General features: G+C 39.8%; 5 protein-coding genes and 2 pseudogenes across 5 annotated transcripts; 5 read left to right on the top strand and 2 right to left on the bottom strand.

The window, feature by feature from the left end:
- Nucleotides 1-9,031: 9,031 nt before the first annotated feature.
- Nucleotides 9,032-10,000, top strand: LOC113269510 (olfactory receptor 51S1). The gene has a single exon (XM_026518389.4). The coding sequence runs from the start codon at nucleotides 9,032-9,034 to the stop codon at nucleotides 9,998-10,000; it is 969 nt and encodes a 322-aa protein (XP_026374174.2).
- A 9,352-nt stretch (nucleotides 10,001-19,352) lies between these two features.
- Nucleotides 19,353-20,300, top strand: LOC125282491 (olfactory receptor 52R1-like). The gene has a single exon (XM_048217370.2). It carries the CDS (start codon nucleotides 19,356-19,358, stop codon nucleotides 20,298-20,300), a length of 945 nt encoding a protein of 314 aa, XP_048073327.2. The 5' UTR covers nucleotides 19,353-19,355.
- A 7,450-nt stretch (nucleotides 20,301-27,750) lies between these two features.
- On the top strand, nucleotides 27,751-28,718 carry LOC125282524 (olfactory receptor 51S1-like; annotated as a pseudogene).
- A 5,115-nt stretch (nucleotides 28,719-33,833) lies between these two features.
- LOC130544610 (olfactory receptor 51F2-like) lies at nucleotides 33,834-34,814 on the bottom strand. Its single transcript, XM_057317042.1, has one exon. It carries the CDS (start codon nucleotides 34,782-34,784, stop codon nucleotides 33,834-33,836), a length of 951 nt encoding a protein of 316 aa, XP_057173025.1. The 5' UTR covers nucleotides 34,785-34,814.
- Nucleotides 34,815-48,874: 14,060 nt separating this feature from the next.
- Nucleotides 48,875-49,822, top strand: LOC130544611 (olfactory receptor 52R1-like). Its single transcript, XM_057317043.1, has one exon. It carries the CDS (start codon nucleotides 48,878-48,880, stop codon nucleotides 49,820-49,822), a length of 945 nt encoding a protein of 314 aa, XP_057173026.1. The 5' UTR covers nucleotides 48,875-48,877.
- An 11,800-nt stretch (nucleotides 49,823-61,622) lies between these two features.
- LOC125282528 (olfactory receptor 51S1-like) lies at nucleotides 61,623-62,586 on the top strand (annotated as a pseudogene).
- Nucleotides 62,587-66,504: 3,918 nt separating this feature from the next.
- Nucleotides 66,505-67,490, bottom strand: LOC113269511 (olfactory receptor 51A7-like). Its single transcript, XM_026518390.3, has one exon. It carries the CDS (start codon nucleotides 67,444-67,446, stop codon nucleotides 66,505-66,507), a length of 942 nt encoding a protein of 313 aa, XP_026374175.1. The 5' UTR covers nucleotides 67,447-67,490.
- Nucleotides 67,491-72,089: the final 4,599 nt, after the last annotated feature.

The raw sequence follows: 72,089 nt of genomic DNA, 5'->3' as shown, positions 1-72,089 counted from the left end.
TATATAGATGTATGTATGTGGCTGCATATAGAAGGGACGTTTGTGAACATCTGATGAATACGTGTGAATGTGAGGAGATAAAGGCTACTCATTAGCTGCATATGTGTGTTTTGGAGAATGACTGAACCTTTAAATTTACCTGTCTGTGATTGCGGGAGGTGGCAAAAGATGGATTAGGAGCATTTGTGGAGATGAGTGCATATGTGATACAGGCACTTTGGCTTCTACCTGCCTGCTCACCTAGACATGCGTTTCTATCGGTAGGTATTCAGCAGGGCTTCTATCAGGGAATGAGCATTTGCATATTTCTGCACGCTTAATGTATGTATAAGTTATATTCTTGTTTGAATGCCTGTTAATTTGATATGCATCTGCCTCAAAAATATCTCTGTCCGTGAATATAAACCTTCTTTACGTGTTTCTGCATATCAAGGTGGATAAGTGTGTGTTTCTGTGTGTGTATGTGTGTGTGTGTGAATGCATGCATATATGTCTATGTCACGTGTGGGAATACACATCGACGACAAAACGTGAGGACATTTTGTGTTTGAATAGTGTAAATGGCAGAAAGTACATGTGCTTCTTGGATGCTGGTTAGGAATATATGAGAGCACTTTGAAAATTCTGAGAAGAAGTGAACCTGTCAAATATGAAGTCCCCATGTGGAGCTTTAAATATTCCCACAAAAGCCTCACAGGCTTTTGTCAACATGCATCTATCCCAGACTTTTTCTGTTTTGCCTTCTATCAAGTCTACCCACTACCCGGCCTGTTTTTATTGAGCAGGAATGTTCTGAATGGGTACGATTCAGCAGGAGCCTCTGTGCTCCCATCGCAAGCCCAGCCACTCAAAAGCAGCGCCATCTAGGGGTCACTTCAGGCAGAGGCAGAGACTGCAAGACAGTGGGGTCTAGAAATCATTGAGAAGAAAGGACTCCACTGAAGAAAAGAATAACATTTTGGAGAAAATTCATATGAGGTGTACGTACATGAGGGGTGGATGGGAAGATTTTGAGCAAGGTGCCAGTGTATGGAATAATACAACTAAGTGGGCATTTCAGAAAGAGGGATCGAATCCAGGAGAAAATTTAGAGAAAAAGAACTGCAAATGTGTATAATGGAAGTATAAAAGGTTTATGAAGCATATTTATGTGAAGTTTAATATAAACCAAGAACTGGATTCACAACAATGAATAAAGAACCACCTCTTTATTGGTTCCATTGAGAAAGGCACAGAAATATTAATAATTGAGAATGATAAGGACTGTATTAGAGAATGTGCTACCGTGTGATAGGAGAGGGTAAATAATCTGTCCCCAGAGCCTGTTTGAGAAAAGGCTCTCAGCAGGGTTCAGGAAGAGAGGAACAATGTCTGAGTTGGAACTTCATGATATATATGAGAGAGGAGGACATTCTACTTATAAAATGTATTTTTTGGTACGTGTGAAAATTAATGATATCTGAGGAATCACAGTAGCCCTGGAAGACTAAAACGCATGTGGCGAAGTAGAACAGAAATGAGTTAGGTAGCAAAGGTTGTTTGGCGCCAGATGGTGAAGTGGTTTCTATGACCAAAAAGGGTGTGGTCTTTATTTTAAAGCAGTGGAAAATCAGATGCTTTAAAGGAAAGACGCCACAGCCACATTATCAGATTGCAAATTAGAAATAACACTGTGACATCTACGTGGAGGAAGGTTTGGAAGGCAGAAGAACTGGCAGCAGGGAAACTTTAGCAAAACCCAAAACACTGCTGATGAGTAAAGTGGATACAGAAGAAAAGTTTGAGATGAGACAATGGAGTTATACTAAGTATTAGATAGTTACTCATTGATATGAGAATCTACCTTTCCCAGAAAAAATGGTGTTGGGGTTAAGGCCAAAGTCATCTTTGAATCCTATCTTCAATATTAGTCCCCTTGCTCCAGCCATTACTACTTTAATCCAATCAAGTAACGCAAATCTGTCCAGGACTTCTAGGCACTTATATACAAATGTAGCTATCTGGGGGATAGCATTAGGAGGCTTTTAAAACATGTATGCTACCATAATGGATAAATCATTACGCGTATTTTTAATTTAACAATATATTTTCATTCTTAATCATTGAGACTACTATGCACCATGACCATTTCTCTGATTAATTAGTTACCAGAATTAATATGAGAATTATGAAGAACTCTATTCTACTTATGTTCTCCTCTTGCAAACAAAAATATTTTATGTCTCTTCATGCATATGGGTCTTTCTCTCTGATAGATCAAGAACTAGAATTGCCAAATTAAGTTAATTTCTTATTTTGATGAAATGTACCAAATTGCTCCCAAAGAGCTCCAAAATTTTACAATTGACAGCCTTGATTAAGAGCAGTCTTTTAGTACCTTTTCCAGCATATAATTTTATCAAATTTTATGATTTTATCCTACATGACAGGTAAAAAAATGTTTCATCATTTTATAAATATGTATTCTCTTAGTAACCAACTACATTTCTTTAGCATTTATATATATTCTTTTTTTGGAGTTAGATTTTATTTATTTATTTGAGAAAGTGCCAAGAGAGAGCACAAGCAGTGGGAGGAGCAGAGGGAGAGGGAGAAGCAGACCCCCTGCTGTGCAGAGAGCCTGCCACGGGAGTGGATCTCAGGACTCAGGACGCCAGAATCATGACCTGAGCTGAGAGCAGACGCTTAACGGACTGAGCCACCCAGGAGCCCCAGATATACATTCTTATATAAAATCACACCTCATATTTTGCTAGATTTTACATCAGATTGCCCATCTCTGTCTTATTTATTTGTAGTTCCTTATATTCCAAATTTAAACTTTTTCAGTAATATAAGCTGCAAATGTTGTCCCATTCTGGGACACTCTGTCCCATTCTTTCCCTTATCTTTCAACTGCTATATAGTACCATTGTTATGAGAATTTGTTGTTGTTGTTGTTGTGATTTTTTTTTTTTGTTCTAAGAACACTTAACATGAAATCTAACCTCTCAATGTAATTTTAAGTTGTTAACTAGAGGCACAATGCTGTACAGAAGATCTATAGAATTTTTTCATCTTACATAACTGAAATTTCATACTCTTTGAGCAGTCTTTCCTTGTCTCCCCCCACCTCAGATCCTGGAAGCCACCATTCTCATCTCTGTTTCTATAAGTTTGACTAGTCATACGTCATACAAGGGGAATCATGCGGTATTTGTCCTTCTGTAACAAGGTTTATTTCACTTTGCATAATGTCCTCCAGATCCGTCCGCAGTGCAGCAGATGGCAGGATTTCCTGCATTTCCAAAGCTGAATAACATTTCATTGTATGTATACATCACTTTTTCTTTATCCATTCATCCACTGATGGACATTTAGGTAATTTCCATTTCTTAGCTATCGTGAAGAAGCTGCAGTGCACTTGGGAGTGCAGATTTCCTTTAAGATTCTGATTTCAATTCTTTTGAACCTACACCCAGAAGCAGGATCGCTGGATCATATGATAATTCTATTTTTAATTTTTTGAGGAAGCACCATACTGTTTTCCATGCTGGCTGCACCATTTTACATAACTAGCCAGACCAAGTTATAAGGGTTCCAATTACTCCACCGTGACCAACTCATTATTACTTTTTTTCTAATAGTCATCCTAACTACCAGGTGTGAGGTGATATCTAATTATGGTTTTGATGTGCATTTCCCTGATGATTAGTGATGTTGAGCATCTTTCTATATACCTGTTGGCCATTTGTATGTATTCTTTAGAAAAGTGTCTACTTAGTTTTTTTGCCTTTTAAAAATTGATTTGTTTTTTGTTATCGAGTTGTAGGAGTTTCTTATATATTTTAGATATTAAACCCTTATCAGATACAGTTTATAAACATTTTCTCCTATTATGAGGGCTGGCTTCTCACTCTGTTGACTGTTTCCTTTGCTGTGCAGAAGTTTTAAGTGTGAAGCAGTTTCATTTGTCGAATTTTCCTTTGTTATTTGTGCTTTTGTATCATATAGAAGAAATTACTTCAAGGGGTGCCTAGGTGGCTCAGTTGGTTAAGTGTCAGAGCCTTGGTTTCCCCTCAGGTCATGAACTCAGGGTCCTGAGATCCAGCCCCACGGCGGGCTTCCCACTCAGCAGGGAGTCTGCTACCCCTCTCTCTCCCACTCCTTTTCCTTCTGCCTCTCTCCCCTCTCCTGCACTCTCTCTCTAAAATAAATAAATAAATCTTTAGAAAATGAAAACAAATTGCTGTCAATTCCAATGTCATAAAGCTTTTCCATTATGTTTTCTTCTATAGTTCCAGTTATGTTTAAATCTTTAATCCATTTTTAATTGATTTTTATCAATTGGTATGGTATAAGAAACAAGCACATAGCATTAACACATAAAGTTTAGGATAAGCTTAGCCTTTTCTACAAAAGGCCCTGGCCCTTTGTTAGGGATACTGTTGAAACTACAGGTAATTTGGGGGATACTTGAGAGATACCGAAATATTCTGTATTCATAAATATTTTAACTATATCGACTATCTTGAGTCTTCCAACCCATAAATGTGGAAGGTCTCTCCATTTATTTGGAGCTTCTTTAATTTCTCTCAGCATTGTTTCATAGTTGTCAGTGTACAATAGTGTACTTTTTCTTAAATTTATTCCTATTTTAAAATTTTTGATGCTATTGTGAATAAAATTTTCTTAATTTTATTCTCAGATTGTTCACAGCTATTTATAAACACACAATTGATATTTTATCTTGACTTCATATCCAGCGACCCTGTGGAACTCATTGATTAATTTTAGAACTATTTTTTATGGATTCCTTAGAATTTTCTACATATAGGTTCATGCCATCTGTGAATAACAATCATTTTATAACTTCCTTGCCGAAGTGGACATTTCAATTTGTTTTCTTTCATGCATTACCTAGAATCCTCACTATAATGTTGAATACAAGTGGCAAAAGCAGATAACTTTTCCTATTTCTAAATCTTAAAGGCAAGTATGATGTTAGCTGTAGGTTTATTCACAGATGCCCTTTATCAGATTGAGGAGTTCCTTTCTATTTCTATTTTGTGAAGAGCTTTTACATGAATGAGTAGAGGATTTTGATGAACTCTTTTATTGTGTCTATTGAGATGACCATGAAGTTTTTGGTTTTTATTTTATTAATAAGGCATATTACAGTCACTGATTTTGAAATGTAAAACCAACCTTATTATGAGATAAATCGCACTTTATCAAAGTACATAATTCTTTTTAGATGTTGTTGAATTTTATTTGCTATTATGTTAATACTTTGTATGTATTCACTGCAGAGATATGTATCTATAGTTTTCTGTGATGTCTTTGTCTAGCTTTAGAATCAAGGACACACTATAATCCTAGCATGAGTTGGATTTTTTATATATGTACTTTTAACAACATAGATTTATTCCTCAGAGTCTGAAGTCTGGGGTGTCCAAATTTTAGATTCCAGCGAATTGATTCCTGGTCAGAAGCCTTTTCTTATCTCACCGAAGGACAACTTCTTACTCTACCCTCATCTGGCAGAGAGAGCTCTGGTCCTTCACCTCCTCATAAAATCACTAATTCCACCATGGGGACTAGAATGAGGTGGATTTTTAAAAACTCTCCCCTATTTAAAAAAAAAAAAACTCTTGAGAAACATTTAATATTAGTTCTTATGCTGATTTTTGATGTAATTCACCAATGAAGCCATCTGAGCCTGGGTTTCTTTGTAGAAACATTTTAAATTAGTAATTGCATTTCTTTATTTATTATAGGTCTGTTCAGAGTTCCTATTTCTCCTTGAGTCAGTTTGGTAATTTATTATTATTTATTTGGTAATTTATTATTATTTTTGGTGATTTATTATTATTTTTGGTGATTTAGTATTATTTCAATTTTGTTTATCTTTTCAAAGAACAAATTTTGGTTTCATGAATTTTCTCTGTTGTTTTCAATTTTCCATTTTATTGATCCTTACCTAATTACATCACCTGTACCTACTTTGGGTTTTGATTGGTCTTTATTTTACAACTACTTAAGGTACAAGACAAGGTGATTGATTTGAGACCTTCTTTTCTGATCTAGGCTCTAACTGTACACGATAGTATTGGTATGTTCTGTTTTCTATTTTATGTAATTCAAAATAGTTTTTAATTTCCCTGGCTATCTCTTCTTTAACCCATCGATTATTTAAAAGTGTGTTGCTTAAAGTCCATGTTCCTTACTATTAGAGATCTCTAAATTAGTCCCATTGTACCCAGAAAGATACTTTGTATGATTTACTGTTTTAAAGTTTATTGAGGCTTATTTTGTCACCCAGACTATATCATACACAATGTTGTGTATTCTATAAATGTCATTTTTGATTCATAATGTTGTTCAAGATTTCTGTTTCTTTGCTGTTTTTCTGTCTCATTGTCCATTAATGAGAATGGGATATCGAAACCTCCAACTGATAATGTTGAATCATTTATTTCTTATTTTAATTTTGTCAGTTTTCATTCATGTATTTTAGGACTCTAGTGTTATTGCATGTGCATTTATACATGTCTATCTTCCTGATATTTCTCCTCATTTCACTATGAAATATCTCTGTCTCATAATAGTTCTTGCCTTGAAGACTTGTTCGTCAATACTGGTATAGCCACTCTAGCTATCTTATAGTTGTTGTTTCTATGATATATGTTTTTCCATCTTTTTACTCTCAACTTACATACCTTGGCAACTACAGTATGACTCCAATGTGCAGAGTATAGTTATTCCTTGCTTTCTTTATCCTAACAGTGTCTACTTTTTGTGAGGAGTGTTTAGTCCTTTACTTTGTAACTGATGTTATGGCTGGAAATCCATCTGCCAGTTCACTAGAACTCCCTATGAAATACCCAGCTAGTCCGCTGATCCATGGCTCACCCCAAAGACGGCCACAACCTCAAGCTAGTAGAGCCTCGGGCCTCCCCACTGGCCTGCCACCAACATCACCACACTGACCTACAAGCTCCAAATCAAAGAAGCCAGCTCAGGCAGTGGAACAAGGCTGTCAGCTGTCCCTGTGTTACCACTGCTGACAGGACTGGAGGCAGTGGGGATAACGAGGGCAGCCCCAGCCAGAATGCCAATAACGTGGGAGTTATTTCCCAAAGTTCTACAGTTTTCATGAACGGGCTGATGTGTCTGATGGCTTTCCATTATGTTAACATGGTATTATTGAGAGATTTACTAGTTTTGCAGTTGCTTTTCAGGAGAGGGATTTTCAACCCCCTCACTCAATCATGCTACAAATGAGTATCTGTTCCTATTGAATCCATTTTTTTAAGAAGGGGGAGAGGGGCAAGGCAGAGGGAGAGAGAAATCTTAAGCAGGCTCCACGCTCAGCTCAGAGCTTAGGCGGGACTCCATCTCATGACCCTGACTGAGATTGTGACCTGAGCCAAATTCGAGATTCAGATGCTTAACCAACTGAGCCACCCAGGCGCCCCTCTTCATTCCTTTTTTAATGCTTTCTGTTAGATGATTAAGATCTTTGTTTCATTTACTTTCCCTTATACTTTGAAAGTTTAACATTTAATTTTAAAATATTTAACTTGATATTTTTAGCATATATACATTGAGAATTTCGTAATAAATATTTAGATTTAATTTACATCCACATTATTCCCCTAAGAACATAACAGCATGTCTTTGTTTTTCTTTTCCCCACATCACATTTTCATTGTCCTTTGTCTGGAATTTCAGTTCTAACTTTTTTGGGCATTTGACCGACGGAAGGAGATAAGACTATAGTGTGTGCTCAGTCCTTCTTGTTGAAAGTAGAAAAACTATTTGGACATTATATGTGAAGTGAGGTTAATTGTGGGGCTTTTATTTTGGGAAATTGGTGAGTGGTGATATCACCACCTGACTTAGGGAATCAAGATATATTCCTTTTTACTTTTTTTCTTGTGTCATTGTTGTAATTTCCCTACCACCATCTCCTGAGGAAACTGGAAGAGGTTTTAAGATGCATTTGTGAAGATCTGTTCTCTATTACGTGAGTTTTAAATAAATGGGAGTGGGGCACCTGAGTGGCTCAGTGGTTTAAGCATCTGCCTTCAGCTCAGATCATAATCCCAGGGTCCTGGGATAGAGCCCCACTTTGGGCTCCCTGCTGAGCAGGCAGTCTGTTTCTCCCTATCCCTTGGCCCCTCCCCCAGCCCCTGCTTTCTCTCTCTTTCTCTCAAAAATAAAATGAAACAAAATAAAATAAAATGTAAAACAAAATAAAAATAAATGGGACATAAGAGTAGAGATTTCCAGGGTGAGATGAATATACAATGATCTAGGAGGATATATTTGTGATTCATCAGTTTACAGAATTTAGTTAATGTCACGAGAGTACCTAAGACCACTGAAGAAAAAGAAGAGACCCAAAAAAAGATCCCTCAAAAATGCCAAGATGTACCTTGGGCAGGACGCAGCAAGGGGAACTGAGCAGTTAACGTCTACCAGGTAGAGTTAAGAAGAAAAGGAGAAACTGGATTTATAACAGCCAAAGGTCATTGAAAAATACATTAGTTTGGGAAATATGAGTGCCCCTTGCTTTAGTACTCAAGGGATATTTGGTGACTTTAATGAGACCACTTAAAGTCCCCTGAAATGTGAGTGTGTTGAGGCAATATGGAAGTCAGAATGTCTGGGGGTAAGGGGAGCCAAAACAGTATTTATAGGAGTATAGACCCTCTTACAGGTGTTTGCCATTGATGGCGGGACATGAGTTTGGAAAAAGCTTCAAGAAAAGGCAAGGTTAAAGGAAAGTGGGGAAACAATTTAGGACGAGGAACAGATTTAAGGACAGCTTTAGAGAAACTGCCAAGACCAGAGATGAGCATGGCATACATAGTAGAATGTACGTGTATGCCGGGAAGGGAGGGAATGTGTAAGCGTGTGTGTGCTGGGGCTGGGGAAGGAGGAGGAAGGCTGTTTTAGATAGCATCATGCAAAGGTGTCAAAATGGTAAGTAAATCTTTCCAATCAGTTTTCAGGTTCCAGAGTTCAAAGTGGGATCCAAGCTATGTCAACATTCCCCATGCAGGCAGCCCCTGATAACACTTCAATGGCCCCCACCTTCTTGTTGGTGGGCATGCCAGGTCTGTCAGCTGTACCCTCCTGGTGGACGATACCACTCATCACCATCTACCTTCTCTCTGCCCTGGGCAACGGTACTATCCTCTGGGTCATTGCCCTGGATCCCACCTTGCACCGCCCAATGTACTTCTTCCTCTTCCTGCTGAGTGTATCTGATGTTGGCTTGGCCACGGCCCTGATGCCCACCCTGCTGGGTCTTGCCTTTGCTGGCGTTCGTGCTGTCCCTGCCTCAGCTTGCCTCCTACAGATGTTCTTTGTCCACGTCTTTTCTGTCATGGAGTCCTCTGTTTTGCTCGCCATGGCCTTAGATCGAGCACTAGCTATCTGCCGCCCTCTCCACTACCCAACGCTCCTCACCAACGATGTCCTTGGCAAGATTGGTGTGGCTATCGCTTTCCGATGCTTGGGTCTCCACCTGCCCCTGCCATTCCTCCTTGCCCACATGCCCTACTGCCACCCTCAGATTCTGACCCATTCTTACTGCCTGCACCCAGATATAGCCCATTTGGCCTGCCCAGGAGCTTGGAGTGCAGTCTACAGCCTCTTGGTGGTTCTGTCAGCTATGGGATTAGACCCCCTGCTGATTTTCTTCTCCTATGGCCTAATTGGCAGGGTGTTGCAAGGTTTTGGACCCAGGGAGGATCGCTGGAAGGCAGCTCAAACCTGTGCTGCCCACCTCTCTGCTGTGCTCCTCTTCTACGTGCCCATGATCCTCCTGGCCCTCATTGACCGTCTCAGGGTGCCAGTACCTCAGCCTGCCCATACTCTTCTCTCCTATGTCCACTTCCTGCTTCCTCCACTGATAAACCCGATTCTCTATAGTGTCAAGATGAAGGAGATTCGAGAGAGAATACTCAAGAGGTTACAGTCCAAGAAGGTGGGTTGGGCTCAATGAGGAGGAGGCCCCTCCACATTTGGTGGCTCAAGGCTACCTGGTACTAAGGTTTCCACAACAAGAACTCAGTTCACCATGCATGAAATGGTGACTCGGGTACACATAAGCACATATACATGGATGCCCACTGTCCTTGCAAGCATGCATGTGGACATTTAGGAAAGCTTACAGGTTCCAGAGAATGGCAGTGGTCTCTCCACTGTTTCACTACAGATCCATGGCATAGAGAGCCCAGGATCTAGGTCTTGTCCCAACCTTCCAAGTGTGTCTTGGTGGTTGTTTTGTGTTTGTTAATTTCCCTACCACATCTACACCCCAATAACTGAGGAAACTCTAGGAGTTAAACAGCAACACAGCAGAGAAACGAGAAGACTGAAACATCTGATGGCATTCAACGTGTGTGTACATCGTTTTACAGACCTTTTCATGGATTGTAATATATGTCATGTATACAATCACATATCATTGATCTATTAGTGTAGCCTCATAGTCTGACTTAGTTCATATGGTATAAAGTGCTCCCCCTCTCATAAAACAAACAAGAGCTCTGGAATCCTAACAAGAATTACATTATTTTTATAGATTAAATGTAAGAGAATCAACATTTATGATGATAAGCTTTCACATCCAAGAATATATGATAGATGTTTCACTTATTAACACTGTTTAAAAATTTTTTCAATAAAATTATTTGCATTAAATTTATTTCTATAATTTTAAAATGTATATTTTGTAGCTTTTATAAATAAAATATATCCCTGTTTCTATTTCCACATACATATTGTTTGATTGAGAAAAAACATTTCTATCTTGCATTAATATGTATTTTACCAAATTATTGTATGAATTATTGTAGATTTTTATTTTTGGATTTTATTTGCATTTAGCATATGTAAGTAAAAATAGATGACTGGTAATTTTTCCCTACTATTCACACAATGTATTTCATTTAATTTATTGGACTATGAAAAATTAAAAGTGACCATTCAGATCTTGATTTTGAAACGAAAGTGGCATTAATGTTTCACCTGTTAGAACAACAGTTGGTTGCTAGATCTCTGGGAAAACTTTCAAGATTTAAAAAATATACATGTATTCTAATTTTATTGATTTTTAATAAGCTTACTTAATGAATCCTACTAAGTGTTTTTTTCAGCACCCAGTAATATAATTATCTGCTGTTTTTTTAAGGATTTATTCATTTATTTGAAAGAGAGAGCATGCACAGGAGTGGGGGGGGCGGGGCAGAAGGAGAGGGAGAGAGACAATCCCACACAGATTCCCCACTGAGCACGAAGCCCCATCTGGGCGAGGCAGAAAATTAGAGAAAAGAGGCTTATAATTTGATTGTGAAAATTGATTTTCCACTTTCCAATATATATATATTGGAGACAGACAAAAGTGTGTGTGTATACATACACACAGAGCATTAAAAAAAGTAACACAAATTCTTAACCTTGATGTACTTATTCCAGCATCCGTCTGGGATTGTAATGGAATTATATGGCCTGATTATGTCTATCCTACATCCTCCCAGCATTCCTTGAATCCATCTGCATCATTCTGAGTTAAAAATTCCTTGATCTCTAGATCCAGAAATGGCTTTAAGGTCATCAGGAGGAAAAGCAGCTGGAACTAGAAAAACGACAACAACAACGACAAAAACAACTGGTGTTTTATTTTGTTTTGTTTTCTTTTGTTTTTTCGGGGAGCAAGGCAGTGAGTACTCTGCCCCTAGAAGGACTAAATTTAGGTTAAAGGAAAATTTACCGAAGAAAATTTAGGTAAAATATTAAATGAAATGATTATCTTCTTCCTCTCTTTCTTTCTCCAATTCAAATTGCTTCCCCAGCCCCCCTCCTCCATTTCTTCCCTTCCATCATTCCTCTTTTTTATTTACTGTTAATATCATAATTTTAACGTAAAAAGCTATGAATTTCACAATGAAAATACTCCTTATAAAAGGAGTTGCTCTCAACGGCTCTCTCTGAGGCCACTTCTACATGCTTTATATGCTTGTGGAAATTCCCCCATTGTCCTGGAGCTACCTCCATCCTTTCAAAAACCCTTGGCCCATGGAAACCTTTTTCTGACCCATTTCTCTTCTCTGAGGTTAAAAAAAAAAGTAAAGAAATCGAATTTGGTAACTATGCCACCCTCATTGATTTATGGAGTTAAATGGGGAACTAAAGTTTGCACCAGAAAAGAACAGAGTGGCTTTTCAGTTTGACGGGAGAGATGGCTCAGACCTCACTTGGAGACAACCAGCCTTCTGTCAACCTACAACCTCTCCTGGTGAGAACATCAGGGTTTGAGATATTGTCATGACTCAGCTTCTCAGAGTGTACCACTTCAAATCTTTTGGCCTTATTGTCCAGACATTGTTGCAACAACCAGACCCATGGCTCATTGGCTGGCTCCACAAAGGGAGCACATGATAACCTCTTGCCTTAGGCCTGCACTGTGTTCCTCTTGCTTCTTGCCCCAGGGCTGACACGAGGCATGACACATTCTCAGGTATTCACTTGGTATTCATACATGTGAAAAAGTATGGGGGAATTAACAACTCATAGGATAAACATTGACCAATGGTAAATAAGGTCCAATGAATAAAGATTTCCCTCCTTATTTTCCTGGATGGACTACCATGAGATATATTTGATAAGGCTTCAGAGTTGGGTCTGCAGGGATGGTCCAATAGTCACCCATAAAGGTGACGGGCTCATTATTTATTTACCATCTCTCAGCTCCAAATTCCTTTTTGCTTGTCTATGATGATGGTGTTGGACTCTGTAATGTCAATACTTTTCTTTTGTCACCTGACATGATGTTAAGACTCGTCAGTGGAAGGCAGTGGAGGAACACTGGAGGGAGAAGAGTTTTCTCTTCCTAGTTTCTGTGTACTTTGTTGACGGACTCCCACAGAATATGCTATTTTTCCATTGCTTGGCACTGTGCACTTTCTTCAGTACTCGGTTCTAGCAGTGCAGAGTTTCCTCCATTATTAACCACTGAGCTTCTTCTCCGGTCTTCACTGGATCAACAGGGACATAACCAGAGGCACAGACAGTATGTAGCAGCACTCTAGCTCAGGGAACATCTCCTACCTCATCTCTTAAGCACTGTAGAGGAAGAAGAAGAAGGAAAAGAAGAAGAAGAAGAAGAAGAAGAAGAAGAAGAAGAAGAAGAAGAAGACGACAACTACTATGAAGACTAGGAGGAAGTGGAGGTGGAGAAGGAGAGGACAAGAAAGAAGAGGAAGGTGAGGGGGAGGTAGGAAAGAAGGAAAGGATGGGGGCAAGAGCGGAAGGGGAGAAGGAGGAGAAAAAGGAAGAAGAGAGAGAGGAGGATAGCTTGGCACTTTTTTCTACTTTCCTAATACCAAATGTTTAACTTACCAAGGCTAAAGAAAGCAGACAAAGAAAAAGAAATTGCAACTAGAGACAAATCCAAAATTACAATATCAGCCTGATCCCCAAAATAATAAAAACCTTGAATCTTTCCTGTATACTTAGACTCCCTAAAAGAACAGTTCTATACCAGATTTTTGTTATGGTGATATCTTAAAATAAATCCTGACCTTTGTGAACATGATGATAGCAATTCACCATAAACAGATTACTGTAAACCTAATAGTCATGGTAACCTATTGTGTGATTTGTTCCCCTATAAATGTATGTTAGGTTGCGGAATTTGTGAGGCATAGCTTCTGAAGTCTGACAGCTTTGAACTCTACAAATAAATTCTCACTTTCTTTTTTCAAATACTTGTTTTTCTCAAAACTTCATTTGACATATCATACATCAGGGAACACTGAGAAAAAAGTAAGAGAAAACCAGCAAGGACCTAGATGGAGAGTTAGAGGAAGCTGGGCATAAGCTTAGCTGCTCAGGCTGAGTGAGGAGGGCCTTCCAGCTTCATCAAGTTTCAAAAAGAACTATGGTGAGACCTCCATCTGGAAGTCCTCCTGCCACACATAGACCAATGGAATAGAACAGAGAACCCAGAAGTGGACCCTCGGCTCTTTGGGCAACTAATCTTTGATAAAGCAGGAAAAAACAATCAGTGGAAAAAAGACAGTCTCTTCAATAAATGGTGCTGGGAAAATTGGACAGCTACATGCAAAAGAATGGAACTTGACCACTCTCTCACACCATACACAAAAATAAACTCCAAATGGATGAAAGACCTTGATGTGAGACAGGAATCCATCAAAATTCTAGAGGAGAACATAGGCAGCAACCTCTATGGCATCGGCCAAAGCAACTTTTTTGACACATTTCCAAAAGCAAGAGAAATAAAAGATAAAATGAATTTATGGGACTTCATCAAGATAAAAAGCTTCTGCACAGCCAAGGAAACAGTCAAAAAAACTAAGAGGCAGCCCACGGAATGGGAGAATATATTTGCAAATGACACTACAGATAAAAGACTGGTATCCAAGATCTACAAAGAACTTCTCAAACTCAATACACGAGAAACAGATAAACAAATCAAGAAATGGGCAGAAGATATGAACAGACACTTTTCCAATGAAGACATACAAATGGCTAACAGACACATGAAAAAATGTTCAAAATCATTAGCCATCAGGGAAATTCAAATCAAAACCACACTGAGATACCACCTTACGCCAGTTAGAATGGCAAAAATAGACAAGGCAAGAAACAACAATTGTTGGAGAGGATGTGGAGAAAGGGGATACCTCCTACATTGTTGGTGGGAATGTGAGCTGGTACAGCCACTCTGGAAAACAGTACGGAGGTCCCTTAAAAAGTTAAAAATTGAGCTACCCTATGACGCAGCCATTGCACTACTGGGTATCTACCCCAAAGATACAGACGTAGTGAAGAGAAGGGCCATATGCACCCCAATGTTCATAGCAGCAATGTCCACAATAGCTAAATCGTGGAAGGAGCCGAGATGCCCTTCAACAGATGACTGGATTAAGAAGTTGCAGTCCATATATACAATGGAATATTACTCAGCTATCAGAAAGAACGAATTCTCAACATTTGCTGCAACATGGACGGCACTGGAGGAGATAATGCTAAGTGAAATAAGTCAAGCAGAGAAAGACAACTATCATATGATTTCTCTCATCTATGGAACATAAGAACTAGGAAGATCGGTAGGGGAAGAAAGGGATAAAGAAAGAGGGGTAATCAGAAGGGTGAATGAAACATGAGAGACTATGGACTATGAGAAACAAACTGAGGGCCTCAGAGGGGAGGGGGGTGGGGGAATGGGATAGACCGGTGATGGGTAGTAAGGAGGGCACGTATTGCATGGTGCACTGGGTGTTATACGCAACTAATGAATCATCAAACTTTATATTGGAAACCGGGGATGTACTGTATGGTGACTAACATAATAAAAAATCATTAAAAAAAAAAAAAAAGAAGAAGTGGGAGTGCCTCGGAACCAGAGCTACCTAGGTACATATGAAAGCACCAACAGATTGTCCGCACCTCTTCAAACCCACACATTTTGCCTATACACACCCATCTATCTACACACTGATGTAGCATTTCACACTATCAGCTTTGGAGCTCAGCATATGTACACAGTGTATGCAGTGCCCTTGTACTCACAGAGCCAAGTTATTCCAATTAATATGCATACTTAATGCAAATGGTTATTCACACCTACACAAACACATTATACACGTTTTATATATATATATATATATATATATATGTTATACCATTCACATTCAAATCCAGGCCTTACACACACGTCTATTAATACATCTCTCAAATACAGCAACAAACATATCAACACACTTTCACACTATATAAAGTATCTCAATGGTAAATAAACGTACTCTGGACTAACAAAAAATACATGCATACAGATAAACTCACAATTGAGTATTCTCCACAACACACATGCACTCCCATGCCCTCAATTCCCCAGCCTTTGCAATTGTGTATACAGTGGAGAGAGGAAAGTTAGGGGTTAATGCTTCCAGCTTTAGTCTCTAGTCTCAGAGGAAGCCAGAGATTGAGGCAGGGGGGCCTACCAGGAGGGTTAGAACTCATGCTTGGGGAAGGGAGAGGCCAGACTTGAACAGGTCTTTAAATAGGTACTAATCTACAGTCTCTGCTAAAAGCTGAATCACAGGAGCCACGTAGAGCTACTCATGGTCAGAGATGAAGGAGAGCTCAAGGTCAGTGGTTTGCTTGTACCCTAGTCATCTCTGTGTTTCCCAGAGAAGAGTGGGACTCACAGAGGCTCTAAGAAGCTGGAAGACAAGGCAAGTTACACTGCGCAGAATGGCCTGACTCACCGGGGGCTCCAGGTCCAGAGATCCCTGACTGCTGGATTTCCTTCAGAGATGGGGAGAAGATTCACTGCTTACACTGTGTCTTCCATGGAAATTCTAGAAAAGTAGGAAGGCTGCGTCCACACAATCCCTCCATGATGGACACTGGATCTGAATCCTACCCTGCTCCAGCATTATTGCTCTAAGCCTGGGTTTTAGACACCCCAAAGTGAGAAAATGGTCTAAATGTCCCTGCAACTATTCCTTAGCAAGCTCTCAGCGCATTTTTTCCTTTACCCTCAGGCCTGAGCAACACAGCTAACCTGATAGACGTAACTATCTCCACGTAATGGTGGAGTAATTGAAGACCAACAGAGCCAGTGGTACCAGCATGGATTCAAACCCACACTCACAGATGAAAGCTGAGCTCCATCAGTGTGAGAACAGTGTTCTTTCCTTTTTTTTTTTTTTAAGATTTTATTTATTCATTTGTCAGAGAGAGAGACAGAGCACAAGCAGGGGGAGCAGCTGACAGAGGGAGAAGCAGGCTCCCCATTTAGCAAGAAGCCTGATGCGATACTTGATCCCAGGACCCTGGGACTGTGACCTGAGCAGAAGGCAGGCACTTAACCGACTGAGCCACCCAGGCATGCTGAAAATATCATTCTTTTAACCATATTTTCTGAACCAAAAGCTATGCCAAGTTCTCACAAGTTAGATTATACATTTACAGAAGAGAAAAATCGACTCTGAAGTTCAGTGTGTGATCACCCCAGTGATAATGTTGAAAAAGATGACTTAATTCTTTCTGTCAGTAAGCAGTAGGCTCACTAGAGGTCTAGGCCATAGACAGCAGGGACGACATACTTAAAAGCAGTGTAAGGGGGAAGGAATGTTGGGCAAGAAGGGAAATTGTTCTTCTTTTCCGACACTTGAGGGTTGCACATATCCCTCCCTCCACCCAGCAGCAAGTTGACAACATGTGCCTGCCTCAGAAATAGGATTGAAAAACTCACACACTTCACAAAATGAGCCAAGATTGGTACACTCCCTGTCCACTCCACATGACTGGGAGCCTTCACTCTGCACTGGCCGAGTGCGTAAGTCTGAGGGGAAGAAAGGCAAGGAGTATGGAGAACAGGTGAGTTTCTCATTAAGGCTCATGGGCAGAAACTTGTGAGAGTTAAAAACAATTAAATGTAAATGCTTATGGTGTTATATTTACAAAAATGCAACCTCTTCCACAATTAATTGAAGAGATTATTGTGCACGTTGAGAAATGACAGGTTTAGCAGGAATCTTCACCAGTACCCAGTGCAAGAATGAAGATGGTCTCAGCATGTTTTCCAGGTGCCCGTGAGCCTCAGTGACCATGTCCTCACAAATGGAGGGTGACATACAGGAGGCAGAAGGGAGGGAGAGAGGAAGACTCCGGTTCAAACAGCACATATAACTGGAAGAACAGGCCGGGCAGGAGCAGATAAAACTAGAGCCCTCGACCCCAGATAATGTGTGTGTCTGAATTTTCACTGCAACCTGGATAGGAGTATTTGATTTGAGCGAACCTGTAGCTATTACCAAGGTAGGATAGGAAAGCCTCCAATGTAGAGCAAGATTTGTAAAGTCTGAGCTCCATATCTCTCATAATGTTATAATGCTAGGGAAAATCAGAAAGAGGTCAGGTCTATTTGGGATCTCGAAGAAACCCTTTTTAGGAACCATTAGGTCTGGTTGAATGAAACACTTGTTAGTCCCAACGGGTGATTTGTTATGGGAGATTTGAAAAGATACTCCTTTTATCTGGTGCTTCTCTTATGGAGGAGACTCAATCAAAGATTCAGGTCAACTGAGATGAAAGAGTGAAAAGGTGCCTTTAAGAACCAGGTAAGCTTCTGTGTCATGGACTCCTAGGGAGGTGATAGTCACCAGAGGGATCCAACAAGATCGACCATGTAAAGCAAGTATAGGCAGAGGAGGGCATTCAGGTCTTTCACGGGCCAGCATAGCAGACTCTAGCATGAGAATTATGAATAACTCTCTTGTGGCCATGGTGCCAAAGTAGTGTCTACAAGGTTTCTCCAACGATTTTAAGACATGGCTAAGCAGTTAAAAAGTCCATTGCCACTGAACAACGTCATTTATTTGTTATTTGCTCCAGCAAATGTTTATTAAACCCCTATACTGTGCCAAGCACAGAGGTGCTAGGCATGGTGCACTGTACAGGGTTCACCTCATGAAAATTTACCATCAGGACAGGATTTAGAAAACTATCGCCTGCAGACCAAATCCAGCTTCCAGACTGTTATTATAAACATAATTGTATTGGCATTCAGCCACACTCACACATTTCTGTATTGACTGTGGCTGCTCTCAGGTTACAGGGGCGAAACTGAGTAGTGCAACAGGAGGATGTATAGCCCACAAAGCCTAAAATATGTATAATCTGACCTGTTACACTAAAAAGTTTGCTGGACTCTAATCTAGAGGACATACACTAAAGATAATAGGTTTAATTACAGGTGTACAATCATCAGTCCGTTATCCTCCAGCCCAAATTCTCCTGTTACTCCTAGAGGCAAAGCTAACGCAACATCACTACATACCTTGCTATGAGCCTTTAAGCCAAAGTGTTTTCCAAACTGGCTTCCTACCCTGAAAAGCTGCCCAAGTGGCTTAAACGAAGGGCTGGAAAGAACCTATGGGAAAGGTTAAACAAGTCAGTTAGTTCTGAAGGATAGGAGGGCAAGAATGACTATTACTGACATTATTTGTCAGGATAGTTTTCCCTTAGCAGATTCTACTTTCAAGGAAAATATTGATTCTTCAACAAAAATCACACTTGCAGCTAGTATGCTTTGATTCCATTTTGAATGACATAAATATGAATGAGAAATAAAGAGTAGCATCACTTTATGTGCAAAAATCTATTTATTAAAACAGTTGAAATTCTTCCAGTTTACTGTTAAGCCCAATTGCCCTATTATTCAGTTGAACCCTTCAAAATCTAAAAAATAGTAATAATTACTTATTTGATTATTATCACCTACAGAGAGTAGATTACAATGGAGAACAAGTAACCATTCTGTGATGCTGGCCTCAGGAAATACCTCTTCACATCCTCTATTCTTCATCCTACTTGGGATCCCAGGACTTGAGAATTACCACTTTTGGATTGCCTTTCCTCTCTGTGCCATGTATCTTGTGGCTATAGTTGGCAATATCATTGTCCTTCATGTAGTCCGAACTGACCACACTCTGCATGAGCCCATGTACCTCTTTCTAGCCATGCTGGCTATCACTGATCTGACCCTCTCCTCTTCCACCCAACCTAAAATGCTGGCTATACTCTGGTTTCATGCTCATGAGATTGAATACCATGCCTGCCTCATCCAGGTGTTCTTCATCCATGCCTTTTCTTCTGTGGAGTCTGGGCTGCTCATGGCTATGGCCTTGGACCGTTATGTGGCTATCTGCTTCCCACTTCACCACTCTACTATTCTGACCCCATCTATGGTGGGTAAACTGGGAGCAGCTGTGATGATAAGAGGGTTGCTGTGGGTGAGTCCCTTCTGCTTCACGGTCTCCGGGATGCCCTTCTGCCCTAACCACGTCATTCCCCAGTCATACTGTGAGCACATGGCTGTGCTGAAGCTGGTGTGTGCAGATACTAGAGTCAATCGTGTGTATGGGCTCTTTGTGGCTTTCTCTGTGGCTAGCTTTGATATCATTGTCATCAGTATATCCTATGTGATGATTCTGAGAACTGTTCTGAGGTTGCCCTCTGATGAAGCCCGGCTCAAGGCTTTTGGCACATGTGCTTCCCATATCTGTGTCATCTTAGCTCTTTATATCCCAGCCCTCTTTACCTTCCTCACCCACCGCTTTGGACATAATGTGCCTCGAGTGGTACATATCATGTTTGCTAATCTCTATCTACTGGGACCTCCCATGCTCAACCCCATCATCTATGGAGTTAGAACCAAGCAGATCAGGGACAGGGTTATTCAGGGATGTTGTGGAAAAGATCCGTGAGCCAAGGGTCATGGGATCACAACCAACCCCACTTCGACTGATCTGGGATCATAGCATATTAGCACAAAGTCATCTTGTGATATGAACAGATAAAGATGTGGTCCATATATACAATTGAATATTATTCAGCAATCAGAAAGGATGAATACCCAACGTTTGCATCGACATGGATGGAACTGGAGTGGATTATGCTAAGTAAAATAAGTCAAGCATCGAAAGACAGTTACTATGTGGTTTCACTCATACATAGAAGATAAGGAATAGAGTGGAGGACCACAGGGTAAGGGAGAGAAAACTGAATAGGAAGGAATCAGAGAGGGAGACAACCATGAGACACTCTGGACTCTGCATTACAGAACTGAAGGTTACAGAAGGGAGGGGGAGAGTGGATGGGGTAACCAGGTGTTGGGTATTAAGGAGTACACATGTTGCAATGAGCACTGGGTGTTATATGGAACTAATGAATCGTTGAACACTACAACGAAAACTTATGATGTACTATATGCTGATTAACTTAACATAATAAAAAAGTCACGTCTGTGAACAAAAGGCCCAGAGGTTAGCAACCCTCCAGAGTGAAAGGAACAATTTTCAAAATGCCCAGAACAAGAGATCTCTGAGAGATGTGACTGATCATAAATCCTGAGTTGACTAATATTTCTCATCATGATGAAACAGTAAAAAATATGTCCACAATTCAAATCAGTGAAGATTTAAACAGAATGCCATCTTCCACAGACCACTAAGTTGAAAATGATTTTTACCCTGCCAGAACAAGTCTAAGTTGCTATACCTTGTTTAAAAGGACATTAGAACTTTCCATTGAAATGTATTATAAAGTACATGTAATTTTCCATCTTGGAATCTCTTTATTAAAATAGAATTTGTGGGGGAAAAGTACAAAGACATGTATAGATTCATTATTTATACAACCCAAAACAGGAAAATACATGTCTTGATCTATATGAAGAATGAGCAATTGAATATTAAGTATCATTTAACTAGTGTATTTGCAAAACACATGTAAAGATGTGAAAAATGATCAAGATATAATATTTAAAAAAAAGAAAAAAAACATCTGTCCATAAGGATGATACCAATTCTAAAAAGAGATACATAGGCATAGAAAAAGATTCTGGGACTACATCTAAATGCTAATAAATTCCAACTCAATACTGAGACTTGTGGTATTTTAATTTTCTTTTTGCACTTTCATATATTTTTAAAACTTATCCTTCATTGAGGAAGTAATTTTAGTATGGGAAAAAAATAATTCAGACATGAACAGAAGTGTACAAAAAAAGGTTAATTCAGTGCCAAAGCCTAGGGAAATGGAGTAGGCAAGCAGAGAAGATGAAGGCTCCAGAATACAGCAAGTTCCAGAAAAGCTTGAAAATCTCCATGAAAATTGCTGCCAGAATCACAATATTTTGAGACTGGTAACAGGGAGCATTTGGTAGGCTGAGTGTTGGTTTTTCCTTCCAGAAATTGCCTGTTCCCTGATGACAATGGATTGCACAATGAAGAAGTTTTGGGAAAAAATGAAAAGGAGATTCTCTTCTGAAGATAGTTATATTGTATTGTTAACGGTAATGAGAAATTCACTAGAAATCTGAGGATTTCTCAATATTTAATTTCATTTTCAATTAAAATGTTAAGCTGTTTTAGAAAACTATATTTGTTATGATTTTTTCAACTTTCTTGTGGCGTACTTACACAAAAAGGTGCATATGTTGATGTATGCATTTTGGTGACTTTGGACATACGCATACACACATGATAGCATCACCACAAACAAAGTAAAATCATCTATCACAATTACTGCATCTGTGTATTTATCCTCCTTCACCACTCTCCTCTCAAAAACAACAGTGGAGAAGATTCTAGAACTAAAGGACTTATGTTACTAAAACAAACATCAGATGAAGGTGCTTGAAGAGTTAATCAGGAACATGTTTGCTTCTCCCAGGAGAAACAGCTAGAGGAGCCTAAAAGTGTCCCCAGAAATGAATGGCTACTCTGAAGGAGCATTTTCAAGATTTCCAAATATTAGAGATGCAAAGGGATCCTGATCCTGTTCTCAGCAAATCAGTTAATGACTGTGAGTCCCTCTTTTTTCTTTTTAAAATCAGCTTTGTTGCTGTTTAACTTGTGACAATAAAATGTAAATATTTTAACCCATACTTTAAAGAGTTCTGACACATGCATGCCTCTGTAGCTACCAGCCCGATTCAGACACAGAACATTTCCCTCACTTCATAAAGGTACCTTTTTGCCTCTCTGGACTCAATCACCCCTCTCCACCCCAGCCAGGAAAACCCTGAGTTGATGTCTTTCACTATAGATTAATTTTTCTCTTACTGCCGCTTTTGTAAATAAAAGAATAAATAATACATTCTTTTGAGTCCCGTGTCTTTCATTCAGTATAAAGTTTTTCAAATTCAGCCGTACGTTGCATGTATGATAAGTAGGTCATTTCCTGCTAATTCTGAGCAGTGTACTCTATTTTTTCAACATACCCATTCAGGTATTACCATACCAACTGTTACCGTTTTCCTTTGCTTCAGCCCTTCTAGCCTACTTCCAAACATATCCACTTCTTATCTGTCTAGAGCTTTGCTCTATATCTTCCCATTTCCCACAGTTGTTATTTTCTAGAACATTCTACGCTCCTCTCAACAACCCTTAGGTCTCACCTAATACCCTCCTTATCAGTGAGATGTTTCTTAACTTATGTATGTCAACTAGTTCTTACTCCCTGTAATTTTCTTTCAACACAAATATTTGATTTCCTCCCTCCCTTAACACAATGTGTAATTATTTAAATTACTTATTCACCATCTGTTCCTCTGTCTGGAATATAACTTCCATAAAAGTATAGCACAGGTATTCACTATTCTATCCCCAAACCAGGCTACTCCAAAAAACTACTTACAGGAATGAATGCTTAAATGATTATATGGGGCTGGTATGACCATCACAACAATTCCACTGCTGACCACAGGATGGCATGTGCAGGTCCATTATGGCCTCCATCCTGCCAAATGGGACACCAGACTTTTCAGTCCAAGGCCTCATTTCATTATTCCCATGGAAACCCTGAAGGATGTTGTTTGTCAAAGAAGATAAATTTGATATATGAAAAACAATTCATCCCCCATTTATTTCTTTTTATTAACAAATATAAACTATTTGGAATATTTCAAATTTTGAGTCAATAAATACCAATTGGGTGATTATGTTGCTCTAAACATTCTGTAAGAGGATGGGAATAGCATGGAGAACAAGAGAGACTGGCAATCAGAGGACCTAGTCAGTAAGAAATGAGCAAAAAAGCACACTGGATACCTACACTCTCAGTTCCAAAAGGAAAACTCATTCCTTAAGCCATGCAGCTCTGTCCTGCTTAGAAGTATCCTTAACATCTAATCTGTCTGATATGAGAATTGCTACCCCAGCTTTCTTTTGAGATCCATTGGCATGAAAAATGGTTTTCCATCCCTTCACTTTCAGTCTGGATGCATCTTTAGGTACAAGATGAGTCTCTTGTAGACAGCAAATGGATGGGTCATGTCTTATTATCCAATCCGCAACCCTGTGGCATTTTATGGGAGCATTTAGGCCATTCACATTGAGAGTGATTATGGAGAGATGTGATTTTAATGATTTCATGTTGCCTGTGAAGTATTGTTTCTATAGATTGTAAATTTCTGTTCTGTATCACTCTTGGGGCCTTTTTACTTTTATAGAACCCCCCTTAATATCTCCTGTAGGTCTGGTTTGGTGGTTACGAATTCCTTCAGTTTCTGCCGATCCTGGAAAGTCCTTATCTCTCCATCAATTCTGAGTGACAGCCTTGCTGGATAAAGGATTATTGGCTGCATTTCTTCTCAGATAGAGCTTTGAAAATACCCTGCCAACCCTTCCTAGCTTGCCAGGTCTCTGTAGACAGGTCTGATGTTATTCTGATATTTTTCCATCTCTATGTAAGGATTTTCTTCCCCTGGCCACTTTCAATACTGTATCCTTGGATCTAATATTTGCAAATTGCACTATGATGTGACGTGGTGTAGGTCTGTTCTCATTGACCTTGGGAGGGGTCCTCTCTGCTTCCTGGACACGAATGCTTGCTTCCTTTGCCAGATTAGGGAAGTTCTCAGCTACAATTTGTTCAAATATCTCTTCTAGACCTCTCTCTTTCTCCACCCCCTTGGGATGCCAATGATTCTGACATTGGAACGTTTCATTGAGTCAGTAATCTCCTGTAATCTACATTCTTGAGATTGGATTTTTTTGAGGCAAGTTTCTGTTTTAACTTTCTCTTCTACCATCCCATCCTCCAATTCACTAATTCATCCTTCTGCCTCATTTACCCTGGCTGTCAGAGTGTCTAGTTTAGACTGCATTTGATTCATAGCATTTTTAATTTCTGCCAGACTCGCTCTCATTTCTGCCCTTAGAGATTCTATATTCTCGTTAATATTTTCATTAATAGTTTTTTCAAGCCTACCCATCATCTTGACCATCATTACTCTGAACTCCATTTCTGACAATTTGGTTATATCCATATCCATCAATTCTGTGGCAGAGGCCACAGACTCATTATCTTTTCTTTGCTGGGGGGGGGGATTTTTCCTTCTACTCATTCTGATGAGGAGAGGTTGTGGGGATGCCCAGAGCCCAAGTTATTGACCAGGACACAGGCAGTGTGCACTTGTTTTATAGGGACCTTAGGGATGTCGGCTTCCTGATATAAATGACATTTTTGATTCATAATGTTCAAGATTTCTGTTTCTTTGCTGTTTTTCTGTCTAATTGTCTAATTAATGAGAATGGGATATCAAAATCTCCAACTAATACTGTTGAATCATTTATTTCTTCTTTCAATTTTGTCAGTTTTCTTTCATGTACTTTAGGAATCTAGTGTTATTCCATGTGCATTTATACATGTCTATCTTTCTGATATTTCTCCTCATTTCACTATGAAATATCTTTGTCTCATAATATTTCCTGTCTTGAAGACTTATTCATCAATACTGGTATAGCCACTCTAGCTATCTTATAGTTGTTGTTTGTATGGTATATGTTTTCCCATCTTTTTACTTTCAACTTATATACTTTAGCATCTACAGTATGACTCCAATGTGCAGAGTATAGTTATTCCTTGCTGTCTTTATCCTAACAGTGTCTACTTTTTGTGAGGAGTGTTTAGTCCTTTACTTTGTAACTGATGTTATGGCTGGAAATCCATCTGCCAGTTCACTAGAACTCCCTATGAAATACCCAGCTAGTCCGCTGATCCATGGCTCACCCCAAAGACGGCCACAACCTCAAGCTAGTAGAGCCTTGGGCCTCCCCACTGGCCTGCCACCAACATCACCACACTGACCTACAAGCTCCAAATCAAAGAAGCCAGCTCAGGCAGTGGAACAAAGCTGTCAGCTGTCCCTGTGTTACCACTGCTGACAGGACTGGAGGCAGTGGGGATAACGAGGGCAGCCCCAGCCACAATGCCAATAACGTGGGAGTTATTTCCCAAAGTTCTATAGTTTTCATGAACGGGCTGATGTTTCTGATGGCTTTCAGGGTATTAACATGGTGTTATTGAGAGATTTACCAGTTTTGCAGTTTCTTTTCAGAGGAGGGTTTTTCAACCCCCTCACTCAATCACGCTACAATTGAGTATCTGCTCCTATTCATTCTATTTATTTAAGAGGGGGGAGAGGGGCAAGGCAGAGGGAGAGAAAAATCTTAAGCAGGCTCCACGCCCAGCTCAGAGCCTACATGGGACTCCATCCCACAACCCTGACTGAGATTGTGACCTGAGCCAAACTCAAGATTCAGGTGCTTAACCAACTGAGCCACCCAGGCGCCCCTCTTCATTCCTTTCTTAATGCTTTCTGTTTGATTGATTAAGACCTTTGTTTCATTTACTTTCCCTTATACTTTGAAAGTTTAACATTTAATTTGAAAATATTTAACTTGATATTTTTAGCATATATACATTGAGAATTTTGTAATAAGTGTTTAGATTTAATTTATATCTACATTATTCCCCTACGAACATAACTTAGCATGTTTTTGTTTTTCTTTACCCCATACCACAATTTCATAGTCCTTTTGACTAGAATTTCAGTTCTAACTTTTTTGGGCATTTGACTGAGTGAAGGAGATAAGACTATAGTGTGTGCTCAGTCCTTCTTGTTGAAAGTAGAAAAACTATTTGGACATTATATGTGAAGTGAGGTTAATTGTGGGGCTTTTATTTTGGGAAACTGGTGAGTGGTGATATCACCAACTGACTTAGGGAATCAAGGTATGTTCCCTTTTTGTTTTTTTTCTTGTGTCATTGTTGCAATTTTCCTACCACTGTCTCCTAACTGAGGAAACTGGAAGAGGTTTTAAGATGCATTAGTAAAGATCTCTTCTGTATTTGAGTTTAAAATAAATGGGACAGGGGCACCTGAGTGGCTCAGTAGTTTAAGCATCTGCCTTTAGCTCAGATTATAATCCAAGGACCCTGGGATAAGTCCCATTTCGGGCTCCCTTCTCAGCAGGCAGTCTGTTTCTCCCTCTCCCTTGTCCCCTCTCCCTGCCCGTGCTTTCTCTCTCTCTCTCTCAAATAAATTAAAATAAAATAAAATAAAATAAAATAAAATAAAATAAAAATAAATGGGACATAAGAGTAGAGATTTCCAGGGTGAGATGAATATACAATGATCTAGGGGGATATATTTGTGATTCATCAGTTTACAGAATTTAGTTAATGTCACAAGAGTACGTAAGACCACTGAAGAAAAAGAAGAGACCCAAATAAAGATCCCTCAAAAATGCCAAGATGTACCTTGGGCAGGACGCAGCAAGGTGAACTGAGCAGTTAACTTCTGACAGGTAGTTAAGAAGAAAAGGAGAAACTGGATTTATAACAGCCAAAGGTCATTGAAAAATACATTAGTTTAGGAAATATGAGTGCCCCTTGCTTTAGTACACAAGGGGTATTTGGTGACTTTAATGAGACCGCTTAAAGTCCCCTGAAATGTGAGTGTGTTGAGGCAGCACGGAAGTCAGAATGTCTGGGGATGAGGGGAGCCAAAATGGTATTTATAGGACTATAGATCCCCTCACAGGTATTTGCCATTAATGGTGGGACATGAGTTAGGAAAAAGCTTCAAGAAAAGGCAAGGTTAAAGGAAAGTGGGGAAACAATTTAGGACGAGGAACAGATTTAAGGACAGCTTTAGAAATACTGCCAAGACCAGAGATGAGCATGGCATACATAGTAGAATGTACGTGTATGCCGGGAAGGGAGGGAATGTGTAAGCGTGTGTGTGCTGGGGCTGGGGAAGGAGGAGGCAGGCTGTTTTAGATAGCATCATGCAAAGGTGTCAAAATGGTAAGTAAATCTTTCCAATCAGTTTTCAGGTTCCAGAGTTCAAAGTGGGATCAAGCTATGTCAACATTCCCCATGCAGGCAGCCCCTGATAACACTTCAATGGCCCCACCTTCTTGTTGGTGGGCATGCCAGGTCTGTCAGCTGTACCCTCCTGGTGGACGATACCACTCATCACCATCTACCTTCTCTCTGCCCTGGGCAACGGTACTATCCTCTGGGTCATTGCCCTCGATCCCACCTTGCACCGCCCAATGTACTTCTTCCTCTTCCTGCTGAATGTGTCTGATGTTGGCTTGGCCACGGCCCTGATGCCCACCCTGCTGGGTCTTGCCTTTGCTGGCGTTCGTGCTGTCCCTGCCTCAGCTTGCCTCCTACAGATGTTCTTTGTCCACGTCTTTTCTGTCATGGAGTCCTCTGTTTTGCTCGCCATGGCCTTAGATCGAGCACTAGCTATCTGCCGCCCTCTCCACTACCCAACGCTCCTCACCAACGATGTCCTTGGCAAGATTGGTGTGGCTATCACTTTCCGATGCCTGGATCTCCACCTGCCCCTGCCATTCCTCCTTGCCCACATGCCCTACTGCCACCCTCAGATTCTGACCCATTCTTACTGCCTGCACCCAGATATAGCCCCTTTGGCCTGCCCAGGAGCTTGGAGTGCAGTCTACAGCCTCTTGGTGGTTCTGTCAGCCATGGGATTAGACCCCCTGCTGATTTTCTTCTCCTATGGCCTAATTGGCAGGGTTTTGCAAGGTTTTGGACCCAGGGAGGATCGCTGGAAGGCTGCTGAAACCTGTGCTGCCCACCTCTCTGCTGTGCTCCTCTTCTATGTGCCCATGATCCTCCTGGCCCTCATTGACCGTCTCAGGGTACCAGTACCTCAGCCTGCCCATACTCTTCTCTCCTATGTCCACTTCCTGCTTCCTCCACTGATAAACCCGATTCTCTATAGTGTCAAGATGAAGGAGATTCGAGAGAGAATACTCAAGAGGTTACAGTCCAAGAAGGTGGGTTGGGCTCAGTGATGAGGAGGCCCCTCCACATTTGGTGGCTCAAGGCTAACTGGTACTAAGGTTTCCATGACAAGAACTCAGTTTACCATGCATGAAATGGTGACTCGGGTACACATAAGCACATATACATGGATGCCCACTGTCCTTGCAAGCGTGCATGTGGACATTTAGGAAAGCTTACAGGTTCCAGAGAATGGCAGTGGTCTCTCCACTGTTTCACTACAGATCCATGGCATAGAGAGGCCAGGATCTAGGTCTTGTCCCATCCTTCCAAGTGTGTCTTGGTGGTTGTTTTGTGTTTGTTAATTTCATCACCAAATCTACACCCTAATAACTGGGAAAACTCCATGAGTTGAACAGCAACACAGCAGAGAAACGAGAAGACTGAAACATCTGATGGCACTCTACGTGTGTGTACATCGTTTTACAGACCTTTTCATGGATTGTAATATAGATGTGTCATGTATACAATCACATATCATTGATCTATTAGTGTAGCCTCATAGTCTGACTTAGTTCATATGGTATAAAGTGATCCCCCTCTCATAAAACAAACAAGAGCTCTGGAATCCTAACAAGAATTACATTATTTTTATAGATTAAATGTAAGAGAATCAACATTTATGATGATAAGCTTTCACATCCAAGAATATATGATAGATGTTTCACTTATTAACACCTTTTAAAAAATTTTCAATAAAATTATTCGTTTATTTTATTTCTATAGTTTTAAAATATATGCATTTGTTGCTCTTATAAATAAATATTTCTCTATTTCCTTTTCCACATATATAATGTTTGATTGAGACAAACATTTCTATCTTGCCTTCATATATATTTTACCAAATTATCATATGAATTATAAAAGATTTTTATTTTTGGATTTTATTTGTGTGTAGCATATATAAGTAAAAATAGGTGACTTCTAATTTTTCCTTACTATTCACACAATATATTTCATTTTACTTTATTTAATTTATTGGACTATGAAAGATTAAGAGTAAAAGTGAACTTTCAAATCTTGTTTTTGAAACAAAGTGGCATTAATGTTTCATCTGCTAGAACAATGTTTGGCTGCTAGATCTCTGGGTAAACTTTCAAGATTTCAATAATGTATATGTATTCCAATTTTATTGATTTTTAATAAGCTTACTTGATGAATCCTATTAAGTGTTTTTACAGCCCCCAGTAATATGATTATCTGCTATTTTTTAAGGATTTATTCATTTATTTAAGAGAGAGAGCATGCACAGGAGTGGGGGGAGGGGCAGAAGGAGAGAAAGAGACAATCCCAAGCAGATTCCCCACTGAGCACGAACTCCCACCTCGGTCAGGCAGAAAATTGGAGAAAAGAGGCTTATAATTAATTTGATCCTGAAAATTGATTTTCCACTTTCCAATATATATATATAGGCGATTGAGAAAAGTGTGTGTATATCTATATCTATATCTATATCTATATCTATATCTACACACAGAGCATTAAATAAAGTAATATAAATTCTTAACCTTGATATACTTAATCCAGCATCTGTCCGGGATTGTAATGGAATTATATGATCCGATCATGTCTATGCTACATCCTCCCAGCATTCCGTGACATCTATCTGCATCATTCTGAGTTGAACATTCCTTGATCTCTAGATCCACAAATGGCTTTAATGTCACCAGGAGGAAAAGCAGCTGGAACTAGAAAAACAACAACAACAACAACAACTGGTGTTTTATTTTGTTTGTTTTTTCAGGGAGCAAGGCAGTGAGAACTCTGCCCCTAGAAGGACTAAATATACGTAAAAGGAAAATTTACCTAAGAAAATTTAGGTAAAATATTTAATAAAATGATTATCCTCTTCCTCTCTTTCTTTCTCCAATTCAAATTGCTTCCCCAGCCCCCCTCCTCCATTTCTTCCCTTCCATCATTCCTCTTTTTTATTTACTGCTAATATTATAATTTTAACGTAAAAAGCTATGAATTTCACAATGAAAATGCTCCTTATAAAAGGAGTTGCTCTCAACGGCTCTCTCTGAGGCCACTTCTACATGCTTTATATGCTTGTGGAAATTCCCCCATTGTCCTGGAGCTACCTCCATCCTTTCAAAACCCTTGGCCCATGGAAACCTTTTTCTGACCCATTTCTCTTCTCTGAGGTTAAAAAAAAAAGTAAAGAAATCGAATTTGGTAACTATGCCACCCTAACTGATTTATGGAGTTAAATGGGGAACTAAAGTTTGCACCAGAAAAGAACAGAGTGGCTTTTCAGTTTGACGGGAGAGATGGCTCAGACCTCACTTGGAGACAACCAGCCTTCTGTCAACCTACAACCTCTCCTGGTGAGAACATCAGGGTTTGAGATATTGTCATGACTCAGCTTCTCAGAGTGTACCACTTCAAAACTTTTGGCCTTATTGTCCAGTCATTGCTGCAACAACCAGACCCATGGCTCATTGGCTGGCTCCACAAAGGGAGCACATGATAATCGTTGCCTTAGGCCTGCACTGTGCTCCTCTTGCTTCTTGCCCCAGGGCTGACACTGAGGCATGACACATTCTCAGGTATTCACTTGGTATTCATACATGTGAGGAAGTATGGGGGAATTCGCAACTCAAAGGATAAACATTGACCAATGGTAAATGAGGTCCAATGGATAAAGGTTTCCCTCCTTATTTTCCTGGACTATCATGAGATATATTTGATAAGGCTTCAGAGTTGGGTCTGCAGGAATGGTCCATAGTCACCCATAAAGGTGATGAGCTCATTATTTATTTACCATCTCTCAGCTCCAAATTCCTTTTTTTGCCTGTCTATGATGATGGTATTGGGCTCTGTAATGTCAATACTTTTCTTTTGTCACCTGACATGATGTTAAGACTCATCAGTGGAAGGCAGAGGAGGAACACTGGAGGGAGAAGAGTTTTCTCTTCCTGGTTTCTGTGTGCTTTGTTGACGGACTCCCACAGAATATGCTATTTTTCCATTGCTTGGCACTGTGCGCTTTCTTCAGTACTTGGTTCTAGCAGTGCAGAGCTTCCTCCATTATTACCCACTGAGCTTGTTCTCCGGTCTTCACTGGATCAACAGGGACATAACCAGAGGCCCAGACCATATGTAGTAGCACTCTACCTCAGGGAACATCTCCTACCTCATCTCTTTAGCACTGGGTCTGTATATATAAATCAGGCAGCACAGGGCTAGCCATCTAGCAAACTGGCCCCCCAACCCTCATCTCAAAAAGGGAGCCTGGAGCTATCCCGGCCTGAGCCTTACATGCAAATGTATTATACTTTTACAATGAGCACTCTCTCCATATACCACTTCCATCAGTGCCCAGCAGCCATAAGCTTGTCTGGCACCCGGAGCTCAGAGACTTGGCACCTTCCTTGGCACTCCCAGAAGGCAGATTGTTTTGTAAGCTTCACCAATAGACACCTTAGTAACTTCACGGGCTTAAAATTTAATTTAAAAAGTAAATTTGTCCATTTACAAATGTACTTGTTCATTGAGGAAAGGAGAATACCCCAATTCCTTGAGGACTATTGGACATAGGATATCGTCTCGCACTGATGATAGGAAACTGAACATTCCATCATGTTCTTTTTTGATTAAAGTATGAGATTATTGGGGCAAGATGATTAATGGAATTATGGATAAATTTTATCTCACAGTGAACACAATGATATTCATACCTGTGGTTATTCCAAAAGGCCTAAGTACCTAATTGGTTATATCACAATTATGATCTGGGAAAACTTCATATTATCACATTGGTGAAGTTGGAACCATTACAGTAGGAAAGACAAAGTACAAAGTCAAAGCACAAATAAAGTTTGTGAATAGTTGTCCCAGAATCCCATGACACTTGTCACTGTTTTATAGATGCCTCTCCATTAATTCCCAATCATGGCCTCAGTGAAAGTTATGATATGTTACTGGAAGAGAAGGACAATATTCGGGCTTGGCTTTTGAATGGATTGCTGGGCAAGCTGGTACTAACCAGAAGTAGAATACAGTGGTACAACAGCCTCACACATCAGGGGACTCAAAAAATAAAAAAAAAAAATAAGAGTGAAGGAGTGAAGGAAAATTCCCATAATGGACGGTGCCCTTGGTTGTTAACTTTGTGTGGAAACAGAGGTCGCCTGACGTATGTGGATATGCATGGACTTCTGTACTTTGCTGAAAGGCTTGGTGAGTGAATGGAACTAGCAAACTTGAAAGAAGAGAGATAAGGAAGTCGATAGATGTATGTGAAATACATACTGATGTGGACACGGAGGGTGAAAATCTTTGTATCTCATGCTAATATCCACCAAACAGTACCCACCTCAGAGGAGAAACTCAATAATCAATAGAAAGAAGCTACGTGTAAATATCAGCAAGCTTTGGCTATGCTACTGAGGACCCAGTGGGCCCACAGATGGAGTCATAATGGCAGAGATATACAGATAAAACATGAGCCAAAAGTATGAGTTCCCCTTCATCAAGGTTAATTTGAGGAAACATTGTGTAATCCTCACTCCTGGGTGGTTAGTAATGCTATGACCAACTTTTAATGTTCACTAACAGCAGCAGGAACCGATCCCGAGCATTTGATACGGCACTTTGTATGTACATCAGATATGTTCCTACACATAAGAAAGGACAAACTAACTACCTATATAGGATCCAATGTTGAATTACATTGATACGCTTAGAAGATATACTCTATAGAATGACTATTTTTGCAGTTAATTAAGAATTTTAAGAAGAAAAAATCAAATTCATTAAATTGCAATTTGGATATCATTCAGAAAAGAACAACTGGTTTATTAACAAAGTTTCCTACATTAAAATCTGGACTTGTTGAATTGTATGCAGTCTGAATGAACACTTTATTCAGGTCTCATACTACTTGCAAATATGAATAGCTGTTTACATACATCATCTGAATTTACCTTGAAAATAAAACATGATTTACGTGATACTAATATGGACTTAGTGACAAGGAAACTAAGCAAATATCACACAATCTGTAAGATACTTAGTTTAGGTTATTGGAATATTATCAAGGCCCTCTGGGGACAATTACCCCATTCTACTGAAGCACACATTCATAAATGGCTATCTCTCTACTCTGAGATGACTAGAGATTAAATTTGTTGCTGCTTCTGAATTAAGACCTTGACAATAACCTTTCGAATCTGCTTAGTCTTCACACTGTAGATGATGGGGTTGAGCACAGGAGGGATGAGAAGGAAGATGTTGGCCATGATGGTGTGGACAAATGGAGGTGCTGAATGGCCGTAGCGATGGACAAGAGACAAGCTGATGAGGGGAATGTAGAAGATGGCAACAGCACTAATGTGGGATATGCAGGTGTTGAAGGCTTTTTGCCGCCCCTCTGAGGAGGCAATGCTGAGAACAGATCGGATGATCAGCACATAGGAGAGCAAGATGCAAGGGCAATCAAACCCTGTTGTGGAGAAAAGGGCAAACAGACCGAGGATGCTGTTGATTCTGTTGTCTGTACATGAGAGTTGAATGAGATCAACATGGTAGCAGTAAGAATGTGAAAGGACCACAGCCCTGCAGAAGGACAGCTTCTTAACAAAGAGCACCACTGGTAACATGACAGCAATGTTCCTTATCAATATGCTCATCCCAATCTGGGCAATCCTGGCATTGGTGAGGATGGTGGTGTATCTCAGCGGATCACAGATGGCTACAAAACGATCAAAGGCCATGGCCAGCAGAACCCCAGACTCCATGAAAGTAAATCCATGGAGAAAGAACATCTGGGCAATGCAGCCATTTAAGGTGATTCCTCGAGCTTCGAACCAGAAGACACCAAGGGTAGTGGAAAGCGTGCACAGGGATAAGCTCAGGTCTGTGGCTGAAAGCATAGAGAGGAAGTAATACATGGGCTCATGAAGGTTCCGCTCACGAAGGACCACAAATAGGATCATGCTGTTCCCAGAGAGGGCGATGACATACAGGAGACAAAAAGGGATGGAGATCCAAACCTGGGCTGCTCTCAGGCCTGGGATACCCGTCAGGAAGAAGGTCAGAAGTTGAGCATTGGAATTATTGAGGGGCAACATAATGAGGGACTGAGAAGACAGGGATATTTGAATAATTGAACAGAACACATAATAAGTATATAGCTATCACTTAGAATATCTTGCTGGCACTCTCATGTTCATTGAATTACTACTGCTGATCCTCTAAGAACATTAGTTTTTTCTGAGCTTTCTAGTACTGAACACTTCTTTCCATGCCTCTCCTCAGTTATTGAAAACAGAGGATTCCTGAATTATGTCTCAAATTTGCCTCAAATTATGCCTCAAAATTATACATCAAATTTTCTTAAGTCTGTAATTTTCTTTGGTGACAAAAACATCACAATTAAGTCATCCCTGCCTGTAAATGTTCCCAGTAGAATATTTAAACAAAATAAGCAAATTGGTTTCCAGCATTTTTTACTGAAGTATAATTAATATACAGTGTTATATTTCTTTCAGGTATACAATATAATAATATAATGATTTTCAGTGTTTTTTGAAAATAAATTACTAATCATGAAATAAAGCATTGAAAAAATCAAGTCACATTTGAAATGTGGGTATTATTAGTTTTTCCTGGGAAATATTCAGAAGAATGCCAAAGACATCCACAAGACACATATGTTTATATATGTGAAGTCAAGGTGGTCCAAAGAACCACCCTAACAAAAGTAATTATAACTCCCATTTGTTGAAAGTTCTCTGTGTTATTGACATTTTATATGCATTATGTAATTTCATCCATACACCAACTCTAGGAGGTAGATAGTAGTATATTTTGCATATGAGGAAACTAAGACTCAAAAGTTAATTGCCCAAGGTTACCTTTATAAAGCACTACCTAATTGTTGAGAGAAACCATACATAACACAAAGTTGGAGAAAGAAAGAGAGAAAGAGAGAGTAAAGAAGGAAGGAAGGGATGGAGGGAGGGAGGAATTGAGAGACAGTGAGGAGAGGGAGGGAGGAAGGAAGGAAATGAAGGAAGAAAGAAAGAGAGATAGAAATGCAAACACTGCTATTATTTTAACATAATGCAGTAAGCATCACATTTCCATACATAGTATAGGCTGCTCCTGAAACACAAAGAACTGTAATGGCCATCCTTTCTTGAACATAAACCATGTGCCAGATGCAACTGTCTTCATATCCATAATCTCACCAAATCATTCCAATCCTCCAATGAAATACAAACAGTTGTTATCCCCAATATTTTTATGAGGAAACTGATGTCCAAAGTGATTAAGTAATTTCCCCAAATAATCAGAACAGCTGCGGTCAGAACCTGCATGTATGACTCCAACGCCTTCGTTCAACAAAGCTGAGGAATCATTGGAGGAATCTCTAAACCAGTCTGACAAAATGTCCCTGCCAAACATTGTTCAGGTTTGTGCCTTCCAGAGACACATTTTTTCTTTCTTTCCTTCTTTTTTTTTTTTTTTTTTTTTGTGGTCAATGTGGCATCTCTGGAGTAGAGTCTTAAGTTTCAGGTGTTAATTCCCTATGAATAATGTTAACATGGCGCTCTTTAGGTTTCTGGGGAAAGGAATTTTATCATCCATAGTCTGTGTGTGCAAAGGGCCAGAGAATCAGGTGTCCAGGCTACACCCACTATGAAAAATAACAGCAAAATAGAATTGATAGACTCGCTTGACTCATTTTGGTGATCCTCTCATTTATCCAACACTGACCTATTATGCTGAGGATACTTGCTTCCTGGAAATTTTCTCTCCTCATGTATTGGCACTGGTCTCTAGTACTTGTCTCCAACCACTCAGCAATTTCTCTCTCTGGCTTCCCACCCCACATCCAAAGAACTTTAACTTTGGAATCCTTCAGGCATCTGCCCTTTGCCCATTCTCAAATCATTTAAATAATTATCTTGCCCACTCTCACAGTTTCATCTTTCACCTATTTAGTGAAAAATTTCAAATAGATATCTGAAGGCAGCTGTGGTTTCCAGGTTCTTAAAGCTTAGAACTTCCTTCTGAACGTTCCCATACTTGCTTCTCACGAGTAAATCAAATTCAATATTTCAAAACCAAATGGATCATTTCCCCCCTTTAAATGTTCTTACTCCTATATATTCTGACGAAGCGTATAATTTGCATAAAAATTAACCAATTCTCTACATTCGATCTCTGGGAGTTGCCTGTACACTTACGTCTTTCCCAAACAATCACCACACCCCCCTGCTCAAACTCTAATGACTTTCTTCTTCCACCTCTTCTTTATTTAAGCACAAAATAATCTCTTTCAAATCTTCATACTGTATAACCTAGTCTATTAATTAACCTACAAATAATAATAATGTATTGAAATATAAAATGACAAGGGCTCCAAAGCAATAACCACATCCATTTATTAAGCATCTTCACTATGCCAGAAAAATAAGAATGAGAAAAACAATTCCTTAAATGGAATAAAAATGAGAAAACCACATATGAGAATCTGTAGGGCAAGACACTGGAGTGCATGTGCAGTCTGAAGGATGTACATTTATTAGAAAACAAGGATGTAAACCACTTTTTTTTTTCAATATAATATGCTAGGAAAATGTTTAAATAAATGTGAGAAAAAGCAATTAACAAAAATTAAGAGCAGCAATGAATGAGTTAACAAGAAAACCAAAGTTGATTACTTACAAATATGTGAACTTTTTTCAAGAGTGGTCAAAAAAATTTTAGAAAAAGGTGATTAACTGCATGAGGAATGAAAGAGAAAGCAAAAGTATGGAGAAACAAAACTTTAAATATATCGGAATCGTATGCATAACAATATATTTGGCAACAGATAGAAAATGGACAACTTTATAAAAAAACATCAATCACCAAACTAGTTCAAGAAATCAAATCCAGCAGAGAGGAAATGTCAATGATGGGGAAAGCTCCCACAACCAAATCTGAAGAAACAAAAAGTGGAGTATTTCTATCTTTCACAGATACTAGTAGAGTGGAAAAGAGAGAATTCAGCCCCACAGCAAGGATCATTTGGAAAAGCCCGGAGACAGTTTTGGTTGTCACAACTGGGAAGGGAGTGCCACTGGCATCTAGTGGGTTGATGCCAGGCATGCTTACATCCTAAAATACACAAAACAACAAAGAACTATCCAGCCCAGGATGTTAACAGGGCTGAGGTTGAAAAGTCCGATTCTCGAACATAAAAACAGATGGAAAGCTAGTCATCTAATTACTTAGGATGACACATGCAAACATCATAAATAACTTTTTAGCAAGTCAGATGTAACTGTGCTTTTAAAGAATATTGCACTTTGAAACAGTGGACTTTGTCTTATGAATAAAAGAATTACTCGCATAGAAAATCTACTAGTGGTATGGCTATACCCAAAGATTAGGGAGGAAAAACCTGATCAAGAGATGAGGAAAGAATCAGAAAACTCAAGGGCAATTCAAGATGAAATTCTTAATATTTAGGAAGGAAATGAGCTCCTGAATGAAAGACATTTTCTAGAAATTTGGAGCAAACATATTAACTGGTGACCTACCAAATGAATTTCTATTAAATTCAGTAAGACATACAGATATCCACTCACACAACTACTATACTACATTCTATGGAAAAGTCTTAGGAAATATGAAAAGACAAGTAAATGGGAGTGTTACTTTAGCAAAGCAATTTTTCAAAGTCTTTATTTAGGTTTTAATGAATTTTTTACCTTAAATATCTAAAAGAACAAACTGCAAACACTTAAAACAGGGTTCACCAAAGTGACACATGGATCGATACTGCAAATTAATAGCTTTTCCTCTTCATAAGAATTAGCACTGAGAAAATTTTCGAAAAACAATTGGACTTATTTACAATAGCCATAAAACTATAAACTGTATTGTCATAACACAATGTCTGTGTTTGGCAGGAAAAGAAGAGGTCTCTAAAAATTTATTGAAGAACATAAAGTCCTTTCTTTCTTTCTTGAAGATAGGAATATTCAATAATGAAAAGATATGAATTATCCCATGAATATTTTCATAAATTAAAGCATTATCAATCAATAACACACAAGAGTTCTTAATGGGTAGTGATAGGTGGATCCTAAAATGTATTAGGTACCATAAATATGCAAATATATTCAGTATAATATTGAAAATGACAAAGAGAGGGGACTTGCCCTTTGATATATCAAAATGTAATATGAAGTTATTATAATAACAAAGTATAATATTGTCAAAAGTTTAAAAATATGCACAAGTAGAGCTCCAAAGAATAATATAATCAAGTAAAATTTTATAAATGAAAAAAGTTCAACTTCAGGAATTATATCAATATAATTAATGACAATAAAAATTGAAAGAGTCATTAAAAAAATAATAAAAATAAAAATATATATCCCCAGAAAAAAATAGCATTTCAAAAAAATGTGTGAATGAGGGTAAAGAATGCGATGACAATGCCATCTTATATCACTAGAAAAAAGAAATGATATGTGATAAATAAAGTTTGGTCAATTGGCTAACAATTTATAAAAATATTAAAATATGCATATTTTACACAGATCCTTGCATTTGGGCTAAGAATTTCAAGGTAAAACAAAATGCCTACAATATTTTTAGAATAAGTAAGAGAAAGTGCATTTATGACGTTTTTAGTAAAAGCCTTCTTTTTTTGATGAAATTAAAGCCATTCAGTAAAATATTGATATGAAACACTGCATCATATTTAATTACTATTGATTGCAAAAGATGCCGGTGAACAAATTAAAAGTGCAGCATATCATACATGCTTTAGGAGGCCAAGACCAGAGAATGCTGCTGCATGCACCTCAAACTAGATTCTGTGTCTGTTGTTTGTTTGCTGACAGTCTGTGTTTTGAGCGATGATGAGGGAGTTGGGAAGAGGAAACATAAGTAGATTTCTGTGTCCAGAGGTTTTGACATGGTGGACACTGGGATGTATTATTCTGGTCCAGTAGCATAATTAAGATGAAGCTGGGTGTCTTTACTCCTGCGTTGATGGGAGGTAGGATCCTGATGACCCATTCCTATTTAAGATGCCTCATCTGTAAACCTTGAACTTTAAAAATATCCCTGATCTGCCTATTTCCAGTTTGTCTGTGATGATTGTCAAATATCAAAATGTATTTGAAATACTTCTTTCTAAATATAAATGGCTTCTGTAAAGACAGCTATCAGAAAGCTCAGACTACCAGGATCCTGTAAAAAGGTGGTGCTGTTGTTAAGTGAAATAACTCAAAAAGCTTATTTTCTAGCCAATGGGGATATAGAAATCAGTCAAACTTAAAAGCTGAGTGAAACAATAAAATTTCCAATAAATGTCAAATTTGGGCCACACAGAATCACAACAATTCACTCCATTTCCTTGACATAGCTGTTTTTCTCTTGGAAATAAATACTTGTTTACAGACTTGTTGCTGATATCTCACTTAATTTCCACAACATTCAGCTTTTGCCTGCCACTCTGCACCACTCTTCCCATGATCTGTACTCTTCTACCTCTGGTTTGCAGTCCTGTGCTTCTCAGTACCTGCCCTGCTCCACGCCTCCCTCTGCTCCATTCCTTCCTGGCTCTCCAGATTAGTTCTCCACAGTCCCTCTCCCTGGTCTGCTCTTTCTGCTCCTGGCATCTTACCTGGCTCCCAGCAGAGGGAAAGTTGCCCTTCCCACTCACTGCCCGGCCATGTATGCATGTAGATAGCTCTTGGACCTGGGCTTCTATAAGGAGCTCAGCATGTAACCCAGCCCTGTAGCCAAGAGACCCCTGGGGCTTAGAGATAATATAATCAGATGAGCAGCATGATTCTAGGTGTAAGGACTAGGAGCCTAGGAGGCTCATCCCACTGGACTGAAGCGGGTCTAAATAATATGCTTACCACCTCTCTTTTAATTATTTTTAAAATTATGTTTAGGGGCGCCTGGGTGGCACAGCGGTTAAGCATCTGCCTTCAGCTCAGGGCGTGATCCTGGCGATCCGGGATCGAGCCCCACATCAGGCTCTTCCGCTATGAGCCTGCTTCTTCCTCGCCCACTCCCCCTGCTTGTGTTCCCTCTCTCGCTGGCTGTCTCTATCTCTGTTGAATAAATAAATAAAATCTTAAAAAAAAATAAAAATAAAATTATGTTTAATGTTTAATTACTTAAATTTTAATGATTTAAATATTTATAATATTTTTCAATAAACACAAACATTCTTTATTCCCTCCATTACCTTTATTTTATTTATTTTCTTCATATTATGTTCAATTAGCCAACATATAGTACATCGTTAGTTTTTGATGTAGTGTTCAACAACTCATTAGTTGCATATAACACCCAGTGCTCATCACATGTGCCCTCCTTAATACCCATCACCCAGTTACCCCATCCCCCCACCTTCTGTTGCCTTCCCATCTGTTACCTTCTGTTACCTTCAGTTTGTTTCCCAGAGTCCAGGGTCTCCCACGCTTTGTCTCCCTCTCTCATTTCTTCCCGTTCAGTTTTCCCTCCCTTCCCCTATGGTCCTCTGCACTATTCCCTGTGTTCCACATATGAGTGAAACCTTAGGATAATTGTCTTTCTCTGCTTGACATATTTCACTTAGCATAATCATTACCTTTAGGTCCTATTTACTGCCATGTAGGCTGTGGGTAGGAAATACCCTCACACTTCCTCCTTCTCTCCTTTCCCAAATTCAGTTGCCTACAGCATAGTATTTGCCTGGAAAAGGTATATAAATTTACATACAGTCTTATAGCTATGATTAAATAGTACATATTCACGTTTCAGTTGTTTGAACCTTAAAGCAAATAATTTTTGATTGAAATAGGATTAAATACACATTACTCAACACAGAATCTAGACTATGGGTGTGACTAAAAAAAGAATGGCATAGCATCTTATATCACTAACACATATTCATCAACATAAAATCAATTCTTTCCTTTTCCACGGATTCAATTGCCCATAATTCTGTCCAATTTCTATTTAATTTACACTGCAGCATGGTTTTCTAGGACAACTTTCTGTTTCTCTGAAATTCAAATCATCTTCCATTTTGCAAGGCTTTAATACATTCTGCACTTCTATAAGGCATATGGGATTGCTGCTTTCCTGGGATTACTATACATGGCACCCCTGAATAATTTCCACTTGTAATTGATTGGCAAGTGGGTATTTATTTTATTTTGCTGAAGGACATACTCTGGTTTTACTCAGAAAAAAAAGGATGCATGGGCGCCTGGGTGGCTCAGTCCATTAAGCCTCTGCCTTTTGCTCAGTTCATGATCCCAGGATCCTAGGATCCAGTTCTGCATCAGGATCCCTGCTAGGTGGGGAGTCTGCTTCTCCTTCTCCCTCTGCTGCGCTCTCCCTGTCTCTCTCTCTCTCTCTCCCTCTCACTGTCTCAAATAAGTAAAATCTTCAAAGAAAAATAAAAGGATGAGGAAATGATAAATTTTCTTTGTTCCTGCCTGTCTAAAAAATTATTTTGGCTTTTACACTTTATTGATGGATTGGATGTATACAGAATTGTTAGGCTGTAATACTATCTCTGAACATTTTAAGGTTCAGTTAATATAGTGAATAAAACTAGAGATAAAATTCTGGTTCTATCTACATACCCTGTAAAAAGGTAACTCCTCAGTGCCTTGGTTTCTCTACCTGAAAAATGTTGGTACCTATTTCATTGGATTGTTGTAAAGAATCAGTAATTCAGTAGGTTTTCAACCATTAGAATACAACTTAGCAGGTAGAAACAATTAATCAAATCTCACCTATTCACAGCTAGGCATCTGTAAGCCAAAACTGAACTTTCTTGCCTTTTTTGGTAGGCCATCTTTTCCATCCTCTAATGCATTAGGCTCCACTTTTTTATTTTTGGTACCTTGAAATTCCACAGTATTGTTTCTATATATACCTTTTGTTTTTGTTCTTCCTTCTTTTTCTTTCTTTGCTCAGTAGTATTCAGTTGGATGATGTAGCAAATTTGTTTAACCTCCAGCTGACAGATTTGATTTCACTTCTTAGCTATTTCACATCTTAGCTATTAGACAGCTACTACAAACATTCTTTGACATTTTTGGTGCATAAATTAAAAAAAATAATTTGTGGTATGAACTGGAAATGGAGTTGCTAGGCCAAAAAGATGCTCGCCTTTATTAGAAATTGCCAAAGGTTCCGGAAGTGGCTGTGCTCAGTGTCCGAGGGGCCCAATCGACCCACAATTTGCCACTATTTTCTGTTATCAAAGAATTTTATTTTAGTTATGTTAATAGGTTTGCATTGGTATCTCATTCTGCTTTGATTTTTTATTTCTTTATGAATAATAATGTGAGCACCTTTCCATATGTCTGTTAGCCATTCATCCACTGCTTTTGTGAAGTGGCTATGGAAACCATTTGCTTAAGATTTTAATGAGTTACTTGTCTTTCCATTAATTGATTGTGGGACTTTATTTTTCAGTTATATGCATTGTGAATATTTTCTCCATCTGTGACTTGACTTTTCAAATTTATAATGCATCTTTCGAAACTGATGTTTTTTACTTTGATGAAGTTCAATCATTGATTTTCCTCTTTTATAGCTGTGTTTTTTGTAGACTAAAAAAATCTTTGATTTCCTCAAGTTCATTACAATATTATTCTATTTTTTCTTTTAGGATTTTTATACTTTCAGCTTTCAAATTTAGTCTAATATTACAATTCAAATAAAGATTTTTCACACTGAGATAGGATTTCAGGTTCATTCTGTTTTTATAGAGACAATTAGTTTAGCACCATGACATTTTTCTGTCCCTGAATTGCATTGATCTCTGTTGAAAATTAACTGTGCTTGGAGCTATTTCTGCTTTCTTTATCATTTCTCAATATTGTATTGACCTATAAATACAAGGTCACCCTAAGATATGCAAGACACTGTAGGATCCCTATCTAAATAGATAGCATATAATTAGGTAAACAAATAGAAAATCTGTTAATTCAATTTAATCAAACTATATTTAACAATTAATTACAAAACAATTTAATTAAAATTACATTTAATAATCCACTGGCTCATGTGGAATACAATTATTTATAGATGAAAAATTAAAATAATGGATGAAAATATATTTATTGTTGTATTAGGTTCCTAAGGCTGTCAGAAAAAAGTACCACAAACTGAATAGCTTAAACAACAGAAACGTATTGAATCATAGTTCTGGAGCTTAGAAGGCCAGGATTAAGGTATCATCCAGGTTGGTTTCTTGTGTTGGCTATGAAGGTAAATCTGTTCAATGCCTCTCCCCTGCCTTCTGGTGGTTTGCTGGAACTCTGGGCTATAGACACATCATCTACATCTGTGCCTTCATGTCCTCATGGCATTCCATCTCTCTTATGTTTCCGTGTCAAATTTGCCCTTTTTATATGGATACCAGTCATACTGGAGTAGGGCCCACCCTACTCCACTATGACTACATCTTAACTAACTACATCTTTAATGACCTTATTTCTAAATAAGGTCATATTCTGAGGTACTGGGGATTACAGCTTCAACGAATGAATTTGGGGTGGGGGGACACAATTCAACTCCTAACAATCACCCGATCAGTGCACATACATTGTCTTGTCTTTTTGCAGTGTCTGGGTCCTTCCCTACAATGTGACATCAGCAAGGTTCTCCCTGAAGTTTGAGGAAGCAGAGCATAGACCTAATTATTTCCCCTTTACCCAGATTCGAATGTGGTAATGAACCCTGCATGGTGAAGTGACTGGCAGGGAGAGCACCTTGTTCAGGTGAGTAAGAAATGAGGCAGGAAAAAGCCATCTGGTATTACACCTTCAGAAGTCAAATAGAAGGAGGTTTCCTCCTCAACACCACGGTGGGAAGTTCTGCTTCCTGAGGAGATGCCGAAAGTAACAAAAGATTTTCACTATAATTAGGGCACAGAGTATGAACAATACACTTAGGCAGGGAGGTCAGTTAATATAATTTCCTAACACCATGTCTCAGCACAATGAAAGTGAGAGAAATGTGAAAGTAGTTGGAATTGTTTGAAAGCTCAGGTAAAGTCAGTCACCATGAACTTGCAATGGCTCCAATCTGATAAATTGTGTTGCTGCTTCCGGTTTTTGCTCAGTGGTATCGGGGTAGCAAGAGACAATGACACTGGTAGCTGTGATGGATAGATAGTTATTGAGGTTATTTACATGAGTATGGTTGAAATGATGAGCTATGAGGACTACGTTTCATAGACAAGAACTGTAAAGAAAAGTGGGCTGAAAGGATTGGAAAAAAATATATAAAGTGTTGGAAGGAACTGATGATGTAGAAAACATGGAATGAGTTTTAAAAACAACTAGAAAGATAGGATGGTATAGTTAGAGTGAGATGCTCAGAAATTCAGAGATTGAGTAGCTCTGAGTTATGACAAGTTCACGATATGTCCGTAAGTGACTGGCTATCAACTATGGGGATAAAGGTCAATACAACTGAGAATATAGGAGCTATGAAGATATGAATGTGGATGAGCTCTCGACAGAGTTTCATTGAAGTGTCCCAGGATTATCAGGTCAATATCCTCAACAATGTCTTCTTCCACCAAAACTTCCTTTCCATTTTCTCTGTATCTCCCCTCACAACCCTATAAAATGTAAATCACATTGGTGTGACTAGAAGACTATAGCAATCAATCTTAACTAGCCTCTCAATACAGCTCACAAATCTTTGCATGTTCTACTGGAGCCTGGGGTTTAGAGAAGGGCTGTGAACAAGGTGCCCAAGTCCTCAATCCATCCTGCAGAGATACCAGCTTTGGAAAGACACAAACAATGAGGAGAACTTTAGGAGGGTAAATGAAGAAAGGACTGATCTGTTAATGCTTCCAGCTTTAGTCTCTAGTCTCAGAGGAAGCCAGAGATTGAGGCAGGGGGGCCTACCAGGAGGGGGAGAACTCATCCTTGGGGAAGGGAAAGGCCAGACTTGAACAGGTCTTTAAATAGGTCCTAATCTACAGTCTCTGCTAAAAGCTGAATCACAGGAGCCACTTAGAACTGCTCATGGTCAGAGATGAAGGAGAGCTCAAGGTCAGTGGTTTCCTTGTACCCTAGTCATCTCTGTGTTTCCCAGAGAAGAGTGGGACTCACAGAGGCTCTAAGAAGCTGGAAGACAAGGCAAGTTACACTGCGCAGACTGGCCTGACTCACCGGGGGCTCCAGGTCCAGAGATCCCTGACTGCTGGATTTCCTTCGGAGACGGGGAGAAGATTCACTGCTTACACTGTGTCCTCCATGGAAATTCTAGAAAAGTAGGAAGGCTGCATCCACACAATCCCTCCATGAAGGACACTGGATCTGAATCCTACCCTGCTCCAGCATTATTGCTCTATGCCTGGGTTTTAGACACCCCAAAGTGAGAAAATGGTCTAAATGTCCCTGAAACTATTCCTTAGCAAGCTCTCAGCCCATTTTATTCTTTACCCCTTCAGGCCTGAGCAACACAGATAACGTGATAGACGTAACTATCTCCACTTAATGGTGGAGTAATTGAAGGCCAACAGAGCCAGTGGTACCAGCATGGATTCACCCACACTCACAGATGAAAGCTGAGCTCCATCAGTGTGAGAACGGCATTCTTATAAACATATTTTCTGATCCAAAGGCTATGCCAAGTTCTCACAAGTTAGATTATACATTTACAAAAGAGAAAAATCAACTCTGAAGACCAGTGTGTGATCACCCCAGTGATAATGTTGAAAAAGATTACTTAATTCCTTCTGTCAGTATGCACTAGGCTCACTAGAGATCTAGCCCATAGACAGCAGGGACAGGGACATATTTAAAAGCAGGGAAAGGGGGAAGGAATATTGGGCAAGAAGGGAAATTATATTGATCTTCTTTTCCTACTCTTGAGGGAACGCACATAACCCTCCTTCCACCCAGCAGCAAGTTGATAACTTGTACCTCCCTCCAAAATATGATTGAAAACCTCACACAGTTCACAAAACGATCCAAGATTGGTTAATTCCCTGTCTACTCCACATGACTTAGAGCCTTCTCTCAGCACAGGCTGAGTGCATAAGTCTGAGGGTAAAAAAGGCAAGGGAATTGCTGATAGTAAGGACACCAGATTCAATGGGGTTGTAGGTATAGAGAAGAAAGAAAGGCACCTGTCAAGAACCCCCATCTCCTACTTCAGATATGGGTCCCAGGTCACCACATGAGAGAGACACCACGCCAAAAGGAGTGTGAAGACAGGTGAGTTCCCCATTAAGCCTCCTGGGCAGAGACTTTGTGAGAGTTAAAAACAATTAAATGTAAATGCTTATGGTGTTATATTTACAAAAATGCAACCTCTTCCACAATTAATTGAAGAGATTTTTGTGCACGTGGAGAAATTGCAGGTTTAGCAGGAATCTTCACCAGTACCCAGGGCAAGAATGAAGATGGTCTAAGTATGTTTTCCAGGTGCCCGTGAGCCTCAGTGACCATGTCCTCACAAATGGAGGGTGAAAAACAGGAGGCAGAAGGGAGGGAGAGAGGAAGACTCCGGTTCAAACAGCACATATAACTGGAAGAACAAGCCGGGCAGGAGCAGATAAAACTAGATCCCTCGGCCCCAGGTAATGTGTGTGTCTGAATTTTCACCACAACCTGGATAGGAGTATTTGTTTTGAGCAAACCTGTAGCTATTACCAAGGTAGGATAGGAAAGCCTCCAATGTAGAGCAAGATTTGTAAAGTCTGAGCCCCATATCTCTCACAATGTTATAATGCTAGGGAAAATCAGAAAGAGGTTAGGTCTACTTGGGATATCAAAGAAACTCTAATTTTTAGGAACCATTAGGTCTGGTTGAATGAAACACTTGTTAGTCCCAACAGGTGATTTGTTATGGGAGATTTGAAAAGATACTCCTTTTATCTGGTGCTTCTCTTATGGAGGAGACTCAATCAAAGATTCAGGTCAACTGAGATGAAACAGTGGAAAGGTGCCTTTAAGAACCAGGTAAGCTTCTGTGTCATAGACTCCTAGGGAGGTGACAGTCACCAGAGGGATCCAACAAGATCGACCATGTAAAGCAAGTATAGGCAGAGGAGGGCATTCAGGTCTTTCACGGGCCAGCACAGCAGACTCTAGTACGAGAATTATGAATAACTCTCTTGTGGCCATGGTGCCAAAGTAGTGTCTACAAGGTTTCTCCAATGATTTTAAGACATGGCTAAGCAGTTAAAAAGTCCTTTTCCACCAAACAACGTCATTTATTTGTTATTTGCTCCAGCAAATGTTTATTAAACCCCTATTCTGTGCCAAGCACAGAGGTGCTAGGCATGGTGCACTGTTCAGGGTTCACCTCATGAAAATTTACCATCAGGACAGGATTTAGAAAACTATCGCCTGCAGACCAAATCCAGCTTCCAGACTGTTATTATAAACATAATTGTATTGGCATTCAGCCACACTCACACATTTCTGTATTGACTGTGGCTGCTCTCAGGTTACAGGGGCGAAACTGAGTAGTGCAACAGAGGATGTATAGCCCACAAAGCCTAAAATATGTATAATCTGACCTGTTATACTAAAAAGTTTGCTGGACTCTAATCTAGAGGACATACACTAAAGATAATAGGTTTAATTACAGGTGTACAATCATCAGTCCGTTATCCTCCAGCCCAAATTCTCCTGTTACTCCTAGAGGCAAAGCTAACGCAACATCACTACATACCTTGCTATGAGCCTTTAAGCCAAAGTGTTTTCCAAACTGGCTTCCTACCCTGAAAAGCTGCCCAAGTGGCTTAAACGAAGGGCTGGAAAGAACCTATGGGAAAGGTTAAACAAGTCAGTTAGTTCTGAAGGATAGGAGGGCAAGAATGACTATTACTGACATTATTTGTCAGGATAGTTTTCCCTTAGCAGATTCTACTTTCAAGGAAAATATTGATTCTTCAACAAAAATCACACTTGCAGCTAGTATGCTTTGATTCCATTTTGAATGACATAAATATGAATGAGAAATAAAGAGTAGCATCACTTTATGTGCAAAAATCTATTTATTAAAACAGTTGAAATTCTTCCAGTTTACTGTTAAGCCCAATTGCCCTATTATTCAGTTGAACCTTTCAAAATCTAAAAAATAGTAATAATTACTTATTTGATTATTATCACCTACAGAGAGTAGATTACAATGGAGAACAAGTAACCATTCTGTGATGCTGGCCTCAGGAAATACCTCTTCACATCCTCTATTCTTCATCCTACTTGGGATCCCAGGACTTGAGAATTACCACTTTTGGATTGCCTTTCCTCTCTGTGCCATGTATCTTGTGGCTATAGTTGGCAATATCATTGTCCTTCATGTAGTCCGAACTGACCACACTCTGCATGAGCCCATGTACCTCTTTCTAGCCATGCTGGCTATCACTGATCTGACCCTCTCCTCTTCCACCCAACCTAAAATGCTGGCTATACTCTGGTTTCATGCTCATGAGATTGAATACCATGCCTGCCTCATCCAGGTATTCTTCATCCACGCCTTTTCTTCTGTGGAGTCTGGGCTACTCATGGCTATGGCCTTGGACCGTTATGTGGCTATCTGCTTCCCACTTCACCACTCTACTATCCTGACCCCAGCTATGGTGGGGAAACTGGGAGAGGCTGTGATGATGAGAGGGTTGCTGTGGGTGAGTCCCTTCTGCTTCATGGTCTCCGGGATGCCCTTCTGCCCCAACCACGTCATTCCCCAGTCATACTGTGAGCACATGGCTGTGCTGAAGCTGGTGTGTGCAGATACTAGAGTCAATCGTGCATATGGGCTCTCTGGGGCCTTCTTTGTGGTTGGCTTTGATATCATTGTCATCAGTATATCCTATGTGATGATTCTGAGAACTGTTCTGAGGTTGCCCTCTGATGAAGCCCGGCTCAAGGCTTTTGGCACATGTGCTTCCCATATCTGTGTCATCTTGGCTTTTTATATCCCAGCCCTCTTTACCTTCCTCACCCACCGCTTTGGACGTCATGTGCCCCGAGTGGTACATATCATGTTCGCTAATTTCTATCTACTGGTACCTCCCATGCTCAACCCCATTATCTACGGAGTTAGAACCAAGCAGATCAGGGACAGGGTTATTCAAGGATGTTGTGGAAAAGATCCCTGAGCCAAGGGTCACAACCTACCCCACTGCCCCACTGACGTGGGATCATCGCATATTAGCATAATGTCATCTCTGTGATTCGAATGCATAAAGATGCGGTCCATATATAAAATAGAATATTACTCAGGCATCAGAATGGATGAATATCCACCATTTGCATCGACATGGATGGAACTGTAGTGGATCATGCTAAGTGAAATAAGTAAAGCATCAAAAGTTACCATATGGTTTCACTCATATATGGAACATAAGGAATAGAGTGGAGGACCACAGGGGAAAGGAGGAAAACTGAATAGGAAGAAATCAGAGAGGGAGACAACCATGAGAGACTCTGGACTCTGTGTTACAGAGCTGAGGGTTACAGAAGGGAGTGGGGTAGCCGTGAGCTGGTATTAAGGAGCGCACATGTTGCTATGAGCACTGGGTGTTATATGCAACTAATGAATCACTGAACACTACAACAAAACTTATGATGTAGTATATGCTGGCTAACTTAACATAATAAAAAAGTCATGTCTTGGGAACAAAAGCCCAGAAGTTAGCAACCCTACAGAAAAAAAGGGACAATTTTCAAAATGTCCAGAACAAGAGATCTCTAAGAGATGTGATTGATCATAAATCCTGATTTGACCAATGTTTCTCATCATAAGGAAAGAGTAAAAAGTATGTCCACCATTCAAATCAGTGAAGATTTGAACAGAATGCCATCTTCCACAGACCACTAAGTTGAAAATGATTTTTACCCTGCCAGGACAAGTCTAAGTTGCTATACCTTGTTAAAAAGGACATTAGAACTTTCCACCAAAATATTTATAAAATACATGCATTTTTCTATCTTGGAATCTCTTTATTAAAATAGAATTTGTGGGGGAAAAGTACAAAGACATGCATAGATTCATTATTTATAAAACCAAAACCAGGAAAATACATTTCTTGATCTATATGAAGAATGAGCAATTGATTATCATATATCATTTAACTAGTGTATTTGCAAAGAACATGTAAAGATGTGAAAATGATCAATACATAATAGTATGGAAAAAAGAAAAAGAACGTCTGCCCTTAATAGTATGGAAAAAGAAAAAGACGTCTGCCCATAAGGATGATACCAATTCTAAAAAGAAATACATAAGCATAGAAAAAGATTATGGGAATACATCTAAATACTAATAAATTGCAACTCAATTCTGAGACTTGTGGTATTTTAATTTTCTTTTTGCACTTTCATGTATTTTTAAAAATTATCCTTCATTGAGGAAGTAACTTCAGTATGAGAAAAAACAAATTCAAACAAGAACAGAAGTGTACAAAAAGGTTAATTCAATGCCAAAGCCTAGGGGAATGGAGTAGGCAGTCATAGAGGATGAAGGACTCCAGAATACAGCAAATTCCAAAAAAGCTTGAAAATTTCCATGAAAATTGCTGCCAGAATCACAACATTTTGAGACTGGTAACAGGGAGCATTTGGTAGGGTGAGTGTTGGTCTCTCCTTCCAGAAATTGCCTGTTCCCTGATGGCAATGGATTGCACAATGAAGAAGTTTTGGAAAAAAAGTGGAAAAGGAGATTCTCTTCTGAAGATAGTTATATTGTATGATTAAAGGTAGTGAGAAAGTCACTAGAACTTTGAGGATTTGTCAAAATTTAATTTCCTTTTCAATTAAAACGTTAAGCTCTTTTAGAAAACTATATACTTTCTGATTTTTTCACTTTATTGTGGCGTACTTACACAAAAAGGTGCATATGTTTGATGTATGCATTTTGATGACTTTGGACATATGCATACACACGTGATAGCATCACCACAAACAAGGCAAAACCATCTATCACATTTACTGCATCTGTGTATTTGTCTTCCTTCACCACTCTCCTCTCAAAGCCAACAGTGAAGAAGATTCTAGAACTCAGGCTCTTATGTTACTAAAACCAACATCAGATGGAGGTGCTTGAAGAGTTAATCGGGAACATGTTTGCTTCTCCCAGGAGAAACAGCTAGAGGAGCCTAAAAGTGTCCCCAGAAATGAATGGCTACTCTGAAGGAGCATTTTCAAGATTTCCAAATATTAGAGATGCAAAGGGATCCTGATCCTGTTCTCAGCAAATCAGTTAATGATTGTGAGTCCCTCTTTTTTTCTCTTAAAATAAGCTTTGTTGCTGTATAACTTGTGACAATAAAATGTAAATATTTTAACCCACACTTTGAAGAGTTCTGACACATGCATGCCTCTGTAGCTACCAGCCCGATTCAGACACAGAACATTTCCCTCACTTCATAAAAGGTTCTCGTGTCTCTCTGGGGTCAATCACCCCCTCTCCACCCCAGCCAGGAAAACCCTGAGCTGATGTCTTTCACTACAGATTAATTTTTCTCTCACTGCCGCTTTTGTAAATAAAAGAATAAATAATACATTCTTTTGAGTCCCGTGTCTTTCATTCAGTATAAAGTTTTTCAGATTCAGCCTTACTGTTGCATGTATGATAAGTAGGTCATTTCCTGTTAATTCTGAGCAGTATACTCTATTTTTTCAATGTACCCATTGAGGTATTGTTACCATACTAATTGTTACCTTTTTCCCTTGCTTCAGCCCTTCTAGCCTTCTTCCAAACATATCCACTTGTTATCTCTCTAGAGCTTTGCTCTAATTCTTCCCACTTCACTCAGTTGTTATTTTCTAGAACACTCTACGCTCCTCTCAACATCCCTTAGGTTTCAATGAATACACTCCTTATCAGTGACATGTTTCTTAACCAACACAACTATTTGATTTCCTCCCTCTCTTAACACAATGTGTAATTATTTAAATTACTTCTTCACCATCTGTTCCTCTGTCTGGAATATAACTTCCATAAAAGTATAGCACAGGCATACACTATTCTATCTCCAAACCAGGCTCACGACAAAAAACTACTTACAGGAATGAATGGTTAAATGTTTACATGGGGCTGGTATGACCATCACAACAATTCCACTGCTCACCACAGGATGACATGTGCAGGTCCATTTTGGCCTCCATCCTGCCAAATGGGACACTAAACTTTTCAGTCCTAGGGCCTCATTTCATTATTCCCATGGAAACTCTGAAGGATGTTGTTTGTCAAAGAAGATAAATTTGATATATGAAAAACAATTCGTCCCTTATACACTTCTTTTTATTAACAAATATAAACTATTTGGAATATTTCAAATGTCGAGTCAAGAAATACCGATTGGGCGATTATGTTGTCCCAAACGTTCTGTAAGAAGATGGGAATAGCATGGAGAACAAGAGAGACTGGCAATCAGAGAACCTAGTTAGTAAGAAATGAGCAAAACAAGCACACTGGATACCTACAATCCCAGCTTCAATAGGAAAATTCATTCCTTAGGCCGTGCAGCTCTGTCCTGATTAGAAGTAGCCTTAAATATTCTGAATCAGTGGAAATAGATGATTGCCTCCATTCCAACCTGAAGAACCAGTGGACAGTGGGTCCAGGACATCACATCTGTAAGTAATTTCAGCATCTCCGTATTCATTTCCAAAAATTCTCAAGGGTGTCCTTTGAGTGAGGGATCGGATTTCCCATTTGTGAGATGGGCAGAGTCATCTCTTCTCTTCTCTTGGGGAGCACACACCTCTAGGTGACCTACTGACTAGGAGAGGCCAGGCAGCACTGAACAAAAGCAGGTCAGCTTCTCCTGGATTTTGAACATTACTCAGAGCCCATCTATGCCGTCTGGCCTCAATTCTGGAGAAACTTCAAGAGGAGAATAATATATCATCAGTATTGTGTATTCTGCACAGAGCGAAACACCTTGTTATTAGTACGATGACATTTTACACCAAAATTCAACAAGCATTTCTTCATCACTTACTATGAGCCAGTACTGCATTTGTTGCTGTGGTTATGTACATTACAAGTTCATAGTTCATGCTACATACCTCTCCTCCAAGCTCTCACAGCACCTGCTACAATCTGCTATTGTCACTCTTTTATACCCTGATGATCTGATGGTGTGTTGACTATTGATTCTCAGTCTGCCACTCCTGAAGTCACTGACTAGTCCTGTCTAGCTTTTGAGGCTAAAACTCCCACGGTCAGAGAAAGAAGAAAGGGCCAAGGAGGTATGATGCCTCACTTCGCAGAGCCTTCACCTCCTCCCGATCCCAGGTAAACCTGGAGTCTTAGTCTTTGGGCTCCCATATTCAAGTATCTATCTTAGGTATAGACCATAGCAGAAAGACGTAGGATTCACTAGTTTCTGGAAGCCCTCCAAATACTAGCCTGATATTTCTTACAGGGCTTTGATCCCCGCAGGTGCCTATGTACACGTAGGTATAATTATCTGGTTCCATTTTGTATATGAGGAAACAGAAACCACATAATCTAAGTAACATCCTGGGGTATATTTAGGAGCCAGCATATATAGAAGAGCCAAAAAATGGGGGTGGAGGGGAAAAAACAAGCTAAGAAATTGAAAAACAGATCTCCAAGGTAGGAATTGACCCTTTCTAAGAAATCAGCTATAGGTCTTAGGCTTACAAATAAAGAGCTATGGATTATACAACTGTAAAGAGGAATTTACATGATAATCCATATTATTGATGCCCCTGGAGTTGTACAAAACTACACCCTAGGGGAAGATTTAAAAAGAAATCTGTGCCCATTTCTTGAATGTGGCAGCTTCATTTTAAACCTCTCATGTTTAAAAGAGGATTCATGGTAGAGGCGAGGGGATAGAGTCTGGATACCTGTGCAACAGGCTCCCCATTTCAAGTGGCTTCCTGAGTGGAGTAGAAAGGGCTCCATGGGTGTCCTAACCTGATCTGCAGTAGTGGTCCTCTTACCACCAGGAACAGAGCAGTAAAACAACACAGGGAGTGCAGCAGGAATGGGCAAGCCAGACATCAGAAAGGAAAGATCTTTGAAGGTAGAGAAAACGTGGCTCTGGAAAAGGAATGGAGATGTCCAGCATGGGACAGTATAGACTCTGGCTCAGGTGGGTTGGTGGCCTTAGTGTTCACGCCAGTTTTCTGGAATCCACATGGGAGAGGCAGTCATTCATTCATTGTTTTAATCATTCAGTAACTTTTCAATAGTGACTTTTCTGTGTGTCTTCCGTCTTACTACTCCTCAACAGCTACGTTTTTATTGTCTTCCAACTGCTTGAGTTTTCTTGAGGACAGACGCCAAATCATTCTTACTGTTGCATGCCCAACACTCAGCAGTCTGCAATGGGGCAACGCTTCAATATTTGTTAAATGAACAAACAAGGGAATGATGAATACTGCATTCTGAAAAGGTCTCATGTAGGATTCTAAAAAAACCATTTCATATAAACCATTTTAGGGGTTCTCTGGGAGCTCTCACTTTCATAAGGCACATAAACACATGAATCTAAACTGCAGTATTGGGTTACTGACTCACTGGTAATAGCAATGCTTCAAGGAGAAGCTACTGAAGAAACTAGCCCTGAGGCAGCATCCCTTGCCCTGAATTTCCCAGAAATTAGGCCTAAGAGTTCCCTAGAAGTAGCAAAGGAGTGACAGAAGCACTACACAAAGTCAGGAGACCTGGGATTTTCTCCCAGCTCTTGCCTTTCTTCCGGGAGTGATTGGGTAAGTCTCCACTCTTCCCCAAGTTAGAGTAGGCAGTTAGTTAGGCTTTCGCAGGATACCTAGAGGCCCCCAAAGGAGAAATCATGGCCAGCTACTGGAAAAGTCAGGGGCCTGTCTTGGCAGCACTCCACAAGAAGCCAGATGAAACCAGACAGGCCCAAGATAAGAAGGCCAGAGACCCTGACCAAGTAAGGGAGAAAAGGCACTAAGCCTTGCTCTTCCAGAAATCCCCTTCCCAAGAAATAAATATTCCACTCCCTAGTCAACAGCTGTCAATAAAAGACAGATGCCAAAACCCTAAGTTGCACAGCTGTCCCTTGAGCTTCCCACTTTCACAGCTCCGCAGTGTGCTCTCTCTTTCACAAGCTCTTCACTTAACACTGATGAAGTCGTAGAATATAGGTGAGTTTCAGTGGGGTGGATTCTGGAGACGATGACCAATAATGAATTCTTGAGGCGTCTTTGGTGCAAAATTGTTTATTAAAGCACGGGGACAGGACCCTTGGGCAGAAAGAGCTGCGATGCAGTTGTGAGGGGTGACTGATTATATACTATGGGGTTGGGGGAGGTAAGGAAAAAGGGAGGCTGAGAAAGCCCTTTCATATTTCAAAAAAGACTCGCAGGACATTGGAGGCTCCACCATCTTCAAGCCAAGGCTGTCCACACTATCACTGTGTCCTTATCAATGAGCTGCAGATACCTTCACACGTCAAAGAAGACTCGCAGGATATCGGAGGCCCCGCTTATTGTCAAGCCAAGGCTGTTTACACTATCACCCTGTCCCTATCAATGAGCTTCAGGTCCTTTCCTTAGTTTTAGGGCAGCCAGGAGTGCTGAGGAATGTTGCATACATGGGGGGGGGTGGAGGTGTTACAGGGTGTCAGCTTCTGCTTTGTCTTCAGCCAGCCTTCTATTCCCTCATCAACACCACTCAACCACTGTGTCAGCTCAGTCCTTGAATTCTTTTCCTGCGACAAGACTAAGACCTTCCCCCACTCTCACCCCTGCAAAATCCTGGGGACAGGCTAGACAGAGGCCTCAAGGTCCAGGGGTATCCCCAGTCCAACAAGAAACACAAGAAGGATGGGCATGACTCTGAAGTTACGTCTCCCTCTTTCTCTGTCTCTGTCTCTCTCTCTCCCTCTAAAACGCTAATCCTAATCCGAGATCAAATCCCAGTTGTGTATGGGGGTATACCACACCAACAAGCAATTCTCAGGACATTAGCAGTGTACCCCACAATTCTGGAGATAACATCAGATTCCACAACTAAGAGTTCAGTCTTACAAGAATGTACCTCCCACCCCACTTGAGATACCAATCACAAGAACACAGTGTTCCCTATGCTTCTAACATAGTGGCTATAAATCAGAGGTTCCCGTGACCCACTCCTGGGGTTTGATTAATATGCTAAGGAAACACACAGAAGTCAGGGAAGCATTTCACTTAGGAGAATACCAGTTTATTGTAAGGATCTAACTCAGGCACAGCCAGATAGAAGAAATGACTAGGGCAAGGGATTGGGAAAGGGCATGGAACTTCTATGCCCTCTCCATTGTGCTATGCTCCCAGTCTCCTTATGTTGTTCACCAATGCAGAATCTCAGGGAACCTTGTCCTCCTGGGGTTTTTATGGAGCCTCTATTACATACCCATGATTGACTGCTTAAGTCGTTGGCCATGGGCAACTAGTTCAGCCTCCTGCCCCTCAATTTCCATATAAATTTTAGGATCAGCTTATCAGTTTCTACAGAAAGCCTCTGGCCCTTTGTTAGGGATATTGTTGAAACTACGGGTAATTTGGGGGATACTTGAGAGATACCGAAATATTCTGTATTCATAAATATTTTAACTATATCGACTATCTTGAGTCTTCTAATCCATAAATGTGGAAGGACTCTCCATTTATTTGGAGCTTCTTTAATTTCTCTCAGCATTGTTTCATAGTTTTCAGTGTACAATAGTCAATCTTCTGTTAAATTTATTCCTATTTAAAAATTTTTGATGCTATTGTGAATAAAATTTTCTTAATTTTATTCTCAGATTGTTCACAGCTATTTATAAACATACAATTGATATTTGTATCTTGACTTCATATCCAGCGACCCTGTGAAACTCACTGATTAATTTTTGGACTATTTTTTATGGATTCCTTAGAATTTTCTACATACAGGTTCATGCCCTCTGTGAATAACAATCATTTTATAACTTCCTTGCCGAAGTGGGCATTTTAATTTGTTTTCTTTCATGCATTACCTAGAATCCTCACTATAATGTTGAATACAAGTGGCAAAAGCAGATAACTTTTCCTATTTCTAAATCTTAAAGGCAAGTATGATGTTAGCTGTAGGTTTATTCACAGATGCCCTTATTATGAGATAAATCGCACTTTATCAAAGTACATAATTCTTTTTAGATGTTGTTGAATTTTATTTGCTATTACCTTAATACTTCGTATGTCTCTTCACTGCAGAGATATGTATCTATAGTTTTCTGTGATGTCTTTGTCTAGCTTTAGAATCAAGGACACACTATAATCCTAGCATGAGTTGGATTTTTTATATATGTACTTTTAACAACATAGATTTATTCCTCAGAGTCTGAAGTCTGGGGTGTCCAAATTTTAGATTCCAGCGAATTGATTCCTGGTCAGAAGCCTTTTCTTATCTCACAGAAGGACAACTTCTTACTCTATCCTCATCTGGCAGAGAGAGCTCTGGTCCTTCACCTCCTCATAAAATCACTAATTCCACCATGGGGACTAGAATGAGTTGGATTTTTAAAAACTCTCCCCTATTTAAAAAAAAAAAAACTCTTGAGAAACATTTAATATTAGTTCTTATGCTGATTTTTGATGTAATTCATCAATGAAGCGATCTGAGCCTGGGGCTTCTTTGAAGAAACATTTTAAATTAGTAATTGCATTTCTTTATTTACTATAGGTCTGTTCAGAGTTCCTATTTCTCCTTGAGTCAGTTTGGTAATTTATTATTATTTATTTGGTAATTTATTATTATTTTTGGTGATTTATTATTTTTGGTGATTTAGTATTATTTCAATTTTGTTTATCTTTTCAAAGAACAAATTTTGGTTTCATGGATTTTCTCTGTTGTTTTCAATTTTCCATTTTATTGATCCTTACCTATTACATTACCTGTACCTACTTTGGGTTTTGACTGTTCTTCGTTTTAAGGTACAAGCTCAGGTGATTGATTTGAGACCTTCTTTTCCAATCTAGGCATACCAATGTATAAATCTCTCTCAAAGCACTCCTCTAAGTGTACATGATAGTTTGGGTATGTTCTGTTTTCTATTTTATGTAATTCAAAATAGTTTTTAATTTCCCTGGCTACCTCTTCTTTAACCCATTGATTATTTAAAAGTGTGTTGCTTAAAGTCCATGTTCCTTACTATTAGAGATCTCTAAATTAGTCCCATTGTACCCAGAAACATACTTTGTATGATTTAGTGTTTTAAAGTTTATTGAGGCTAATTTTGTCACAATGTTGTGTATTCTATAAATGTCATTTTTGATTCATAATGTTGTTCAAGATTTCTGTTTCTTTGCTGTTTTTCTGTCTCATTGTCTCATTAATGAGAAGGGGATATCGAAATCTCCAACTGATAATGTTGAATCATTTATTTCTTATTTTAATTTTGTCAGTTTTCATTCATGTATTTTAGGACTCTAGTGTTATTGCATGTGCATTTATACATGTCTATCTTTCTGATATTTCTCCTCATTTCATTATGAAATATCTCTGTCTCATAATATTTCCTGCCTTTAAGCCTTTTTGTCTGATACTGGGGAGCCACTCTAGCTATCTAGTTGTTGTTTCTATGGTATATGTTTTCCCATCTTTTTACTCTCAACTTATATACCTTGGCAACTACAGTATGACTCCAATGTGCAGAGTATAGCTATTCCTTGCTTTCTTTATCCTAACAGTGTCTACTTTTTGTGAGGAGTGTTTAGTCCTTTACTTTGTAACTGATGTTATGGCTGGAAATCCATCTGCCAGTTCACTAGAACTCCCTATGAAATACCCAGCTAGTCCGCTGATCCATGGCTCACCCCAAAGACGGTCACAACCTCAAGCTAGTAGAGCCTTGGGCCTCCCCACTGGCCTGCCACCAACATCACCACACTGACCTACAAGCTCCAAATCAAAGAAGCCAGCTCAGGCAGTGGAACAAAGCTGTCAGCTGTCCCTGTGTTACCACTGCTGACAGGACTGGAGGCAGTGGGGATATGGAGGGCAGCTCCAGCCCAGATGCCAATAACGTGGGACTTATTTCCCAAAGTTCTATAGCTTTCATGAATGGGCTGATGTTTCTGATGGCTTTCCATTATGTTAACATGGTATTATTGAGAGATTTACTAGTTTTGCAGTTGCTTTTCAGGGCAGGGTTTTTCAACCCTCTCACTCAATCATGCTACAGTTGAGTTATCTGTTCCTATCCATTCTATTTTTTTAAGAGGGGGAAAAGGGGCAAGGCACAGGGAGAGAGAAACCTTAAGCAGGCTCCACTCCCAGCTCAGAGCCTACAGGGGACTCCATCTCACAACCCTGACTGAGATTGTGACCTGAGCCAAACTCGAGATTCAGGTGCTTAACCAACTGAGCCACCAAGGCGCCCCTCTTCATTCCTTTCTTAATGCTTTCTGTTAGATGATTAAGATCTTTGTTTCATTTACTTTCCCTTATACTTTGAAAGTTTAACATTTATTTTTATAATATTTAACTTGATATTTTTAGGATATATACATTGAGAATTTTGTAATAAGTATTTAGATTTAATTTACGTCTACATTATTCCCCTAAGAACATAATTTAGCATGTCTTTGTTTTTCTTTACCCCATACCACAATTTCATAGTCCTTTTGACTAGAATTTCAGTTCTAACTTTTTTGGACATTTGGCTGAGGGAAAGAGATAAGACTATAGTGTGTGCTCAGTCCTTCTTGTTGAAAGTAGAAAAACTATTTGGACATTATATGTGAAGTGAGGTTAATTGTGGGGCTTTTATTTTGGGAAACTGGTGAGTGGTGATATCACCAACTGATTTAGGGAATCAGGTATGTTACCTTTTTGCTTTTTTTCTTGTGTCGTTGTTGCAATTTTCCTACCACTGTCTCCTAACTGAGGAAACTGGAAGAGGTTTTAAGATGTATTTGTGAAGATCTCTTCTGTATTATTTGAGTTTAAAATAAATGGGACAGGGGCACCTGAGTGGCTCAGTTGGTTAAGCATCTGCCTTCAGCTCAGATTATAATCCAAGGGTACTGGGATAAGTCCCATTTCAGGCTCCCTTCTCAGCAGGCAGTCTGTTTCTCCCTCTCCCTTGTCCCCTCCCCCTGCCCATGCTTTCTTTCTCTCCCTCTCTCTCTCTCTCTCTCTCTCAAATAAAATAAAATAACATAAAAATAAATGGGACATAAGAGTAGAGATTTCCAGGGTGAGATGAATATACAATGATCTAGGGGGATATATTTGTGATTCATCAGTTTACAGAATTTAGTTAATGTCACGAGAGTACATAAGACCACTGAAGAAAAAGAAGAGACCCAAATAAAGATCCCTCAAAAATGCCAAGATGGACCTTGGGCAGGAAACAGCAAGGTGAACTGAGCAGTTAACTTCTACCAGGTAGAGTTAAGAAGAAAAGGAGAAACTGGATTTATAACAGCCACAGGTCATTGAAAAATACATTAGTTTGGGAAATATGAGTGCCCCTTGCTTTAGTACTCAAGGGGTATTTGGTGACTTTAATGAGAACACTTAAAGTCCCCTGAAATGTGAGTGTGTTGAGGCAGCACGGAAGTCAGAATGTCTGGGGGTGAGGGGAGCTGAAACGGTATTTAAGGGGTATAGACCCCCTCGCAGGTGTTTGCCATTGATGGTGGGACATGAGTTTGGGAAAAGCTTCAAGAAAAGGCAAGGTTAAAGGAAAGTGGGGAGACAATTTAGGGAGAGGAACAGATTTAAGGACAGCTTTAGAAAAACTGCCAAGACCAGAGATGACCATGGCATAGAGAGTAAAATGTACGTGTATGCCGGGAAGGGAGGGAATGTGTAAGCGTGTGTGTGCTGGGGCTGGGGAAGGGGGAGGCAGGCTGTTTTAGATAGCATCATGCAAAAGTGTCAAAATAGTAAGTCTTTCCAATCAGTTTTCAGGTTCCAGAGTTCAAAGTGGGATCCAAGCTATGTCAACATTCCCCATGCAGGCAGCCCCTGATAACACTTCAATGGCCCCCACCTTCTTGTTGGTGGGCATGCCAGGTCTGTCAGCTGTACCCTCCTGGTGGACGATACCACTCATCACCATCTACCTTCTCTCCGCCCTGGGCAACGGTACTATCCTCTGGGTCATTGCCCTCGATCCCACCTTGCACCGCCCAATGTACTTCTTCCTCTTCCTGCTGAATGTGTCTGATGTTGGCTTGGCCACGGCCCTGATGCCCACCCTGCTGGGGCTTGCCTTTGCTGGCGTTCGTCCCTGCCTCAGCTTGCCTCCTACAGATGTTCTTTGTCCACGTCTTTTCTGTCATGGAGTCCTCTGTTTTGCTCGCCATGGCCTTAGATTAAGCACTAGCCATCTGCTGCCCTCTCCACTACCCAGCGCTCCTCACCAATGATGCCCTTGGCAAGATTGGTGTGGCTATTGCTTTCTGATGCCTGGATCTCCACCTGCCCCTGCCATTCCTCCTTGCCCACATGCCCTACTGCCACCCCCAGATTCTGACCCATTCTTACAGCCTGCACCCAGATATAGCCCATTTGGCCTGCCTGGGAGCTTGGAGTGCAGCCTACAGCCTCTTGGTGGTTCTGTCAGCTATGGGATTAGACCCCCTGCTGATTTTCTTCTCCTATGGCCTAATTGGCAGGGTGTTGCAAGGTTTTGGACCCAGGGAGGATCGCTGGAAGGCTGCTCAAACCTGTGCTGCCCACCTCTCTGCTGTGCTCCTCTTCTACGTGCCCATGATCCTCCTGGCCCTCATTGACCGTCTCAGGGTGCCAGTACCTCAGCCTGCCCATACTCTTCTCTCCTATGTCCACTTCCTGCTTCCTCCACTGATAAACCCGATTCTCTATAGTGTCAAGATGAAGGAGATTCGAGAGAGAATACTCAAGAGGTTACAGTCCAAGAAGGTGGGTTGGGCTCAATGAGGAGGAGGCCCCTCCACATTTGGTGGCTCAAGGCTACCTGGTACTAAGGTTTCCATGACAAGAACTCAGTTCACCATGCATGAAATGGTGACTCGGGTATACTTAAGCACATATACATGGATGCCCACTGTCCTTGCAAGCGTGCATGTGGACATTAAGGAAAGCTTACAGGTTCCAGAGGTTGGCAGTGGTCTCTTCACTCTTACACTACAGATCCATGGCATAGAGAGGCCAGGATCTAGGTCTTGTCCCAACCTTCCAAGTGTGTCTTGGTGGTGGTTTTGTATTTGTTAATTTCCCCACTACTTCTATACCCCAATAACTGAGGAAACTCTAGGAGTTAAACAGCAACACAGCAGAGAAACGAGAAGACCGAAACATCTGATGGCATTCAACGTGTGTGTACATCGTTTTACAGACCTTTTCATGGATTGTAATATATGTCATGTATACAATCACATATCATTGATCTATTAGTGTAGCCTCATAGTCTGACTTAGTTCATATGGGATAAAGTGATTCCCCTCTCATAAAACAAACAAGAGCTTTGGAATCCAAACAAGAATTACATTATTTTTATAGATTAAATGTAAGAGAATCAACATTTATGATGATAAGCATTCACATCCAAGAATATATGATAGATGTTTCACTTATTAACACTTTAAAATATTTTCAATAAAATTATTCGGGTTTAATTTATTTCTATAGTTTTAGAATGTATGATTTTGTTGCTCTTATAAATAAAATATTTCCCTATTTCTATTTCCACATACATAATGTTTGATTGAGACAAACATTTCCATCTTGCATTTATATATATTTTACCAAATTATCATATGAATTATAAAAGATTTTTATTTTTGGATTTTATATGTGTTTAGCATATATAAGTAAAAATAGGTGAATGATAACTTTTCCCTACTATTCCCACAATGTATTTCATTTTACTTTATTTAATTTATTGGACTATGAAAGATTAAAAGTAAAAGTGAACTTTCAAATCTTGTTTTTGAAACAGAAGTGGCATTAATATTTCATCTGCTAGAACAATGGTTGGCTGCTAGATCTCTGGGTAAACTTCCAAGATTTCAATAATATATATGTATTCCAATTTTATTGATTTTTAATAGGCCTACTTGATGAATCCTATTACGCGCTTTTTTAGCACCCACTAATATAATTATCTGCTTTTTAAAAAAAGATTTATTTATTTGAGAGAGAGAGAGCATGCACACGAGTGGGGGGAAGAGCAGAGGAAGAGGGAGAGAGACAATCCCATGCAGACTCCCCACTGAGCACGAAGCCCCACTTGGGGCTGAATTCCAGGACCCCCAGGTTATAACCTGAGCCAAAACCAAGAGCTAATAGTTTAACAGATTGAGCCACCAGATGTCCCTATAATTGTCTGCTTTAATGTGTTGTTCAATTTCTGATATTGAAACATCTTTGTTTTCTTGTGACTGTAGAAGAAGGGCATTTTAAATGAAAAGTAGCAAATTGAATCCACCTAGTGCTAAATGAGAACACAGAGTGATCTATCAGGATATATTTCAGGAAGGCAGGAACAGTTATATCCTCATCTTATACCAAGCTTCTCTGTAAGGCATATTATAGATCCTCTTATTAAACTAGATAATTAGTCTCTCAATTTCACAAATGAGAATACTGAGACTGAGAATTTAAGAAGGCTTGAAGTACATAAAATTAGTTGCAAAGGCAGCCTTTATTTCGAATTTGCTTAATCCAAAGCCCCAGCTACAAAATACTCCTTTAAAATTGTTGAATGGAGAAACAGCCTAGTCTTGAGGCCACAGGAATGAGGTCTCTGAGGAACCCCGCTTTTCCCAAATTTAACCCTTTTTCCTCCCTAGTACACCCACCTCTAGCTTCTCATTTATTTACTGAGAGTGGAGTGATGTAAACAGAGTTGTAAGTCACATAGGCCTAGTTTTGAATTCTCACTTCACTACTTTCTGTGTAATTTGTCAACAGTTGCTCTTATGTTTACAGAACAGGTATAACAAGGATTGCATGAAATCAAGTCCCTTCTCAGACTGTGATGGTGGGGACTTCTCAGTGGGTTCCTACTATTTCCATGTGAGAATGTACACCAAGTATTACCATACCTTCCTACTTTCAAGATAACTTGTAAATCTCTATTTTTATATGAATTCATCTAAATGCTATCTTGTCTAAACACGTTTGTCTGAAGATCATATTTGGATTTTATGGCTTTTAAAAAGATTAACATAGTAATCCATACAATGCAGAGAGAAGGAATTATTTTTTCATTTCAAAGTACATATGAAACCTATCATAATACACAACACATAGAAAGGAACTTTCTCAAGACCACATAGCCAGAAAATGGCAGAGCTGAAACCAGAGGACTGGTTTCCTGGTTGAGTCTAGAGCCTTTTCCCTCCTCTAACCACCTCCCTGGCAGGACTAAGGTATCATAACAGAAGGTTTAGAGGACATGTTATCCCTGATAGGGCCATTTTACTCTTTCTTCTCTAGGTTGGTTTCTAAACCCCCAGTCTGGAGCTACATTATATCCTATTACGTAGCAGTAATCCTGGACTCTGATCCCTTAAGTAAAGATGGCATAGTCCTCACAACTCCTAAAGCTTCTTTGTTGATACTTTCTCATTAGGATATCCTTGGGGCACTCTAATCTGTCTCCATTTATAACGCCAGGAAGTGACAGGTGGGTCCAGGGAGGCTCCGATAAGAAAGTTGTCTGGCCACAGTGATGCCAATTCTGTGTTGTGGCTTGACAGTTGCTGGTACCTAATGGTATTATGGGCTGCCCTAAATCCCCTGGCTCTCACGAAGGGCCCTTACATTCCCTGTCAATGTTAGCTCCTGGTAAGAGGTGTAAAAAGTGCAGAGGTAAGTCAAGTCTAGGTGATGACCGCCCTGATTCACCCCTGAATCTCCACCCCAGCAAAACTCCAGACTATTCTCTTACTTCAAACTGATATACATCTACCAAGCACATACTCTGAACAAGGTATTTAGTCGTAAGGAGACTTTTAAAGTTGAATAAGTCACAACTCTTTCCTTGTGGAAATTCATAATGCAGTCAGTGGGAGAGACATATGTATGATAAGAGAGATGCCTCTGGGTCTCCATCCATCGTGCCCCAAGGACTCAGCCCCTTGCCTTTACTAGAAATGCTGCCAAATCCCAATGACGACCTGTAATTTCCTCCTACAGTTTTCCCCCAATGTGGCTTCAGCAGAAAACACACTCTCTAGGTTTCCCCTTTCACATTGCCCCCCTCCAGTTTTCTTTCCCAAACATTAATGTACATACCAATCGTCTAAGATCTTGGTAAAATGCAGGTTCTCCCTTAATAGGCTTGCAGCAGGGCATGAGATTCTGCAATTCTAGTTACTATCCAGGTGATGCTTTTGCTGCTGAGCAGTGTACCACACTTTGAGTAACAAGGAAGAGGACATATTTAAACCAACTTAGACACATGAAGGGCTTAATGTAAATCACAAAAACGAATCCAATAAGGAAAGCAAATACAAAGATGCTAAGTGGCTCCAGAACCTTGCAGAGCTCCCCCAGTCACAGTTTGGGGCCACTGATCATAGTTCTTCCTTAAAAGCCTCTCTGGATTCTTGCTCTTCATTCATACCGGAAGATAGATGCCATCAATTCCCCAAACAATAACAAAAGGATTCCTGCCTACTCTCTGAAAGACAGGCCTCCTCTTCCTTTAAAAGCAGATATGCTGTGGTATATTAGATCCCCTTTAGGGATTAATTGATTGATTGACTAATTAATTAATGTCACTTAAGGACCATGAAGTAAAAGGAAATATCTCCTCTTTGAAAGAAATATTGCCCTTCTCCTAAAACAATTTATTATAGAGAAAATGGACCTTCCATCTCTGCCCCATCATTTAGACTTAAGACTCAGTTTTTCCAGGACTTTTACTCTAATCTGCCGAGTTTTTACACAATACACAATGGGATTCATCAAAGGCGGTACCAACAAGAACGCATCAGCTATCAGAATCATAGCCAAAGGGGATTTCTCCTTAGCAAAGCGATGCATGGTAGCCAAGGTGATGATGGGCACGTAGAAGATGAGCACAGCACAGATGTGGGACACGCAGGTATTAAGAGCTTTAAGTCGCTCCCCATGGGATGCAATACCCAATACAGTCTTCAGGATGAAGACATAGGAAACCGCGATGAACACACTGTCTGACATCATGGAGAGTGCGACAAACAGACCATAGTAAAAGTTAACCCTATTGTCAGAGCAGGCCAGTTTCATGACATCCTGGTGGAGGCAGTAGGAGTGTGAGAGCAGGCGTTTCTTACAGTACCTGAGTCTCTTCAAAGTGAAAGGAAGAGGAAGAACTAGTAGAACGCTTTTGATAGCAAATGCCAGTCCGATATGCAAAACTCTGGAGCTGGTAAGAATGGAGCTATACCTCAGGGGGGTGCGAATGGCTAGAAAGCGATCAAAGGACATGATCAGAAGCACTGAGGATTCCATGTCTGTGAATCCATGGATGAAAAATTCCTGGGCAATACATGCATCAGCAGAAATCTCCATGGCATTGAACAAGAAGATCTTCAGCATGGACGGAAGAGAAGAGAAAGACAAGCCCAGGTCAGATAGGGCCAGCATGGAGAGGAAGTAGTACATGGGCTCATGCAAGGAAGGCTCTGTCTTGATGGCAAATAGGATGGTGCAGTTGCCCAGGATGGCCAGGAGGTACATGAAGCAGACGGGGATGGAGATCCAAATGGGCACACGCTCAAGCCCTGGGATCCCAATCAACAGGAAGGTGGAGATTTCAACTTCTGACGTATTGAGAGAAAACATCACAGGTAGTTCTCTCCTTTATATGCTCCTGGTAAATAAGTAACATCAACAACAAACAAATAAATTAAATGTAAATTAAATATAAATTAAATATAGCTCATAAAGCAATAATGGAATATCTTTTTCTATGTAAAGAGCAATACAGAGTATATTTAAGCAGGTTCTTCATGATATTTAAGACCTTCATACTCTTCAAGTCTACCTTCACTCCCTGATATACTTCTAAACAACGCAATAGCTTGGAAGCAACAAGGTGTTTCGATAAACTTTGTTATTAAAACTACACTTTTTGAGATTTATGCATCAAGGAAATTAAGTTGGAGTACATTGCAATCTGGAAAAACTATAACATCCTGAATGTGGTCCTTGGTCATATACTCATAACAGTGCTATAGTAGTAGGAGTTAAAGGAGGCCTCTTACATTATTGTTCATGGTACATGTGTGGAAAATAGAACACTGATCTACCACAGAGTTTGACAAACTAATATGCAGAGCCAAATTCAACCCATGCCTTGTTTTTGTACAATCTATGAGAGTATTAAAAATATTTTTAAAGAGTGTAAAAGGAGAAGAAAAAGCATATATGACAGAGACAAATATGAAAAGTCTAAAATATTTATTTCTGGCCATTTACAGAAAACGTTTCTTGACCCCTGTACTAGAAAATTATGCATCCAAGCACAAGCACACAGACACGAACAATCACACCATAATGAGTATGGTGGGCATGGAGTATGGGTCAAAGGGAGCTCCACATTTAAGAATAATGTTTTATTTTTCATTTAAAAAAAATTCAAGTCACATGAAGCAAATACACAAATGTTGTAAATTTTCCCAAAAGAATTGTGAAAACACAGGGCAATGCTCTGAACTTTGCTATATTCTTTTAATTCTTCCCCTCCAAACTGTCTTACACAACACTACTCCCAGAACCATACCACCGAGAGATCTCCAGGACCAAGCACTATTTGCCAGCACATCACTGCAGCCTGAGGCAGTCGGAGTGACCACAGCACGTCAGGAAGCAAAGGAAGCATTCCTCTGATACCAGTTATCATCCCCTGGGTGGTGAGCTGCCAGCTAGTACACCATAATAAGTGATGAGAAGGGAACGCCAGGCACAAGCATGGGTCCATTTGTGGGGAGCTAAGGAGTATTTCTTGCCAAGGGTAGAGAAAGAGGGAGTTGCATCCAGATGGAAGAATTTACAGGGTGAAGGGTGGAACTAGAGAGCAGTGAAGAAGGGGATAACAGTTACTAGCTCTTCTCTCTGCTGCCAAATGTTTGAAGGACCTTTGCCTCAACTTGAGTCAAGATAGAGACTATGACAACTGTGGTACTTAGGGTGTGTCATATGGAGAAGTGATGAGGCCAGATGAGGAGAACATATTGCAGTACTGAGCAACCATTTTGTCTCAGTCTTGCATATGTGGGGAGTATTTCCTTGAGGTGAAACACATACCACAGCTGCCATTTGTAGGTGCTTGAAATACATTGTTTCCATGCAATTCCTACTGGTCCAGCTCAGAATGGCCATAGTTCTTGCCCTCCTTTCCCTGGTCTTGGATTCCTTTGCCATCGCTCTTGGCTGTTCAGTGTCTACCCTTTAGATTGGTGACCAATTCATGTTCTTCTCTCCAGTATTGGGGCTTATTCCTGCTCGTGTTCTTGGTGCCAGCATCACTCACACCCTGAGTAGCTCTCCTTTTCACAGCTCTTGGCCAGAAAAAACCCCAATAGTGCCGCTGACACTCTGCCCTTGTCAGGGATGCGGGATTCAGAGGGAGAAAAGTGATAATACACTTTTTATCCATTCTTATTCAAAAGTCTCCTCAAAATGGTCATTTCTAAGATTCCATGTGTGAGTTCTTTTTGACAAGCTACCTACCTGACTCAGGTACTAAAGAAATGACTTACTGTTGACAACATTGTCTTTTCAACTGTGTTCATCATGCAAATACAAAGATGTACCCCATCCCACATATGTTCCCTATGCTTTTCAGCTTTCAGTGCTGTCCAAATGCAGTTTGATTCCTTAGGCTGGACAACCCATGAAGCATTTTTACCTCTAGCTTTCTCAAAGGCATAAGATTGATCTCTATAAATTTCAGAGTTTTCATTAGGAAACACAAAATAGTCTTAGGAAAATTCAAGAGTCTCTAGGACACCTACCAAGCTCCCGGGTTCCGTATCCCAGAGTAAGGGTAAAAAGATTTCAAATTCTTCAGGTTCTGTAACTTCTCTGTGCTAGCACCATGTTGGGAATCCCTATTCTTGTATATACCCTCATACTCTTTCCTAGCATAGGTATATCCCCCTGAGAATTAACAGGCACTAATCCCCTGGGACCAATGACTCTCTAACTTCATCATGGTCTGTCAATAACAGGCTCTCCTAAGAAATGCAGAGAGCAGTCTCTGACTCACACTCGCAGATTTAATTAACTCTTGAGATCCTGTTCCTACCTCAGGTTCAGGCTTTGAGGAGAGCCTGTCTCAGACATTGGTAAGGTGGCCTATATCCAACTATGGCTCCAAGAGTAAGTGTATGCCTTACTAGACTCAATCTAAGACTATCACAGACCTTATGTGGAATGCTGCCCACAGATATCTTCTGTTTGATCATCACAACATTGACTTTTATTTTAAGTGTGAGTGGATTTAGGTAGGTCACAAGCTTTCAAATTTATCATTGACTCCTCCTCTTCTTCATTCTTATATCCAGTCCCTTCATATTTATTGGCCAGTGAAGGCATTTCATCTCATAAAACAGAAAGGAAAGTCCACAATCACAAGCATTTTTGACCCCTGATGTCAGAAGTATCAGTTTTAATTAAGCCCTCAACTTTGAAAATTGGAAATAAATAAAAATTATAATTCTGGTGGCACATTTAGGAAGACATGGTTTTCAGAGACAGAACAGAAAATAAGATTTAGTTAAACACCTTCACCCTGAAACAAAGTAACAACCGATAAATGAACCAATTTACATAAGCCTACAATGATCCCTTGGTCTTTAGGTTAATATAAAAGGTGATGTCTAGAGGTAAGAGCTACAGTCATCAGTATAGGTGAGGTAGAAAATTGGAGAAAAGAGGCCTATAATTTGATTGTGAAAATCAGTTTTAAATATATATACATATATATATATACATATATATGTATATATATGAGAGAAAAGTGTGTGTATACACACACACACACACACACACACACAGAGCATTAAATAAAGTAATACAAATTCTTAACCTTGATGTACTTAATCCAGCATCTGTCTGGGATCATAATGGAAATATATGGCCTGATCATGTCTATGCTACATCCTCCCAGCATTCCTTGACATATTCCCATCATTCTGAGTTGAACATTCCTTGATCTCTAGATCCAGAAATGGCTTCAGTGTCACCAGGAGGAAAAGCAGCTGGAACTAGACAAACAACAACGACAACAACAACAACTGGTGTTTTGTTTTCTTTTGTATTCTTTTATCAGGGAGTAAGGCAGTGAGAACTCTGCCCCTAGAAGGGCTAAATTTAGCTAAAAGGAAAATTTACCTAAGAAAATTTAGGTAAAATATTAAATAAAATGATTATCCTCTTCCACTTTTCCTTTTGCCAATTCAAATTGCTTCCCCAGCCCCTTCTCCTCCATTTCTTCCCTTCCATCATTCCTCTTTTTTGTTTACTGCTAATATTATAATTTTAACGTAAAAAGCTATGAATTTCACAATGAAAATACTCCTTATAAAAGGAGTTGTTCTCAACGGCTCTCTCTGAGGCCACTTCTACATGCTTTATATGCTTGTGGAAATTCCCCCATTGTCCTGGAGCTACCTCCATCCTTTCAAAACCCTTGGCCCATGGAAACCTTTTTCTGACCCATTTCTCTTCTCTGAGGTTAAAAAAAAAAGTAAAGAAATCGAATTTGGTAACTATGCCACCCTCACTGATTTATGGAGTTAAATGGGGAACTGAAGTTTGCACCAGAAAAGAACAGAGTGGCTTTTCAGTTTGACGGGAGAGATGGCTCAGACCTCACTTGGAGACAACCAGCCTTCTGTCAACCTACAACCTCTCCTGGTGAGAACATCAGGGTTTGAGATATTGTCATGACTCAGTGTCTCCGAGTGTACCACTTCAAATCTTTTGGCCTTATTGTCCAGTCATTGCTGCAACAACCAGACCCATGGCTCATTGGCTGGCTCCACAAAGGGAGCACATGATAACCTCTTGCCTTAGGCCTGCACTGTGCTCCTCTTGCTTCTTGCCCCAGGGCTGACACTGAGGCATGACACATTCTCAGGTATTCACTTGGTATTCATACATGTGAGGAAGTATGGGGGAATTAACAACTCATAGGATAAACATGGACCAATGGTAAATGACATCCAATGGATAAAGATTTCCCTCCTTATTTTCCTGGATGGACTATTATGAGATATATTTGATAAGGCTTCAGAGTTGGGTCTGCAGGAATGGTCCATAGTCACCCATAAAGGTGATGGGCTCATTATTTATTTACCATCTCTCAGCTCCAAATTCCTTTTTACCCATTTTATGACGATGGTGTTGGACCCTGTAATGTAAATACTTTTGTTTTGTCAGCTGACAGTATGTTAAGACTTGTCAGTGGAAGGCAGTGG

This window comes from Ursus arctos, unplaced genomic scaffold (assembly GCF_023065955.2).
Source record: "Ursus arctos isolate Adak ecotype North America unplaced genomic scaffold, UrsArc2.0 scaffold_22, whole genome shotgun sequence".
In the NCBI taxonomy this organism is placed as follows: Eukaryota; Metazoa; Chordata; class Mammalia; order Carnivora; family Ursidae; genus Ursus; species Ursus arctos.
Note: the sequence above shows the minus strand (reverse complement) of the source record. Positions and strands in the feature narration are given on the sequence as shown.

Coding starts and splice junctions, on each gene's coding strand:
- LOC125282491 (XM_048217370.2), top strand. CDS start 19,356: ATGCTGGCCTCAGGAAATACCTCTTCACATCCTCTATTCTTCATCCTA.
- LOC113269511 (XM_026518390.3), bottom strand. CDS start 67,446: ATGTTTTCTCTCAATACGTCAGAAGTTGAAATCTCCACCTTCCTGTTG.
- LOC130544610 (XM_057317042.1), bottom strand. CDS start 34,784: ATGTTGCCCCTCAATAATTCCAATGCTCAACTTCTGACCTTCTTCCTG.
- LOC113269510 (XM_026518389.4), top strand. CDS start 9,032: ATGTCAACATTCCCCATGCAGGCAGCCCCTGATAACACTTCAATGGCC.
- LOC130544611 (XM_057317043.1), top strand. CDS start 48,878: ATGCTGGCCTCAGGAAATACCTCTTCACATCCTCTATTCTTCATCCTA.